The sequence below is a fragment of the Oryctolagus cuniculus genome, chromosome 6, assembly GCF_964237555.1.
Source record: "Oryctolagus cuniculus chromosome 6, mOryCun1.1, whole genome shotgun sequence".
Lineage (NCBI taxonomy): Eukaryota > Metazoa > Chordata > Mammalia > Lagomorpha > Leporidae > Oryctolagus > Oryctolagus cuniculus.
In genome coordinates, this window is record NC_091437.1 from 69,351,188 (window position 1) to 69,422,758 (window position 71,571).

Below are 71,571 nucleotides of genomic sequence, written 5' to 3' on the forward strand. Positions count from 1 at the left end.
AGCCCTCACCCCTGTCCCTGAGCCCCCACTTTACCTTCATGGGCACATCTCTGTTGACTTTTTTGTCCTGTGTGCAAAGACGCTGAAATTTCCTGGCACTTTTTCTGTTGTGAGGGGAAAACCAGGAGATATTTGGATGGAATGGTGAGGTGGTGGATCAAACCCCTTTGGTTTAAGAACAAAGATCAGAGGATCCACCCTGCCTGGTAGTATCTTCTGTTTTGATTGTGTGTGTGTGTGTGTGTGTGTGAGTGTTTACAGAGTTGGAGTGCCCAGGCAGGTCCAGTGCTGCGTGGTGCACAGGCGCAAGTATGTAGTTTGGAAGCCACATGTGCCTGACTAATGGAAATGTCATCCTGAGGCAGAAACCCAGTCCTCATGTCCCAGGGCCGCTGAAAGATGGTGCTCCCCACCCCTGCCCCCGGCAGTCCACGCCTCTCCCTGTGTCCCAGGATACCAGCCTCTGTGAGTCTTGGAGGATTAGTGCTTAGGCCCGAGGGTAGTCCCGGGTCCACCAGGTGCTTTGAGGGATGCACACCCACCTGGAGACTTCTCCCCACGTTGTTTTCAGCTGGCGTACCGGGTGGCTGTGCAGAGCGCAGAGGATGGTGTGGACCGAGCAGTAGTTCCGGAGAGCCAGGCACTCCTAGGGCAGGGAGCGGATGAATGGCAGGTAGGTGGCTTGGAGCCCCACCTGAGCCAGGCTCAGCCAGCTGTGCTGACATCCCCCTCATGCATCAGAGAGTTGGCCAGGGAGCCAGAGCAGGTCAGTGATGGGACCCCCTTGAGCCACGCTCACATGGGCTAGATTGGTTTCAACCCATGTCAGGGGCCTAGGCGGGAAGTGAGCATGTAGTTCTGGGACAAGTGAGTGAGATCAGGCCACCTCGTGGATCCCAAGAGCCCAGGGATTGGGCAGGATCTGTGACCACAGACTGTACACCTGAGAGCTGAGGAAGCAAAGTGGCACGTCCCTGCCGTGCAGAGAGGGAGCCCCTGGGACAGCCTCAGCTTACCTTGGCCACCTTGATCCAGTGTTCCACCACGCGGGCCCTGTCCTCTGCCTTCATGCTGGGGTCCCCCAAGCACGTGGTAGTAACACAATGGGCCACGTGGTGGTAGTGGATGATGACAGCGAGAACAGTAGGGGGCAGCTGCGCATTGACCTCCTTGTTCTGCTGGATCCGGATGGAGCTGTGGCACTGATAGGGGACCACATTCTGGAAGAGCTCCTGGGGGCAAGAGGGTATCCCATGGGCACAGCCAGCCTAGCTCGAATGCAGTGAAGCCCAGCCACCCCGGCAAGTGACAGTGCTCGAAGCTGCAGCTCAGGTAGTTTGGCATGCAGCTCCCCAACATGGGAGCAGCTGGGCTATGTGTTCTGCCACTGAGGTCGCCTCGCTCCTGCCAGCCCAGATCCCAACCCTCCCAAGCCTTGAGGAAAGAGACAGAGGTGTGTGCTCCCAGGCATCCCACCCAGTATCTCATCCTTCTGCTCTCACAGCATCTGCCCTGGAGTCCTTGTCCCTGTGCCAGTGCTGCTCCCTGTGGCAACTCCAACATGGTGCTTGCTGTTTGATATGGATATGTGTGCTAGGACCCAGGACAGCTGTGGCATCGCAGGCAGATGGGAAGGCAGTGGGTGGACCTGGATGCCCTCCACCTAGGCCCGTCCAGTACCCTGTGGGTCAGATCCAGCCCTACTTTCTGCCAGGCCCATGTCAGTTGATCTGGAGAGTCACTGTGCAGCTGGTGTGGTTTGGGTGCCCTCTCTGCCAGCCATGGGAGAAAGGCAGCCTTGGGAGTGAAGACATTGGTCCAGTCACATAGGTGGTGGGACCTGAAGCCTGAACTGCAGCCAGGGCACTGGATTCTGGTTGGGGCAGCTGTGGGGAGGCTGGTGCCAAAGGGGTGTTCGGGCCTGGCCCTGCCGAGACAAGCCCGCTGCTCACCGCGTCCATCAGTGTGAACTGTTCCGCCAGCAGCTTGGCGGGGAATGTGGTGATGCTAGCCATCTTGCGAGGCTGGTTGTTTGCAGGTCCCGGACATGCGCAGGAGACTTTGGTAGTTGTCTTTGGTGCTGATTCTGTGCATGGTGGCAGCCTCAGTTTTGAAATGGATCCTGTCTCCAGAAGAGGTTCTAGCTCTGTGATCAGTGGGGAATCTGGCTCTAAAGCCAGTGTTTGGCATGACTGCAGCCTGGCAAATAGAGCAGGAGCTGGGAGAAGAGAAAGGGTCAGCAACATCAAGCACTTTCCAATGGCCTCTCCAAAGCCAGGCGCGATCCCATTGCCTCTAAAGGGGCTCCAGCCCCAAAGCCCACCGAGAGAATCTCGCGGAGTGCAGTGCATCTTACCGACTGCTTCTGCCTGTGTGGGATTTGGGTAGGCCATCCTGACACGCAGAAAGCACGCATGGGTCTGCAGGTCTCCTCTGGGCAAGCGGACCTGCTTGGATCCGACCTTCATCTTTAGAAGCGGGAGATCCGTGCGATCGCAGAATTCGGCCTTGTACTTGGCTTTGCAGCTTTGCAAACAGGAAGCCATGTTCCTGGGGAAGGAGAGTGGGCAGCAGAGTCAGACTTGACCTTACCCTGCTTGCTGCCCTTCCAGGACTCCCTGTGTGGGGTGGGGCACGGAGCCTGCCGGTGAACTCTAGCTTCTTAAAGACAATGCCATGCTTTGCTGTTTTCCAAGGCGATTTCTTGACTGTGAATCCCAAGAGTTGCAGAGAGAGAGGGAGAGACACACACCGGGGCAGAGGTCTTGCATCCACTGCTTGACTCCCCGGATGGGCAGTGGACAGCACTGGGCCAGGCTCATGCGGGGAGTGAGGAGCTCCATCCAGGTCTCCCACATGGGTGGCAGAGGTCCAAATGCTTGGACCATGTTCCCCTGGTTTTCCCAGACCCCCGAGCAGGGTCCTGAATCTGGACTGCAACAACAGGGACACCAACCAACACCCACAAGGGATTCTGGCATTGCCGGCAGTAGCTTTCCTTTGGATGGCTTCCTTCTCATGTTCCTTTCAGTGCCTTCCCATTCATTCCCATGGTTTTCTCAGGTGGAGGCCCCTAGGCTCTGGCTCTGAGCAGACTTGGGAGTAGGTTGCTCCTGGGATGGTGGGTTGGGTTGGGTGGTCAGGGAGGGTAGGCAAAGCTGGAAGCAACTGCCCTGGGCATGGCTATGTGGGTGTTGTCTGTGAGCCCCAACATGCCCGCTCCTCTGCAGAACGTGTCTGCTCCTATCCATAGCACTGCTCTTCAGCACTTCCTTTGCATGTGGTGGGGCCAGAAGTTGGAGTTGCACCTACTGTCTGCCTCTGCCTTGCCTCAGCCCTCATTTTCCTGCCACTCTTTCGAGTGACAGAAGGCCGCATCTGCACCCCAATCTCCCCGCATCTTAGTGGGACATGGGGTTCTCCTTGTGATCAGAGTAGGGGACGTTGCAGCTACTCCCAGAGGAGGTCAGCAAGCCTCAGCTCTGCCGCTGCAGGACAGGACTTGTATAGGATCTCGGCTGTGAGGGTCGGATTCCCCACAACTGTGAGGCCCTTGAATGCTTTGTTCACTGGATTTGTGGCAAGTGTCTGGAAAAGTGCACAAGGGAAGGGCTTCCCATATATGTGTAGAGTGAATGATTCCTTGTAGACCTGCCAGGTCGATGAGGGGTCTGGGCAACTGCTACGAACCCTGAGGGCAGCTGTTCTGTGCATATATCGAGGACAGGAGCAGCTGGAACAAGTAGGAAATGTGGCCGGTACGAAGGCATAGCAGCTTCCAATGCCCCTGCCCACATGTGATGCTGGCAAGCCATATCAGGGTTGGCCAGTTCAAGTCTTGGCTGTTGTCCTTGGTGTCCAGCTCCCTGCTAATGAGCCTGGGGAAGTGCCGGATGATGGCCTAAGTAGTTGGACCCCTGGCACCCCTGAGGGGGCCAGATAGAGCTTCAGGCTCCTCAGCCCGGCTTCCCAGAGCCCTGCTTTTTGCAGCCATTTGGGGAGTGACCCAGCAGATAGAAGGACGCATTCTCTCTTTCTCTCAGTCTAACTCTGCCTGTGAAAGAAAACATTTCTGATTCTTGAAAAAGGGGAAAGCAGGATTGCCATCTGGGAGGTTTTCCAACCATAGAGGCACATGGCCGGTTCCCACCTGAGTAGAAACATTGGTTCGTGAGGGTGCAGAGAAAGGAAATCAAGAGGTGTGACGCAGTGTGCCAGTAGCCCTGTCCACAGAGAAAGGCACCCGTTCCATGCCCGCCATGTCTTAAGTCGCTTAGGTCATCTAAAACATGTAAGATTCATCTCTGCATCACCGCAGTGCTGAAAGGCAGCTACCCACCTGTCGAATATCTGGTCTAAGTAATACGGAATGGTGGAGAAGTCGCTGTATGTACACAGGAAGGTGTTGAAGTAGCAGATCCTTTTTCCCAGGGGGCCCGGGACCAGGGCATCCAGCAGCATCTCTTTAGTGTCTGGCTGTAGGGTCCGCATGGCACAGACCTCTGCCAAGTAGAGCATGGACCCATTTCCATACTAGGGAGGACCAGAAAGGACGTGAGTCAGTGGCAGTTCCAGGGAGCACAGGGGAGCAGACACCCGGGTTGGGAGAAAACCCCAGTTGGGGCCAAGAGGCTGAACAGGGACTGAGGGATGAGAAAGTCCTGCGAGGGGGCCAGCAGTGAAAGATGATTCCGTGCCCCTTGGGGGAGCTAGAAATGAGGGCAACTGTGTGATTTGCTTTGCCACCAGACTGCAGAATGGAAACAAGTGGGCGGAGTAGGATATGAAGCCCCAGGGGAGGCTAGATCCTGAAAAGAGCCATAGTCAGAGGTGTCTGCCTGTGGTGTAATGACCACAGGCGTTCTGCCAAGTGACCTGACTTGAGGCATTACAACGACACATGTGTAGAGCCAGTCCCCAGCCAGCCTGGTCCTTGGAGTTTGTCCTCAGCAGGGCATCACTGCCTTTTCAGAGCCGAATTGTGGCCCCCATCCCCAACACACACGTGGGGTTGTTCTGACACCAGAGCACTTGAGTGTGACTGCTGCAGTTGGGCCAGTAGTCCGCAAGGAGGTGATTGACCTTACCCCCAGAAATGGCGTGGGCCCCATCCCATTACCTTGCTGTGCTCATTGGCAGATGCGACAGGAGCACAGAGAAGCCCAGGGGAGCATAGGAAATGAAACTGTGGATGGAGATGGCAATGAGCCCTCCTGAGAAATCACCTTGGCCATGCCCTGACATGCAGCCACCAGAAATGGGAACAGCGACTCCTGTTGGGAGAGCTGCCCAACCTGGGCTCCTGTGCTTTGAGCAGCCTAGCTGACTGTGCTCCGTGAGAGACAGTGAGTCTGTGTCCTACAGCACCGCTGCCGTGGCAATGCAGCTGAATCCCAGTGCTTCCCAGCAGCCATGCAAGTGTGGCCACAGGGGCAATGTCATCCCATGGAATAGAACAGGTGGGGGCCAGGCTCCAGTCCTTTGTGGTATCTTCAGCCTTTTGGTTGAACCCTCTGCCCTTTTGTGTGGGAAAACCTTCCTGGTAGGATCACTGAGTCCTAAAGCTTGGAGAAGACCTGGAAGGCAGTGGAGCTGACTAAGGACTGCACAGGATTCTTGGACTAGGTGGGCAAACATTCAGCACCATGGCCACACACGATGCTTGTGTGAACAGGGAGTTTCCCAACACCCAGTTGCCAAGGGGCTGAGATTTCTTTGAGAGTGGGATGGGGGTCAGTCACTGAGTGGGAGATCACGAGGCCAAAAGCCAGGGGCGTTCCTCCCTTCAGGATGTGGTTCTAGGCACACCGTGGTCATCTCGTGCCCCAACATGTGGGTACTCCTGGGTCCCTCGCATTAGCCACGTTGTTGGCCTGACTCACGTGTCCATTGACGATGCCTGTGGCTTCCTCATGTGTTCTGTCTGTGGACTCGAGTGTGGAGCTCTGCAAAGAGAGTGTGTGGCAGCAAAGACCAGAGGCATCAGTGTCGTGCTTGGCTGTCCCCACAGAGAATAATTCCCCCCATGAGGCATTCTGTTACCCAGGTCGGGAAAGTAAGGGCCTCTGTACCCTTGTGCAGCCAGAGAGGTCTCCAGAAGACAAGAGGAGGACCCCCAACACCCACTTGCCCAACCAGCTGTCCACAAAATAGGGTATGAACACGCAAGACACAGGAGGCTCCAACACGTGAATCGTGTTGCTGGGCAGCAAGAGCCCCTCTTCTTCTGCCACTGTCATGGTGAAGGGAGGGGCAAAGAAGACCCAGATGGGGTCACAGGTGATCCCCTGCCAGGACGGGCCTGTTCCGCTACCTGGGGCTGCCTCCTGGGCTGTTCTGTTCCCTGGGGTGGCCTTGCAGTAAGAGGCCACAGACACCCCGTGTGAGAGCGGAGCCAATGTCTCAAGCGCCGGAAAAGGCCAGAGCCTGGCAACGATTGGCAGCAACGAGAGAACATGGTCTTCTCCTGAACGTCTCCCATCAAGTGAGCCGCTAAGGACTGTTGCTATCAGAGTGTAAGTTCTATCACCAAGGAAGTGAGGTCACATCTTCAAAGTTCCATTCTGTGGAGCCTTTCCCTTAAGAAGATATGCCAAGGCCCCTCTGGGCTGCTGCCACAATATCATCCCCTTAACTGTACACAAGGAGACAAACACAGTGCCATTCCTCAGCTCCCTCAAGAGACTTGAATGTAGACAGGGCCCTAAGCCTGCGGACAGACAGACAGCTGGGTCCCAAACCTCCTTTTCGTATCATTTCCAAACACTCTAGCATGTTCCTTCGGGAAAACCCCTAAGAAACAAGCAAGGTATGGAGACCCATGAAAAGCCAAGGTTAGGGACCCAACAGACTCTAAACTGCATCTTGAGTCGTGGATCCTGCCCCTTCGGGAGATGTTGAGGTCACAGCTTAAAGCGCATCTTCCCCGAATACGGGTTCAGTGTCTCTGGCTATGATAGCAGCCATGTCCATGAACTCCAGGAGAAGGTGAGAGAGCTCACCTGAAAGCCATGCCCCCAAATTGGCATCAGATCTCCCATCTTCAGCATGCAGGGCCCCAGAAACAGGCCACCTTATCGATAGAGCAAAAGACCTCACAGAAAATCACTAGGGCTGGGGGATCAAATACTGGCTAGGAAGCTTCATTGTGACCACAGAGAGTGGCATCCATTTGAAAATAGGTCTGAGCTCATTCCAATTGTCCAGCCTCTTTAGAAGAGTGCAATACTAAGGATGCCTGAGGAAATAGACTCCTTCCAGGTCTGGTTTGCTTGGTGTTTTATGAAAGAATCTCAGAGGACATGGGTGAAATCATTTTCCTCGCTAGGGAGTCAAGTGAGGGACTTGGCATTAGACTTAGCTTGTAATCCCTAGAGTTTTGGGTGAGCTGCTTTCTTTTCCATGTCCTCCAAGCAATAGGAAGAGCCCTAGTCCTCCCTGCTTCAAGCGATAAGACTGGGGAATTAAGAAAGTCATGAACGAGGCCAGGAGTCATTTGGGTACATTTGTAAGATTTATTTATTTAATTTCAAGTCAGTGTTACAGGGAGGCAGAAGAAGACAGACAGAGATAGATAGGTAGGTAGGTACGTAGGTAGGTAGGTAGGTAGATAGATAGATAGGTAGATAGATAGATAATAGAGTTCTTCCATCCCTTGATTCAGTCCCTAGATGGCCGCAATGATTGGAGCTGTGCCGATGCAATTCCAGCAGCCAGGAGCCTGCTCTGGGTCTCCCAACCGGGTGCCAGAGCCCAAGCATTTGGGCCATCATCCACTGCTTTCCCTGGGCCCAGTAGAGAGCTGGATCAGGAGAGGAGCAGCCGGGACTCAGACCTGCACCCATACGGGATGCCAGCACTGCAGGAGGTGCCTTGACCTATGATGTCGCCATGCCATGCATTGCGCTTTCTGTTTTCAAAGAATTCCTATGTATTTGTTTGAAAGGCAGGGACACAGAGATTTTCCATCTGCTGGTTCAGTCCCCCAAAACTTAAGTCAAATAAAGTGCCTCAGACTCCATTTGGGTCAACAACCTGTGTGGCAGGAACCCAAGGATTTGAATCATCACTGACTGTCTTTCCAGGCTGTACGTCTTTCCCAGGCCATTAGCAGGGAGCTGGATAGGCAGTGGAGCAGCCGGGCCTCAAACTGGTGCCCATATGCGATGCCATTGATGCAGGCGGGCGCTTAACCTACTACACTACAGTGCCAGCCCCTCCTAATGACTTCTTATCTCTCATTTTCTTTTGTGCATCATCTACAGGTATCTACTGACACATTGCAATGGGAATCTATAAACTATTCACACCTATAAACATTTAGTTTAGACTTCCACTTCATCCACATAGAAGCAATGTAGTTCCAAATGACTTGCTACAAAATACACATGAGATCCGTATAGTCATTGCAAGTTCTGTGATTTTACTTTAAATTGCATTCCAAGTTGTAAAAGTGATTTCTATTCCATGGCGGTAGTGAAGATCCTGTATGTGTCTTTTCCTTTTCTCTTACCCTGGGGCGCTTTGCCACTTTTTGGTTGTTCTGTGTTGCTGCCATGTAGTGTCGATTTGCTTCCAGGAGAGGGCAATAGAGCTTCCCTGTCAGGCAGGTCTAATGCTGATGCTGTCCCTTAACTTGTCCATAAGAAGATGTCATTTTGGTTGGAAGTTTATTCCTTCAGTTATGTGAAGATAAGCTTTCACACGCTTCAGGCCTGTAAAGTTTCTTGTGAGAAACCTGATCATCTTACCGAATTTGTAGATTCTCATGCATCACTTTTGATAATTCTCTGGGGGAGGATTCAAGACCTAGAATTCTTGAGAAGGAAATCCTGGTCAACTCTGGTAGATGTTCTTCCACTGAAGTCACCAAAGTATCCCTTTCTACCAGTCATGCCTAGAGAGTGATTTTCTACACATCCTGTGCACCCCCAACTTGCGGTGTGCTCTAAAGGTACTGATGGCCTGCTGTGTGTTCAATACCACCTGCTGTACTTTGTTCCTACTTGCTGTGGGGACAGGACATGTCTGGTTCACAGTGGATACTGTGGGGTTTCAGCTGAAGGGGTTTTCGTGTGTTTCACTGGATCAACCTCCCTGTCTCCCTCCTCCCTGCCTGTCTCTCTGGCACTCTGCCTTTCAAACAGTAAAATAATTTGACCAGCCAATCTATAGCAGCAGAGAGGCCCTAGTTCACTGGTGGGTGCAGTCAGAAAAATTTTCCCAAAAGGCTGTATGCAAGTTTATTGAGAGCTTTAGTCCTGCCCACCACCGCCTCGGCCACCATCTAATAGTGAATCACATCACCTGCAAAGCAAGCTCGAAACCCAGTAGTAGCCAGTTTCCAGTCTCCCTTCCCCCAGCAATTGCAACTGCCAATTAGTTCTCGGTCTGTGAGAATGCTCTAGATGTTTCATAGAGCTAGCATTATAAACTATTCTCTGCTGTGTCTGGATTCCCTCAACTTGCACCATGGTTTCAAGTTTTGCCTATGCGGTAGCCCGTATCAGTACTTGTATTCTACTTCATGCTGAATTCCATCATACGAGTAGACCATATTGTGTTTATTCATTCATCTACTGATGGACACTGGAGCTGTGGTTGTGTTTTGGCTAGTGTGAATCCTGTGAAGTCTTCTGGATAAATATTTTTCAAACTTGTTTCCAGTTCTTTTAGATAGCTCGTTGAGAATGCAACTGCAGGTTCATGGTTATTTGAATAGCCTCGAGGTGGTTTGGAAGGGGTATCTATCTCATTGCAGACTTGATTTGTGATGGCCAATGACCAATAATAGTGTGTCCTTTCAGTATAGCTCTTGTGCTGTTCGTCTTTGGAGAAATGTCTGTCCTTGCCCTTGGCCATTGTTGAAGTGAAGTTGTGGGTGAACATTGTGATGCTGTGTGTTAAGCCAGTTTTGGGAAAGTGACTTCTCTCCTTTTGCTTTGTAGCCAAATGAGAGATGTGCAGTTTTTATTTGCATTGCCCTGCACAGGAGAAAGGTGGCGCTCTTTCCATTGGAAGAAAAGCCACTTGTGTCCCTTTTCCTGTCAACTGTCCTTGTCCTTTGCCCATCTTTCTGTTGGAATGTTGGCCATTTCTCCCTCGTTTCCAAGAACAATGTGTACGTTAGGTTTCTTTCGTTTTGATATACTAGGCAGACCAACTACACTTTCCTAGTTGGTATTTGTTTTTCCTTTATCTTGGTTTGCCATGCATGAATTAAGGTTTGTGTGTGGCTGAATATAACAGCCTTTTCATTTATAACTAACGCATTTTGTTTCCGAGTTGGCAGGGCCTTTGCCACGCTTCCCATCTTAACATTATAAAGGAACAGAGACAGAGAGAGAGGAGAGGAGCTCCCAACTGCTAATTCACTTCCCAGTCCTGCAAGTGCCTTGAGATGTGCCAGACTGCAACTGGGAACTGGCAATTCCACCCAGGTCGCCCATGTGAATAGCGTGGAACTTGTTATAGGAACCATTGTTTCCCCAGAGGTATTTTAGTAAGAAACTGGAGTTAGGCTCCAGAGATGAGTATCAAAACCAGGTACTCTGATATGAGAAATGGGCATCGGAACTCACCATCAAAGCATCTAAGCCATTAGGCTAAATTCCTTCTCAACCCATGTTTCTTTTGTTAAGAGTATCCCTTGACTGTCACACCCTTACTTCCCACTCCACAAAAGCAAGCATCAGCCTTGGATTTGTTGGAAGCGCAGTGCACCCTCTACTACTAGACGAGACAGGAAAATAGACTACTAGATGTCCATAATTTCTTCCCAAGTGGGATCTTCTAGAGAAAAGACGGAAAGAGCGTTGCCCTGGGTGTACAGCAAAGAGCCCCTGTAGACACTGATTTTCTCTACACAGTGCACAGCCAGCCATGGAATCCTGGATTATTTTATTTCCAGTTTTTCCCAGACACCTTTTATGGAAGCTATACCAACTTGATGCATTTCCTAAACACGGCTTTCGGAACATAGTGATTCTCCCACCATACCTAACTTCACAGCAGCCCTCCCACCTCTCTTCCTCCTCTGTCTCCTTTAGGGGCATCTTCTCTGACAGGAGTAGAATTTACCTAGAACTTATTAACAAAACATGACGGGCTGAATACTATACGTATTTGGAAACTTTGGAATGGCATATACTTCTATGAAAAAGAGTGAGCATTTGGAGATGCATTTCACTGAACAATGATGTATTTCCTTTTTGATGTGTTTCTCTATTTGTTGACAAAGAGTAGCTGTACATATTGATGTGGTATAATGTAATATTGCCCTACATGCATACATTTAAATGATCATATTAGGTCATCCGCATCCACCGCTTCCCTATTCAAGGTTTCTTTGTAGTATGTACATTCAGAAGTCTTTCTTCTAGCTTTTGAGAAAAGACTGTATGTTTGGTGAAGTATTATTACCCTACTATGCACTAGAACACCGGCAGGCTTGTTTTTACAACAAACAAGAGATGAAAGTGCTTTTGAATTCAATGAAAGTAAGGCTTTCTGAGATTTGACTTACGTATGTCTATAGTATCTGTTGCGGTGGAGTGAGTTAACTTTGGAGAAGAACCCAAGGGCGGTGTGACTTTTGCGAGCATGAGACATTCTTCTAGCTTATAATCCATAGATGGTGTCATTCACGTGAAAGTGTGGTAGATCTTTGTGACCAAGTGGTACTGTTAACTCACATACCTCAACTCTTTGAGCAGAGAGGTCCTGCATGGGAAGTCAGTGCACAGTGACCCCTGCTGAGAATTTCAGAATTAGCACATCAGCGAACACCTGAGGATCTTGACCTGAGCTGCCTCAGCTGTGGAAGCCTGTGGAATCCACTGACTCCTTCCATATTTAGACAGGGCCACGGGGAAGAGGAAGTTCTTTTGTGCCTTCTGAATAAAGTGTATCCTTTGTGGATGACCACTTCTTTCTCTTGGGGTCTACCCACAGAAGTGCTTCATGGGGAACCCTGTGTGCCACAGTGTTTTGTCTTCCCATGCCTGACATGCTCTCATAGGTGTTTTAGCCACATCAGAATGTCTTCAGGGTTGATTCTGAGCCAGGGTGTTATTTGAGGTCATTGTCATTCTGGGAGGCTGCTATATGCAATACTTCCCATGTTGGAGCATTCAGTCTGTTTTGATTCTTTCTATTATTATTATTGTTATTATTATTGTTATTATATCTGTGCTCTATTTATTAATATCTAGTATCTATTTTTATAGAAAGCTTTTATTTACTAGATAAATTACATAAGTACAGCTTTCAGATTGTAGCTGTTCTTCCCACCTACCTGCCCTCCCACCCCCAAACCACCCCACCCCCTACTCCCTCTCACATCCCATTCTTCATGAAGATTCATTTTTAATTATCTTTATATAGAGACCAACTCTATACTCAGTAAAGATTTTCACAGCTTGCACCCACACTGACATGCAAAGTGGAAAGTAATGTTTGAAGGCTAGTGTTACCGTGAATTCTCATAGTACACCACGTTAAGGACAGAGGTCCTACAGGAGGAGCAAGTGCACAGTGACTTCTGTTGTTGATTTAACAATTGACACTCTTATTTATGATGTCAGTGATCAGCCGAGGCTCTTGTGACGAGCTGCTAAGGGTATGGATGCCTCTTGAGTTCACAAACTCTGCCCTTGTTTAGATAAGGCCATCCTTCAAGCGGAATTTCTCTCCAGCATTCAGAGAAAGAAGGTACCTCCTTCTTGGATGGCTCCTTCTTTCCCCTGGGATCTCACTCACGGAGAGCTTTCATTTCTACTATCAATTGATAATCTATCTCAGCCAGTTCTCCTTTTTTTTCTTGTTGTAACTTGGCCTTAACTCAAAGAATCTTAGGTTGTTCTTCAAACTTGAGGCAAGAGGATTGGACATAAGACATTGCTTTCAGTATTGTCAGAGTTTTGTATCTTTGTGATTGTGGCAAGTAGCATGCTTACAATTTCCTTTAGATAAATGACCACAGTGGCTGACATACTGATGTGTTTTCTTTTTTCATTGTCAGAAACTCTCACTTCGAAGAGTAACAGTGTGTTGACTGACGTAACTTGGAGTTCCAATGGAAGCGATGTGTCAAATGAAGTGAAGACACACTCTGAATCACATAGGGATAATGGACACGGTTCTAGAATGTAGAGGCTTTGGAACGGGGATATTTTGGGTCTAGAAGATGGGGCCAGTGATGGTAAGTTTCTAATGTTGTCAGAAAGTCAGGTTTTGTTCCATATTGGATTCATTATTGGGCGAAGAATTCATTCTCAAAGTTATTATAGGTTTTGATGTTTTTGTAGGCTTAGCCTGTGTGCCAAGCCTTTCGAAATGCTTTCTGATGTAATGTTTCTTACAGTAACGACTAAGAGCTAGGACTGGTATTATTGGTAACAACTTGAGTTTGGATGTGTAAACTCTGTTGGGGTTCATTGTTAGATCCCCTTGAGTTCAAAGCCAGTTCTCTGAACTCCTACCGAATGCTACACCCACACTACTGCCTGGCTAACTTGTGGTTATTGGGACAAGACTAGAACAGTGCATGTGTGATGGGAGTGTAACTTTCACCAATTTTGTTTGCTGTGAGTAGTTTGTGTTGCCTCATGGTTTAGACAGTTGAAAATAGGGTTTCTCAGTCTTGGCACTGTTATCGCTTGGGTCCAGATACCTCTGTCGTGAGGAGGAGGACGTTCCTGTGTGTTGCAGAAAGTTTTAGAGTTTCTCCAACGTCTCCCCAGTACATTACAGTGACAGCATCAGTCCCCGTGGACACTCCCAAAGAGGTCTTCTGAGGTGAGGCATCCCCTGAAGGACACACCCCACTTGATAGACACAGACAAGAATTGTAGAAATCATGTACTTTTCCAAATCTTAAAAGAGATAGCTTAACTAGACTATTTAGACATCTTAATGCACTCAAAGTAAGCTGGGAACTTTTCATCCTCACCGTTCCTATTAGCGACTTACGCTTAATATGAACAAGTTAGGTTTGTACAGACAGCCTCTCTAGAAGATGGCCAATATTCTTTTTTCTTTTGCACTTGGCTGAGTTATTTCCTTTGATATCTGCTGGGTCTTCTGAGCTGAAAATATCCTCCTTTTACAAGGACATTTGGGACTGAGGGCATTCCCTGTTTAGTGGTAAGGACAATCACCTTAATGATGTGAAGTGAAAAAGATCATGGTTTGTACGAAAGGAGGTAAATACAACATGCACAGTTAGCTAGTTACTTGCACAGGCAATGGAGACTCGGCAAGGGTATCCAAGAGCTAACAAATGTGGTTAACTTTGATTGGGTGGGGTTAAGAGATGCGAGAAACCAAGTGACTAGAAAAGAGGCCAGGGATAACTTTTTACTGTCTGAATGTAGTTTTAACCTTTATTCAGGAACAGGGCTATACTAACTACTGAGAATACAAATAGTTGTAAACCATTTAATGATTTGAAATGAAGTAAGTTGCAACTTGTGCCTTTTTAGGTGAATTGCATTTCCCTGACTGGGAGCTCGACAGGGACAGGGAAGGTGCTGGTGAATGTAACGAGCTTGAAGATGGCAAGGGTGCCGTGGGCCCCTCAGACTGTGCTTCTTGTGCAAGTCGGCAGTCTTTGACGAGTGATGACAGGCTCTCTGAGTTTGCTAAGGTAAGAATGGATCGTTTCAGAAACTCCTATTCTTTTATAACATATGTTCATCAAGGCCTTTTGGTGTTTCTCCCACCGTTCCTTCTCAGGGATCATCCTTTTCACTCTCAGAGCTTTCTTTTGAGCTCCACACCTTGGTCCTTAACTCACATGCTGGTGCTGTGCTTCTCAACATGGGGAAATATGGAGCTCTCTCCCCCCTGACTCTCCACTGCCAACTAGGCAATGAACTTTGGTTGTCCCTCCAGGGCCCTAGTACAGATATGTCAGGGTTTGCTTAGTTGAGTATGCAGCATTTACATCATTGTAATTCCATAAGGACTCTTGATCATCAAGACCAGTGCTAATTATCATGATGCTCTTGAACAATGAGTTGTGTTACTTGGATTTTTTAAAAAAACGTATTGGTGTGAAAGGCAGTGGGGCCCAGAGATTGTCCATCTGCTGGGTTCATTCCCTGAATGCTCACAGCAGCCAAGGGCTGGGTCAGGCTGAATCCAGGAGCCTGAAACTGCATTTGGGTCTAGCACTCGTGTGCCAGGGCTCCAGGTACTTGAGGCTTCTCTGACCACCTCTCTGGGTGCACATGAGCAAGAAGGTGGAATCTGAATTGGAGCCAGGACTCAAACCCATGCCCTCTGCCCTGGGGTGTATGCATCCCCAAGTGGCATCTTGACCAATGCGTGAAACACCTGCTCCCCATATTGACCCTTTCTTAGGTCATTTTGCTGAACATTCATAGAATCCTCATATTTCTTCATTGTCTTACAGTCTCATAAACATTTCTATACTTAACAGACTTTCTCTCAGTTTCATTTTCTTGGTGAATGTTTCCCTACCACCTCCTAGTTGCTCCAATGTGGATTCAAGATGCTTTTCTCTTTGTGGATGTTGTCACCCTGGGGTTTCTGTTCCCCATCATTCTAGGAATGTGTTCACTTCTTTGCTGATGGTGCTCCTTGATCTTGCATTTCATGTTTTCCTCAGAGATTTTTTTTTCCACGCTTGATTTTGTAAAAAGTTTTATGTATTTATTTATATTTATTTAGTTGACAGGTAGAGTTATCGACAGTGAGAGAGACAGAGACAGAGAGAAAGGTCTTCCTTCTGTTGGTTCACTCCCCAAATGGCCCCCATGGCCTGCGCTGTGCTGATCTGAAGCCAGGAGCCAGGTGCTTCTTCCAGGTCTCCCATGCGGGTGCAGGGCCCAAGCACTTGGGCCATTCTTCACTGCCCTCCCGGGCCACAGCAGAGAGCTGGACTGGAAGAGGGCAACCGGGACTAGAACCCAGCATACATATGGGAAGCCGGCACCGCAGGCAGAGGAATAACCAAGTGAGCTAGGGTGCAGGCCCCTCCACCCTTGATTTTCTGGAGCACATCTTCTGGCAGGTTCTGAGCAATGGCATACAGAAGCGTTTTTGATGCTTGGCATCTCTAACTATGCTTTGATCTTACTGTCCTGTAATGTAGGATTGAAAACATGTATGTACTTTTAGGTTGGAAATGGTTTTTCCCAAGTTCTGAAGGCACTGATGCATTGTCTTTCAGCTCAAGGATTTTGTGAGTCAGGCTGAAGCTTCTCATTTTTGATCTTTGAAGGTTTTGGTGTTGCTAGTGGTTTTCAGCAGTTAATTGGGACGTGCTTTGGTATGTTTTTCTGCTTAGCGTTTGTCAAGTGTTTTGGATCTGTGGGGTTCTAGGTGTCGCCAGGACCACCCCCAGGTTTGCTCATCTGTAGGACACTGGAGATGTGGTGTAGAGGCATCTCAGGGCTATAGGGAAAGGAGAGGAAGCTGTGTCATCAATTCCCCATGCTCGTCTCCCAGTAGATTCACCTAACATGGACAAGCTATGGAAGTTGTGCTCTTCTTGGAGAGCTCTAGCTATTCAATGGGCAGGTTTTGACTGGGGCTCCTACTCGGTGTTCTCTCTTCCTACCCTGTCCTAGAATCCCAGGCTTCCAGAAGGCAAATCCATATCAGTATAAACTGTACATTTTCGCAGTTTCGGCATACATTGTCCAATGTCTGTTCATTTGTCTAAATAGGAACATGAGATATCTTTCCCATGATCATGGCATATATTTAGAGCACCTGTGGTTTCTGTGGTAGTGTTTTACCATGACCACTAGACCGATCTTTGGTTTTCTTGGCTCAAGTTACTCCTTTAGTACATTATTTGTATTTCAATTGTTTTCAAGATATATTTATTAAAGGCAGAGTTACAGGGAGGCTGGGAGAGTGAGAGAGCGACCTCCAATCTGCAGGTTCCCTCTGCAAATGGCTGCAATGGCTGGGAGTGAGCCGATCGAAAGCCTACAAGTGTGCAGGGGCCAAACCATTTGTGCCAAACCCTACTGCTTTCCCAGGCCATAGCAGAGTACTGGATCACAAGAGGAGCAGCCGGGCCTCGAACAGGCGGCCCCATGGGATGCCGGCACTGTAGGCATCACCTTTCCCTGCTATGCCACAGTGGCAGCCCCTGTGCTTTCATGTTTGAAAGAATTCTGACTCATTGGTTGGAAGGCAGAGACACAGAGATGTTCCAGCTGCTGGTTCGGTCCCCAAATACTTGAGTCAAGTACAGTGTCTCCAACGCAGCATGTGTCTCCAACCTGCGGGGCAGGGACCCAGGTGTTTGAAATATCACTTCCTGTCTCCCAGGCTGTATGTCTCTCCCTGGCCATTAGCAGGGAGCTGGGTAGGAAGCAGAGCAGCTGGGACTCAAACGGGCACCCATGTGGGATGCCTTTGCTGCAGGTGGATACTTCACCTGAATACATACAAATCTCTGTGTATATATATGTATACATCGATGAAATTTTTGTCAGTGTTGGCTTCCCAAGATTGTGCACTTTTATTATGTGCATTTCCCACTGAATCTCACAGGGAATTCTCTCTAGTGACTAGGGCTGAGTTGTGTTCTTGGGACATTTTGCTGGTCACTGGTGACACACATCATTTGGAAAACACTGTATAGAGGGGACCACCATCTGAGCCTAAAGGGCCCTAAGCAGCAAACTCCCAAAGCTCGTGGGAGCAAGTGTAGAAGCAGTGAGAGCGTTGTTCTCGCCAGATACCGATGGATGTATGAATTGCGCTTCAGAAAAGACCCTGAGGGACTCTCTCCACGAGACAGCATGGGGCTCCATGTAGGAGCCTCAGAACTGAAAGAGCACTCATGGTGTGGCATCCTTGCATGGGGAGACACACCCCTCTCGAATCTGCATGAATGTCTTTGTCTGTGGATCTAGAGAATGGTCTCTAATTAGCAGGGCAGGGAAGGGATAAAGAGGAAGAAGGACACTCATGGTCTACCATGTATACTACTTTAATGAAAGGCCTAACCAACTGGTACTAATCATGGTGAACTATATACATAGGAAAATCTAGGAGGAATCCGTGAAATTGGTGATGATGTGACCACCCATCTGAGAGAGGGAGGCCAGTCTCCCAGGCACTGGGTTGTTGCTTGGTCGGCGGGGAACGGAGCGAGTGTCACGGTGCAGTCCCCGAGCCCACAGATGAACTCTGCAGCCCCCACTCTCTGCCTGCATGGGGGACTCAGTCATGCTGATGTTCTCCAAGGCCTGATGTTCTTGGCCTTGAGGATGAGGTGGACATTCTAGCAGAGGGGCTGGAGTAGGCAGGACAGGTTGTAGCTGCAGGACACAGAAGCAGCCATGAGTGCACTCTTGCCCATCTCAGGCTCCCTCCAGGGCCCGCCCTGCAGCCGCAGTCCTGGAGCCCCGCACTGCCCATGGGTAAGGCCCTCTGCTGACCAAGGAGCCATGGGTAGCCCTCTCCTCAGTGCACAACAGGAGAACCTTCCCCATCTGCCACCCTGGACATCCCGCAATCCCTGCCCAGCACTCACCTCTTAGTGTCACTGAGCCTCTCCATGGATTGGAACCACAGTGCAAACTCTGCGTCGCGCAGCAAAGTATATTGACTGGCTGCCACCTGGAGCCGCTGCATTTCTTGGAGAACTTTTATCTCCTGGGGCAAGAGGGGCAGAGAGGATGCTGACAGGCCTGCACTGGGACTGCTGGAGGGGCAGACTGTGGCAGGGGCAGGGGGCTGGCCTCTGGGTCTTTTAGCTAGAGAAGCCTTCCCTGGCCATCCCTTCCAGGCTCCAAGCTGTCTTCTGAGTAGCATACACACAGCCCCTCGCCCAGGAAGGAAGTTCTCCTGGATTCCAGTCCCTTAGCCACAGCCTCCCTAGGGATGCTCTCCTCCTTCTGTGTGTATCCATCCCAGTGGAGAGAGCAGACAGACACGCATGGGCTGGAGCCTGGGCTTTCTGCCCAGGGCATCTCTGACCCCTCCATCCCCTCTGTGCCTGGAAGATAGGGCAGAGCTGCTCACCTTTGTCATTTTCAGCATGTTGTTTTTTCCCTGGAAGGCAGAGTCCATCAGAACAGCCCCTGGCCTGTGACTAGCCCCTGGCCCTCCCCTCTGGGTAAGAGGAAGGAAAAGAAGGTGTCCCTGGGACAGGCTGTTAGCTCTGCAGAAGGGGACATGGTGGCTGAGGCTCAGGGAACTGCTGTCCCCACCATGTCTGATGGCAGGCAGGGAAAGTGAGGCCTGGGAATGGATGGGTGCACTGAGGCATGTGGGTGCTGCCTGACCTCACAGGGGCCCAATTTCTCTCCTTCCCTTGGGTGCCACCCAACTCAGAGGCTGAGCAGGCTCAGCCAAGACCTTGTGCAGCTTTGCAGTCAGGGACTCTGGCTATGCAGCTTCAACCCTTGGGGGACAGGGATGGGCACCTGGTTGCAGGCTCCCGCACTCAGAGGGGATATGCAGGTGAGCCCTCCTCCCTGGGACAGCTTGTGAGGCCTCCGGAGACATGGGCAGCAAGGAGCTGGGGGCTGAGAGCTCAGCCCAGGACCCTCCCCCCAAGCCTCAGGGTCCTGGAGCCTGCCCGACCCATGGCAACTTCACTCACATCTACGAAGTCCTTCATGGCGATGTCCAGCCTATCCAGATACATGATGAAAGTGCCAAGGAAGGGGACGGCTCCCTGTGCCATGAGGTGGTGGTGGTGGTGAGCAGCTGTTCTCAGGTGCCACCAAGGCCCGGCCCCTGAGATGCACTCCACCCCAGCTGCTGGAGCCCTGGCCACATTCCCCATTGGGAAGCTCCCCGCCCCTAAAGTGCCTTTCCCAATTCTCCCTGCATCCAGCCAACTGCCTCTAGAATCGGACAACCCTGGGAGCCCTGATGGCATGATAACAAGTCAGCTTGTGGGGTGCCAGCCCCAGCTCAGGCCCAAGTCTGCTGGGAGCCCTTCAGCTCAGGCCCTCAGCTCTGGTCTCTCAACTGGGGTCTCTCAGCTACTGTGGTGATGGGCGTGGGCAAACAAGGGAGGCAGAAGGCCCTGCTCCCTTGACATGGGCCCCCAGTGGGAGACAGGAGCCCCTGCCCCCCCCTCCCCAGGCACACTTGCCTTCTTCTGCAGCCGCTGCCGCATCTGTGTTCTCTGGGGGTTCTGCTCCCGGGCGGGCAACCTGCAGATCGCCATCTGCCAGGGTCAGGGTCACGTTCAGGGAGATAGTCCTTTCCTGACCGGCCCACATTTGTGCAAACCACCTTGAGCCCTGCATGTCTGGCTCACTTCCATTGGTATAATGCCCACCCTGCACTCCCCTCCTCCCACAACGTGCTCTGTATGGATTCATGCAGCTCCCACTGGGAAGGTGGCTTTGGGGGATTGACCACGCCTCCCTGTGCCTGCTCCTCAGCTGGAGAGGGTGCTGGCCTCCCCTCCCACCTCAGGTCCCCCTTGCGCTAAGGATCCTTTGACTGACCTGTGCCTCAGCGTGTCCCTGAGAGGAAGCCAGGCCCAGCACCCCATACCCTGCCTCCCTGGATGCACATGAGGCTCCCTGTGCAGACTGAGAGACAGGCTCATGCTGCTTGCTTCTCTCCTCGAGAAGACAGAAGTTCTGCTCCCAGGGCAGCCAGTAAGACCCAATGCTTGGCATCCCACTCGACTGCTCAGCCCCTGGCATTCCCAAGCTGTGCAATGTGTGGGGCAGGCTTGGCAGCCCTCCCCATGGAAGGCTGCAACAGAGAACCCTGTAGCAGGCCTGGTTTCCAAAGGACCTCTAGGGCCCCAGCACAGATGGAAGGAAGCCCTTGCTGCCGCATCCACCTCACAGCCTGGGGGAAGCAGGAACAGCATGGGAGCCAGAGACCTGTGGGTGCTCACAGCCCCCTCTGAGAGCCAAGCTGCTCTTGCTGCAGCCCATTCCCATTGCCCTCTGAGCCCGACTGCATCCCACGACCTGTGAACACAGCCCTCTCTTGGCCTGTTGTCCTAGCAGGCACACCCCAGGTTTTCTTTTCAAGCACACTTTCAGTGACACCAAAAGCTCCCCTCTGCCCTGATGCCCTTACAGCCACACCCCTTCCCCTCCTGCCAAGCCCTCACCCCTGTCCCTGAGCCCCCACTTTACCTTCATGGGCACATCTCTGTTGACTTTTTTGTCCTGTGTGCAAAGACGCTGAAATTTCCTGGCACTTTTTCTGTTGTGAGGGGAAAACCAGGAGATATTTGGATGGAATGGTGAGGTGGTGGATCAAACCCCTTTGGTTTAAGAACAAAGATCAGAGGATCCACCCTGCCTGGTAGTATCTTCTGTTTTGATTGTGTGTGTGTGTGTGTGTGTGTGTGTGTGTGTGTGAGTGTTTACAGAGTTGGAGTGCCCAGGCAGGTCCAGTGCTGCGTGGTGCACAGGCGCAAGTATGTAGTTTGGAAGCCACATGTGCCTGACTAATGGAAATGTCATCCTGAGGCAGAAACCCAGTCCTCATGTCCCAGGGCCGCTGAAAGATGGTGCTCCCCACCCCTGCCCCCGGCAGTCCACGCCTCTCCCTGTGTCCCAGGATACCAGCCTCTGTGAGTCTTGGAGGATTAGTGCTTAGGCCCGAGGGTAGTCCCGGGTCCACCAGGTGCTTTGAGGGATGCACACCCACCTGGAGACTTCTCCCCACGTTGTTTTCAGCTGGCGTACCGGGTGGCTGTGCAGAGCGCAGAGGATGGTGTGGACCGAGCAGTAGTTCCGGAGAGCCAGGCACTCCTAGGGCAGGGAGCGGATGAATGGCAGGTAGGTGGCTTGGAGCCCCACCTGAGCCAGGCTCAGCCAGCTGTGCTGACATCCCCCTCATGCATCAGAGAGTTGGCCAGGGAGCCAGAGCAGGTCAGTGATGGGACCCCCTTGAGCCACGCTCACATGGGCTAGATTGGTTTCAACCCATGTCAGGGGCCTAGGCGGGAAGTGAGCATGTAGTTCTGGGACAAGTGAGTGAGATCAGGCCACCTCGTGGATCCCAAGAGCCCAGGGATTGGGCAGGATCTGTGACCACAGACTGTACACCTGAGAGCTGAGGAAGCAAAGTGGCACGTCCCTGCCGTGCAGAGAGGGAGCCCTGGGACAGCCTCAGCTTACCTTGGCCACCTTGATCCAGTGTTCCACCACGCGGGCCCTGTCCTCTGCCTTCATGCTGGGGTCCCCCAAGCACGTGGTAGTAACACAATGGGCCACGTGGTGGTAGTGGATGATGACAGCGAGAACAGTAGGGGGCAGCTGCGCATTGACCTCCTTGTTCTGCTGGATCCGGATGGAGCTGTGGCACTGATAGGGGACCACATTCTGGAAGAGCTCCTGGGGGCAAGAGGGTATCCCATGGGCACAGCCAGCCTAGCTCGAATGCAGTGAAGCCCAGCCACCCCGGCAAGTGACAGTGCTCGAAGCTGCAGCTCAGGTAGTTTGGCATGCAGCTCCCCAACATAGGAGCAGCTGGGCTATGTGTTCTGCCACTGAGGTCGCCTCGCTCCTGCCAGCCCAGATCCCAACCCTCCCAAGCCTTGAGGAAAGAGACAGAGGTGTGTGCTCCCAGGCATCCCACCCAGTATCTCATCCTTCTGCTCTCTCGGCATCTGCCCTGGAGTCCTTGTCCCTGTGCCAGTGCTGCTCCCTGTGGCAACTCCAACAAGGTGCTTGCTGTTTGATATGGATATGTGTGCTAGGACCCAGGACAGCTGTGGCATCGCAGGCAGATGGGAAGGCAGTGGGTGGACCCGGATGCCCTCCACCTAGGCCCGTCCAGTACCCTGTGGGTCAGATCCAGCCCTACTTTCTGCCAGGCCCATGTCAGTTGATCTGGAGAGTCACTGTGCAGCTGGTGTGGTTTGGGTGCCCTCTCTGCCAGCCATGGGAGAAAGGCAGCCTTGGGAGTGAAGACATTGGTCCAGTCACATAGGTGGTGGGACCTGAAGCCTGAACTGCAGCCAGGCCACTGGATTCTGGTCGGGGCAGCTGTGGGGAGGCTGGTGCCAAAGGGGTGTTCGGGCCTGGCCCTGCCGAGACAAGCCCGCTGCTCACCGCGTCCATCAGTGTGAACTGTTCCGCCAGCAGCTTGGCGGGGAATGTGGTGATGCTAGCCATCTTGCGAGGCTGGTTGTTTGCAGGTCCCGGACATGCGCAGGAGACTTTGGTAGTTGTCTTTGGTGCTGATTCTGTGCATGGTGGCAGCCTCAGTTTTGAAATGGATCCTGTCTCCAGAAGAGGTTCTAGCTCTGTGAGCAGTGGGGAATCTGGCTCTAAAGCCAGTGTTTGGCATGACTGCAGCCTGGCAAATAGAGCAGGAGCTGGGAGAAGAGAAAGGGTCAGCAACATCAAGCACTTTCCAATGGCCTCTCCAAAGCCAGGCGCGATCCCATTGCCTCTAAAGGGGCTCCAGCCCCAAAGCCCACCGAGAGAATCTCACGGAGTGCAGTGCATCTTACCGACTGCTTCTGCCTGTGTGGGATTTGGGTAGGCCATCCTGACACGCAGAAAGCACGCATGGGTCTGCAGGTCTCCTCTGGGCAAGCGAACCTGCTTGGATCCGACCTTCATCTTTAGAAGCGGGAGATCCGTGCGATCGCAGAATTCGGCCTTGTACTTGGCTTTGCAGCTTTGCAAACAGGAAGCCATGTTCCTGGGGAAGGAGAGTGGGCAGCAGAGTCAGACTTGACCTTACCCTGCTTGCTGCCCTTCCAGGACTCCCTGTGTGGGGTGGGGCACGGAGCCTGCCGGTGAACTCTAGCTTCTTAAAGACAATGCCATGCTTTGCTGTTTTCCAAGGTGATTTCTTGACTGTGAATCCGAAGAGTTGCAGAGAGAGAGGGAGAGACACACACCGGGGCAGAGGTCTTGCATCCACTGCTTGACTCCCCGGATGGGCAGTGGACAGCACTGGGCCAGGCTCATGCGGGGAGTGAGGAGCTCCATCCAGGTCTCCCACATGGGTGGCAGAGGTCCAAATGCTTGGACCATGTTCCCCTGGTTTTCCCAGACCCCGAGCAGGGTCCTGAATCTGAACTGCAACAACAGGGACACCAACCAACACCCACAAGGGATTCTGGCATTGCCGGCAGTAGCTTTCCTTTGGATGGCTTCCTTCTCATGTTCCTTTCAGTGCCTTCCCATTCATTCCCATGGTTTTCTCAGGTGGAGGCCCCTAGGCTCTGGCTCTGAGCAGACTTGGGAGTAGGTTGCTCCTGGGATGGTGGGTTGGGTTGGGTGGTCAGGGAGGGTAGGCAAAGCTGGAAGCAACTGCCCTGGGCATGGCTATGTGGGTGTTGTCTGTGAGCCCCAACATGCCCGCTCCTCTGCAGAACGTGTCTGCTCCTATCCATAGCACTGCTCTTCAGCACTTCCTTTGCATGTGCTGGGGCCAGAAGTTGGAGTTGCACCTACTGTCTGCCTCTGCCTTGCCTCAGCCCTCATTTTCCTGCCATTCTTTCGAGTGACAGAAGGCCGCATCTGCACCCCAATCTCCCCGCATCTTAGTGGGACATGGGGTTCTCCTTGTGATCAGAGTAGGGGACGTTGCAGCTACTCCCAGAGGAGGTCAGCAAGCCTCAGCTCTGCCGCTGCAGGACAGGACTTGTATAGGATCTCGGCTGTGAGGGTCGGATTCCCCACAACTGTGAGGCCCTTGAATGCTTTGTTCACTGGATTTGTGGCAAGTGTCTGGAAAAGTGCACAAGGGAAGGGCTTCCCATATATGTGTAGAGTGAATGATTCCTTGTAGACCTGCCAGGTCGATGAGGGGTCTGGGCAACTGCTACCAACCCTGAGGGCAGCTGTTCTGTGCATATATCGAGGACAGGAGCAGCTGGAACAAGTAGGAAATGTGGCCGGTACGAAGGCATAGCAGCTTCCAATGCCCCTGCCCACATGTGATGCTGGCAAGCCATATCAGGGTTGGCCAGTTCAAGTCTTGGCTGTTGTCCTTGGTGTCCAGCTCCCTGCTAATGAGCCTGGGGAAGTGCCGGATGATGGCCTAAGTAGTTGGACCCCTGGCACCCCTGAGGGGGCCAGATAGAGCTTCAGGCTCCTCAGCCCGGCTTCCCAGAGCCCTGCTTTTTGCAGCCATTTGGGGAGTGACCCAGCAGATAGAAGGACGCATTCTCTCTTTCTCTCAGTCTAACTCTGCCTGTGAAAGAAAACATTTCTGATTCTTGAAAAAGGGGAAAGCAGGATCGCCATCTGGGAGGTTTTCCAACCATAGAGGCACATGGCCGGTTCCCACCTGAGTAGAAACATTGGTTCGTGAGGGTGCAGAGAAAGGAAATCAAGAGGTGTGACGCAGTGTGCCAGTAGCCCTGTCCACAGAGAAAGGCACCCGTTCCATGCCCGCCATGTCTTAAGTCGCTTAGGTCATCTAAAACATGTAAGATTCATCTCTGCATCACCGCAGTGCTGAAAGGCAGCTACCCACCTGTCGAATATCTGGTCTAAGTAATACGGAATGGTGGAGAAGTCGCTGTATGTACACAGGAAGGTGTTGAAGTAGCAGATCCTTTTTCCCAGGGGGCCCGGGACCAGGGCATCCAGCAGCATCTCTTTAGTGTCTGGCTGTAGGGTCCGCATGGCACAGACCTCTGCCAAGTAGAGCATGGACCCATTTCCATACTAGGGAGGACCAGAAAGGACGTGAGTCAGTGGCAGTTCCAGGGAGCACAGGGGAGCAGACACCCGGGTTGGGAGAAAACCCCAGTTGGGGCCAAGAGGCTGAACAGGGACTGAGGGATGAGAAAGTCCTGCGAGGGGGCCAGCAGTGAAAGATGATTCCGTGCCCCTTGCGGGAGCTAGAAATGAGGGCAACTGTGTGATTTGCTTTGCCACCAGACTGCAGAATGGAAACAAGTGGGCGGAGTAGGATATGAAGCCCCAGGGGAGGCTAGATCCTGAAAAGAGCCATAGTCAGAGGTGTCTGCCTGTGGCGTAATGACCACAGGCGTTCTGCCAAGTGACCTGACTTGAGGCATTACAACGACACATGTGTAGAGCCAGTCCCCAGCCAGCCTGGTCCTTGGAGTTTGTCCTCAGCAGGGCATCACTGCCTTTTCAGAGCCGAATTGTGGCCCCCATCCCCAACACACACGTGGGGTTGTTCTGACACCAGAGCACTTGAGTGTGACTGCTGCAGTTGGGCCAGTAGTCCGCAAGGAGGTGATTGACCTTACCCCCAGAAATGGCGTGGGCCCCATCCCATTACCTTGCTGTGCTCATTGGCAGATGCGACAGGAGCACAGAGAAGCCCAGGGGAGCATAGGAAATGAAACTGTGGATGGAGATGGCAATGAGCCCTCCTGAGAAATCACCTTGGCCATGCCCTGACATGCAGCCACCAGAAATGGGAACAAGCGACTCCTGTTGGGAGAGCTGCCCAACCTGGGCTCCTGTGCTTTGAGCAGCCTAGCTGACTGTGCTCCGTGAGAGACAGTGAGTCTGTGTCCTACAGCACCGCTGCCGTGGCAATGCAGCTGAATCCCAGTGCTTCCCAGCAGCCATGCAAGTGTGGCCACAGGGGCAATGTCATCCCATGGAATAGAACAGGTGGGGGCCAGGCTCCAGTCCTGTGTGGTATCTTCACCCTTTTGGTTGAACCCTCTGCCCTTTTGTGTGGGAAAACCTTCCTGGTAGGATCACTGAGTCCTAAAGCTTGGAGAAGACCTGGAAGGCAGTGGAGCTGACTAAGGACTGCACAGGATTCTTGGACTAGGTGGGCAAACATTCAGCACCATGGCCACACACGATGCTTGTGTGAACAGGGAGTTTCCCAACACCCAGTTGCCAAGGGGCTGAGATTTCTTTGAGAGTGGGATGGGGGTCAGTCACTGAGTGGGAGATCACGAGGCCAAAAGCCAGGGGCGTTCCTCCCTTCAGGATGTGGTTCTAGGCACACCGTGGTCATCTCGTGCCCCAACACGTGGGTACTCCTGGGCCCCTCGCTCCCTCCACACCGGCATTAGCCACGTTGTTGGCCTGACTCACGTGTCCATTGACGATGCCTGTGGCTTCCTCATGTGTTCTGTCTGTGGACTCGAGTGTGGAGCTCTGCAAAGAGAGTGTGTGGCAGCCCAGACCGGAGGCATCAGTGTCGTGCTTGGCTGTCCCCACAGAGAATAATTCCCCCCATGAGGCATTCTGTTACCCAGGTCGGGAAAGTAAGGGCCTCTGTACCCTTGTGCAGCCAGAGAGGTCTCCAGAAGACAAGAGGAGGTCCCCCAACACCCACTTGCCCAACCAGCTGTCCACAAAATAGGGTATGAACACGCAAGACACAGGAGGCTCCAACACGTGAATCGTGTTGCTGGGCAGCAAGAGCCCCTCTTCTTCTGCCACTGTCATGGTGAAGGGAGGGGCAAAGAAGACCCAGATGGGGTCACAGGTGATCCCCTGCCAGGACGGGACTGTTCCACTACCTGGGGCTGCCTCCTGGGCTGTTCTGTTCCCTGGGGTGGCCTTGCAGTAAGAGGCCACAGACACCCCGTGTGAGAGCGGAGCCAATGTCTCAAGCGCCGGAAAAGGCCAGAGCCTGGCAACGATTGGCAGCAACGAGAGAACATGGTCTTCTCCTGAACGTCTCCCATCAAGTGAGCCGCTAAGGACTGTTGCTATCAGAGTGTAAGTTCTATCACCAAGGAAGTGAGGTCACATCTTCAAAGTTCCATTCTGTGGAGCCTTTCCCTTAAGAAGATATGCCAAGGCCCCTCTGGGCTGCTGCCACAATATCATCCCCTTAACTGTACACAAGGAGACAAACACAGTGCCATTCCTCAGCTCCCTCAAGAGACTTGAATGTAGACAGGGCCCTAAGCCTGCGGACAGACAGACAGCTGGGTCCCAAACCTCCTTTTCGTATCATTTCCAAACACTCTAGCATGTTCCTTCGGGAAAACCCCTAAGAAACAAGCAAGGTATGGAGACCCATGAAAAGCCAAGGTTAGGGACCCAACAGACTCTAAACTGCATCTTGAGTCGTGGATCCTGCCCCTTCGGGAGATGTTGAGGTCACAGCTTAAAGCGCATCTTCCCCGAATACGGGTTCAGTGTCTCTGGCTATGATAGCAGCCATGTCCAAGAACTCCAGGAGAAGGTGAGAGAGCTCACCTGAAAGCCATGTCCCCAAATTGGCATCAGATCTCCCATCTTCAGCATGCAGGGCCCCAGAAACAGGCCACCTTATCGATAGAGCAAAAGACCTCACAGAAAATCACTAGGGCTGGGGGATCAAATACTGGCTAGGAAGCTTCATTCTGACCACAGAGAGTGGCATCCATTTGAAAATAGGTATGAGCTCATTCCAATTGTCCAGCCTCTTTAGAAGAGTGCAATACTAAGGATGCCTGAGGAAATAGACTCCTTCCAGGTCTGGTTTGCTTGGTGTTTTATGAAAGAATCTCAGAGGACATGGGTGAAATCATTTTCCTCGCTAGGGAGTCAAGTGAGGGACTTGGCATTAGACTTAGCTTGTAATCCCTAGAGTTTTGGGTGAGCTGCTTTCTTTTCCATGTCCTCCAAGCAATGGGAAGAGCCCTAGTCCTCCCTGCTTCAAGCGATAAGACTGGGGAATTAAGAAAGTCATGAACGAGGCCAGGAGTCATTTGGGTACATTTGTAAGATTTATTTATTTAATTTCAAGTCAGTGTTACAGGGAGGCAGAAGAAGACAGACATAGATAGATAGGTAGGTAGGTAGATAGATAGATAGATAGATAATAGAGTTCTTCCATCCCTTGATTCAGTCCCTAGATGGCCGCAATGATTGGAGCTGTGCCGATGCAATTCCAGCAGCCAGGAGCCTGCTCTGGGTCTCCCAACCGGGTGCCAGAGCCCAAGCATTTGGGCCATCATCCACTGCTTTCCCTGGGCCCAGTAGAGAGCTGGATCAGGAGAGGAGCAGCCGGGACTCAGACCTGCACCCATACGGGATGCCAGCACTGCAGGAGGTGCCTTGACCTATGATGTCGCCATGCCATCCATTGCGCTTTCTGTTTTCAAAGAATTCCTATGTATTTGTTTGAAAGGCAGGGACACAGAGATTTTCCATCTGCTGGTTCAGTCCCCCAAAACTTAAGTCAAATAAAGTGCCTCAGACTCCATTTGGGTCAACAACCTGTGTGGCAGGAACCTGTGGGGAACAATCCGGACTAGACTGAGTTACTGGAATTAAGACTTATTCTATGCATCTGCTCTCCCACAATATGGCGCTGGGAGAGAAGAAAACAGCTTCTACACAGGTGCCTCCAGTTCAACCAATAAACTGTAGGACTCGCTCCTGATTGGAGGAGAGCAGCGTACTCGGCGTGTGGGCAGCCGAGTTGGGATTGGCAGAGGAGGACTATAAAGGAGGAGAGAGACGGCATGCACAAGGAACATCTAAGGGGAACATCTAAGGCGAACACCTGTGCAGCCCCCGAGAGAGCCGGCCGGCGGTGTGCAGCTCCCCCACGGAAGTGGGGAATGTGGCAGGGGGAACTGCCCTTCCACGGAGGTGGAAGGGTCGGTAGCCAACCCGGGAAGAACCAGCAGCAAACCCGGGGAGGGCCGAGCAGACGAAAGAACAGCGCAGGGTCCTGTGTCGTTCCTCCACGAAGACGGGGAGCGACATAATGGTGCCGTGACTCGGATAGGAAACCTAGCTCGGATAGGAAACCTAGGACGGATAGGAAACCTAGGAGGGAAGAAGTGGAAAATACCAGAGAGAGAGACTAGCAAACAGCCTAGGGAAAAGCCGGACGAAAAAGGTGCCGGAAGAAGCTATTGAAAGCCTAGGCATAGACTCAGATACGGACTACGGACTACGGGGGGAAGCTGGGAGAAATCTCTAAGGTTGAAAGCGAAAGTGAAAGCTAGAACAAACAGACTTGGATGCGGACTGTGGGGAGAGGCCAGGAGAAATGAGGGAGGAGTATTGTTGGAGGAAAGTTTGGGGAAACATACCGGGTAGAGAAAAATGTTAGGGAAATTGAAGCCGCGGGGGGCAGGCCGAGGCTGAAACGAAAGCCACTTTGGGATTCTCAAGTTAGCCCGGGAATAGGGGGCGAAAAGTTAAAACCAGAAGCTGAAACGTAAGCCAGATTGGGATCCGTCTGATTAGCCCGGGGAGCAAAGGACGGGAAGCCAAACCGTGGGGCGGAGACGTAAGCTGAGTTGAATTCGCCAGGCTAGCCCGGGGAACTTAGATGGAATGCTAGTGGCGGACACGTAAGCTACGCTGTGTGACTCGCGGAAGCCGCCGCGTGCAGAGAGAGCACGGGACGTGAATAGATAGGGAACAGGGCTGGCGCCAGGCCGTGGTTCAGACGCGAAAGGGTTAAGTGCGAAACTGCGGAGTGTGTGCGCAAAGCGGGCTGAAGCGGCTCAGCCAGAAAGCCACGGAGAAATAGCCTCGGGGCGGAGCCTGCCGGCAGGGCGAGGCGCCGGGAAGCTGCGGGGATAAGAGAAACAGAAGTTTTAGAAGTAAAGTGAGAGAAATAGGAATGCTGGAAGACAGAAGTGGAATGGGAGAAATAGGAATGCCCGGAGATAGAGAAATAGAGAAATAGAAAGGCCTCCCCTCAACATGGCAATGAGAGAGCTTGGATTCGGTCTGCCTGATTAAGTGAGGCGATGAGCACCTGCGGGCAGCTAGCAGCTTATGCGCCGCGGGTCACCGAAGACAGGCACGAATTAACATCAGTAAGGCCTCCCCCACAATACGGTAATGAGAAGGCTTGGATTCGGTTTGCCTGATTGTTAGGGCTTGTAAGCCCCTGCAGGCAGAGCAGAGCATGCGCTGCAGGGCACCGAACACAGGCATGCATCAGCGCCTAAAAACCTCCTTACAACATGGCGAAGAGAGGACCCGGATTCGGTTTGCCTGATAGGACGTGTAAGAACCTGTGGCAACTCTAGCAAGTAGAGCAGAGTGTGTGCTGCAGGACACCGAAGACAGGCACGTATCAACGCCAAAAAATAAAAAGAAAGGGGGATCTGTGGGGAACAATCCGGACTAGACTGAGTTACTGGAATTAAGACTTATTCTATGCATCTGCTCTCCCACAATATGGCGCTGGGAGAGAAGAAAACAGCTTCTACACAGGTGCCTCCAGTTCAACCAATAAACTGTAGGACTCGCTCCTGATTGGAGGAGAGCAGCGTACTCGGCGTGTGGGCAGCCGAGTTGGGATTGGCAGAGGAGGACTATAAAGGAGGAGAGAGACGGCATGCACAAGGAACATCTAAGGGGAACATCTAAGGCGAACACCTGTGCAGCCCCCGAGAGAGCCGGCCGGCGGTGTGCAGCTCCCCCGCGGAAGTGGGGAATGTGGCAGGGGGAACTGCCCTTCCACGGAGGTGGAAGGGTCGGTAGCCAACCCGGGAAGAACCAGCAGCAAACCCGGGGAGGGCCGAGCAGACGAAAGAACAGCGCAGGGTCCTGTGTCGTTCCTCCACGAAGACGGGGAGCGACAGGAACCCAAGGATTTGAATCATCACTGACTGTCTTTCCAGGCTGTACGTCTTTCCCAGGCCATTAGCAGGGAGCTGGATAGGCAGTGGAGCAGCCGGGCCTCAAACTGGTGCCCATATGCGATGCCATTGATGCAGGCGGGCGCTTAACCTACTACACTACAGTGCCAGCCCCTCCTAATGACTTCTTATCTCTCATTTTCTTTTGTGCATCATCTATAGGTATCTACTGACACATTGCAATGGGAATCTATAAACTATTCACACCTATAAACATTTAGTTTAGACTTCCACTTCATCCACATAGAAGCAATGTAGTTCCAAATGACTTGCTACAAAATACACATGAGATCCGTATAGTCATTGCAAGTTCTGTGATTTTACTTTAAATTTCATTCCAAGTTGTAAAAGTGATTTCTATTCCATGGCGGTAGTGAAGATCCTGTATGTGTCTTTTCCTTTTCTCTTACCCTGGGGCGCTTTGCCACTTTTTGGTTGTTCTGTGTTGCTGCCATGTAGTGTCGATTTGCTTCCAGGAGAGGGCAATAGAGCTTCCCTGTCAGGCAGGTCTAATGCTGATGCTGTCCCTTAACTTGTCCATAAGAAGATGTCATTTTGGTTGGAAGTTTATTCCTTCAGTTATGTGAAGATAAGCTTTCACACGCTTCAGGCCTGTAAAGTTTCTTGTGAGAAACCTGATCGTCTTACCGAATTTGTAGATTCTCATGCATCGCTTTTGATAATTCTCTGGGGGAGGATTCAAGACCTAGAATTCTTGAGAAGGAAATCCTGGTCAACTCTGGTAGATGTTCTTCCACTGAAGTCACCAAAGTATCCCTTTCTACCAGTCATGCCTAGAGAGTGATTTTCTACACATCCTGTGCACCCCCAACTTGCGGTGTGCTCTAAAGGTACTGATGGCCTGCTGTGTGTTCAATACCACCTGCTGTACTTTGTTCCTACTTGCTGTGGGGACAGGACATGTCTGGTTCACAGTGGATACTGTGGGGTTTCAGCTGAAGGGGTTTTCGTGTGTTTCACTGGATCAACCTCCCTGTCTCCCTCCTCCCTGCCTGTCTCTCTGGCACTCTGCCTTTCAAACAGTAAAATAATTTGACCAGCCAATCTATAGCAGCAGAGAGGCCCTAGTTCACTGGTGGGTGCAGTCAGAAAAATTTTCCCAAAAGGCTGTATGCAAGTTTATTGAGAGCTTTAGTCCTGCCCACCACCGCCTCGGCCACCATCTAATAGTGAATCACATCACCTGCGAAGCAAGCTCGAAACCCAGTAGTAGCCAGTTTCCAGTCTCCCTTCCCCCAGCAATTGCAACTGCCAATTAGTTCTCGGTCTGTGAGAATGCTCTAGATGTTTCATAGAGCTAGCATTATAAACTATTCTCTGCTGTGTCTGGATTCCCTCAACTTGCACCATGGTTTCAAGTTTTGCCTATGCGGTAGCCCGTATCAGTACTTGTATTCTACTTCATGCTGAATTCCATCATACGAGTAGACCATATTGTGTTTATTCATTCATCTACTGATGGACACTGGAGCTGTGGTTGTGTTTTGGCTAGTGTGAATCCTGTGAAGTCTTCTGGGTAAATATTTTTCAAACTTGTTTCCGGTTCTTTTAGATAGCTCGTTGAGAATGCAACAGCAGGTTCACGGTAATTTGAATAGCCTCGAGGTGGTTTGGAAGGGGTATCTATCTCCTTGCAGACTTGATTTGTGATGGCCAATGACCAATAATAGTGTGTCCTTTCAATATAGCTCTTGTGCTGTTCGTCTTTGGAGAAATGTCTGTCCTTGCCCTTGGCCATTGTTGAAGTGAAGTTGTGGGTGAACATTGTGATGCTGTGCGTTAAGCCAGTTTTGGGAAAGTGACTTCTCTCCTTTTGCTTGCTTTTCCTAATTTGCTCTCATACAAAGGACTTAGCAGACATCGACTGGAATAAATCATCACTCTTGTGGTGGGCATCTGGTCCAGTGATTAAAGTACCACAAGGGGCATTCATATCCCCTTTTGGAGTCCTTGTTCCTCTGTGCTTCTGATAGAAGAGCCTGCAGATGCACCTGTGAAACAGACTATGCCCCAACGGATGACAAAATGCCACACAATTCCAAGACCCAGATTGAAGTGCTGGCTCCTGGCTTTGGCTTAGTCCAGCCAGCCCTGGCTGTTGCAGGATTTGGGAAGTGAACCAGGGAATGGAAACTACTCTGTCTTTCCCTCGCTGTCACTCTACCTTTCTATACTAAATCAAGAAATATGAAATATGAACCCAGAAATCTTCCAAGGAAATCAGGAAAGATATTAAAAAATAAAAATACAATGAGGGTCATTAGGCTTTGGGTGAGTTTGTTTCCTTCTGTGTTCTAGAAAGAGGACCATCATCTTTAAATGATATCAGCATTTAGTCCACCTCTAAAGAACTGAGCAGACTGTGAATTTTGTCTATTTTAGAGTATTCACTGTAGAATAATGGTTGGCTTTGATGGATTCTTCGTTCAGTTTTCTTGAGATGTGGAAACACACACAACACACACACACACACACACACATTGACAGACACAAGCAAAGTAACGGAGAGAGAGAGAATCTCTATCCACTAATTCACTCTCCAAATACCCACAACGGTCGTGGCTGGGCCTTACTGAAACCGGGGATTGAGGTCCCTGTCAAACAGGCTCCATGTGGTGTTCAGCTGATTTGCTCTCTGGCCCTTCTGCCTTCAGCCTTGCACCATGTGACAATGCAATAGTAAGACCTTCATCAGACAAAGCATGCTGATGCCCTGATGTTGGACTTCCCAGGCGCTCTAGGTGTGAGAACTATAAATTTCTGGTCTTCACAGATTATCCAGTCTCAGGCATTGAGTGTTAGCAACACAAACACAGAAACCACATATGCCCCTATACTTGTGGAGTTAACTCCCAGAAGTGACAGTGCCAGTGCAAATGGCAGATCTACTGTAGAACTCTATTGCTAGATTCCCCTTTGATAGAGGTTGCATGGTTTCGCATGTTCATTACCACTCCTCGAGGAGTGTCTTCTTATTCCAATATATGCTGCCAAGTACTTGAATTGTAGCCAAATGAGAGATGTGCAGTTTCTATTTGCATTGCCCTGCACAGGAGAAAGGTGGCGCTCTTTCCATTGGAAGAAAAGCCACTTGTGTCCCTTTTCCTGTCAACTGTCCTTGTCCTTTGCCCATCTTTCTGTTGGAATGTTGGCCATTTCTCCCTCGTTTCCAAGAACAATGTGTACATTAGGTTTCTTTCATTTTGATATACTAGGCAGACCACCTACACTTTCCTAGTTGGTATTTGTTTTTCCTTTATCTTGGTTTGCCATGCATGAATTAAGGTTTGTGTGTGGCTGAATATAACAGCCTTTTCATTTATAACTAACGCATTTTGTTTCCGAGTTGGCAGGGCCTTTGCCAAGCTTCCCATCTTAACATTATAAAGGAACAGAGACAGAGAGAGAGGAGAGGAGCTCCCAACTGCTAATTCACTTCCCAGTCCTGCAAGTGCCTTGAGATGTGCCAGACTGCAACTGGGAACTGGCAATTCCACCCAGGTCGCCCATGTGAATAGCGTGGAACTTGTTATAGGAACCATTGTTTCCCCAGAGGTATTTTAGTAAGAAACTGGAGTTAGGCTCCAGAGATGAGTATCAAAACCAGGTACTCTGATATGAGAAATGGGCATCGGAACTCACCATCAAAGCATCTAAGCCATTAGGCTAAATTCCTTCTCAACCCATGTTTCTTTTGTTAAGAGTATCCCTTGACTGTCACACCCTTACTTCCCACTCCACAAAAGCAAGCATCAGCCTTGGATTTGTTGGAAGCGCAGTGCACCCTCTACTACTAGACGAGACAGGAAAATAGACTACTAGATGTCCATAATTTCTTCCCAAGTGGGATCTTCTAGAGAAAAGACGGAAAGAGCGTTGCCCTGGGTGTACAGCAAAGAGCCCCTGTAGACACTGATTTTCTCTACACAGTGCACAGCCAGCCATGGAATCCTGGATTATTTTATTTCCAGTTTTTCCCAGACACCTTTTATGGAAGCTATACCAACTTGATGCATTTCCTAAACACGGCTTTCGGAACATAGTGATTCTCCCACCATACCTAACTTCACAGCAGCCCTCCCACCTCTCTTCCTCCTCTGTCTCCTTTAGGGGCATCTTCTCTGACAGGAGTAGAATTTACCTAGAACTTATTAACAAAACATGACGGGCTGAATACTATACGTATTTGGAAACTTTGGAATGGCATATACTTCTATGAAAAAGAGTGAGCATTTGGAGATGCATTTCACTGAACAATGATGTATTTCCTTTTTGATGTGTTTCTCTATTTGTTGACAAAGAGTAGCTGTACATATTGATGTGGTATAATGTAATATTGCCCTACATGCATACATTTAAATGATCATATTAGGTCATCCGCATCCACCGCTTCCCTATTCAAGGTTTCTTTGTAGTATGTACATTCAGAAGTCTTTCTTCTAGCTTTTGAGAAAAGACTGTATGTTTGGTGAAGTATTATTACCCTACTATGCACTAGAACACCGGCAGGCTTGTTTTTACAACAAACAAGAGATGAAAGTGCTTTTGAATTCAATGAAAGTAAGGCTTTCTGAGATTTGACTTACGTATGTCTATAGTATCTGTTGCGGTGGAGTGAGTTAACTTTGGAGAAGAACCCAAGGGCGGTGTGACTTTTGCGAGCATGAGACATTCTTCTAGCTTATAATCCATAGATGGTGTCATTCACGTGAAAGTGTGGTAGATCTTTGTGACCAAGTGGTACTGTTAACTCACATACCTCAACTCTTTGAGCAGAGAGGTCCTGCATGGGAAGTCAGTGCACAGTGACCCCTGCTGAGAATTTCAGAATTAGCACATCAGCGAACACCTGAGGATCTTGACCTGAGCTGCCTCAGCTGTGGAAGCCTGTGGAATCCACTGACTCCTTCCATATTTAGACAGGGCCACGGGGAAGAGGAAGTTCTTTTGTGCCTTCTGAATAAAGTGTATCCTTTGTGGATGACCACTTCTTTCTCTTGGGGTCTACCCACAGAAGTGCTTCATGGGGAACCCTGTTTGCCACAGTGTTTTGTTTTCCCATTCCTGACATGCTCTCATAGGTGTTTTAGCCACATCAGAATGTCTTCAGGGTTGATTCTGAGCCAGGGTGTTATTTGAGGTCATTGTCATTCTGGGAGGCTGCTATATGCAATACTTCCCATGTTGGAGCATTCAGTCTGTTTTGATTCTTTCTATTATTATTATTGTTATTATTATTGTTATTATATCTGTGCTCTATTTATTAATATCTAGTATCTATTTTTATAGAAAGCTTTTATTTACTAGATAAATTACATAAGTACAGCTTTCAGATTGTAGCTGTTCTTCCCACCTACCTGCCCTCCCACCCCCAAACCACCCCACCCCCTACTCCCTCTCGCATCCCATTCTTCATGAAGATTCATTTTTAATTATCTTTATATAGAGACCAACTCTATACTCAGTAAAGATTTTCACAGCTTGCACCCACACTGACATGCAAAGTGGAAAGTAATGTTTGAAGGCTAGTGTTACCGTGAATTCTCATAGTACACCACGTTAAGGACAGAGGTCCTACAGGAGGAGCAAGTGCACAGTGACTTCTGTTGTTGATTTAACAATTGACACTCTTATTTATGATGTCAGTGATCAGCCGAGGCTCTTGTGACGAGCTGCTAAGGGTATGGATGCCTCTTGAGTTCACAAACTCTGCCCTTGTTTAGATAAGGCCATCCTTCAAGCGGAATTTCTCTCCAGCATTCAGAGAAAGAAGGTACCTCCTTCTTGGATGGCTCCTTCTTTCCCCTGGGATCTCACTCACGGAGAGCTTTCATTTCTACTATCAATTGATAATCTATCTCAGCCAGTTCTCCTTTTTTTTCTTGTTGTAACTTGGCCTTAACTCAAAGAATCTTAGGTTGTTCTTCAAACTTGAGGCAAGAGGATTGGACATAAGACATTGCTTTCAGTATTGTCAGAGTTTTGTATCTTTGTGATTGTGGCAAGTAGCATGCTTACAATTTCCTTTAGATAAATGACCACAGTGGCTGACATACTGATGTGTTTTCTTTTTTCATTGTCAGAAACTCTCACTTCGAAGAGTAACAGTGTGTTGACTGACGTAACTTGGAGTTCCAATGGAAGCGATGTGTCAAATGAAGTGAAGACACACTCTGAATCACATAGGGATAATGGACACGGTTCTAGAATGTAGAGGCTTTGGAACGGGGATATTTTGGGTCTAGAAGATGGGGCCAGTGATGGTAAGTTTCTAATGTTGTCAGAAAGTCAGGTTTTGTTCCATATTGGATTCATTATTGGGCGAAGAATTCATTCTCAAAGTTATTATAGGTTTTGATGTTTTTGTAGGCTTAGCCTGTGTGCCAAGCCTTTCGAAATGCTTTCTGATGTAATGTTTCTTACAGTAACGACTAAGAGCTAGGACTGGTATTATTGGTAACAACTTGAGTTTGGATGTGTAAACTCTGTTGGGGTTCATTGTTAGATCCCCTTGAGTTCAAAGCCAGTTCTCTGAACTCCTACCGAATGCTACACCCACACTACTGCCTGGCTAACTTGTGGTTATTGGGACAAGACTAGAACAGTGCATGTGTGATGGGAGTGTAACTTTCACCAGTTTTGTTTGCTGTGAGCAGTTTGTGTTGCCTCATGGTTTAGACAGTTGAAAATAGGGTTTTTCAGTCTTGGCACTGTTATCACTTGGGTCCAGATACCACTGTCGTGAGGAGGAGGACATTCCTGTGTGTTGCGGAAAGTTTTAGAGTTTCTCCAACCTCTACCCAGTAGATTACAGTGACAGCATCAGTCCCCGTGGACACTCCCGAAGAGGTCTTCTGAGGTGAGGCATCCCCTGAAGGACACACCCCAGTTGATAGACACAGACAAGAATTGTAGAAATCATGTACTTTTCCAAATCTTAAAAGAGATAGCTTAACTAGACTATTTAGACATCTTAATGCACTCAAAGTAAGCTGGTAACTTTTCATCCTCACCGTTCCTATTAGCGACTTACGCTTAATATGAACAAGTTAGGTTTGTACAGACAGCCTCTCTAGAAGATGGTCAATATTCTTTTTTCTTTTGCACTTGGCTGAGTTATTTCCTTTGATATCTGCTGGGTCTTCTGAGCTGAAAATATCCTCCTTTTACAAGGACATTTGGGACTGAGGGCATTCCCTGTTTAGTGGTAAGGAAAATCACCTTAATGATGTGAAGTGAAAAAGATCATGGTTTGTACGAAAGGAGGTAAATACAACATGCACAGTTAGCTAGTTACTTGCACAGGCAATGGAGACTCGGCAAGGGTATCCAAGAGCTAACAAATGTGGTTAACTTTGATTGGGTGGGGTTAAGAGATGCAAGAAACCAAGTGACTAGAAAAGAGGCCAGGGATAACTTTTTCACTGTCTGAATGTAGTTTTAACCTTTATTCAGGAACAGGGCTATACTAACTACTGAGAATACAAATAGTTGTAAACCATTTAATGATTTGAAATGAAGTAAGTTGCAACTTGTGCCTTTTTAGGTGAATTGCATTTCCCTGACTGGGAGCTCGACAGGGACAGGGAAGGTGCTGGTGAATGTAACGAGCTTGAAGATGGCAAGGGTGCCGTGGGCCCCTCAGACTGTGCTTCTTGTGCAAGTCGGCAGTCTTTGACGAGTGATGACAGGCTCTCTGAGTTTGCTAAGGTAAGAATGGATCGTTTCAGAAACTCCTATTCTTTTATAACATATGTTCATCAAGGCCTTTTGGTGTTTCTCCCACCGTTCCTTCTCAGGGATCATCCTTTTCACTCTCAGAGCTTTCTTTTGAGCTCCACACCTTGGTCCTTAACTCACATGCTGGTGCTGTGCTTCTCAACATGGGGAAATATGGAGCTCTCTCCCCCCTGACTCTCCACTGCCAACTAGGCAATGAACTTTGGTTGTCCCTCCAGGGCCCTAGTACAGATATGTCAGGGTTTGCTTAGTTGAGTGTGCAGCATTTACATCATTGTAATTCCATAAGGACTCTTGATCATCAAGACCAGTGCTAATTATCATGATGCTCTTGAACAATGAGTTGTGTTACTTGGATTTTTTAAAAAAACGTATTGGTGTGAAAGGCAGTGGGGCCCAGAGATTGTCCATCTGCTGGGTTCATTCCCTGAATGCTCGCAGCAGCCAAGGGCTGGGTCAGGCTGAATCCAGGAGCCTGAAACTGCATTTGGGTCTAGCACTCGTGTGCCAGGGCTCCAGGTACTTGAGGCTTCTCTGACCACCTCTCTGGGTGCACATGAGCAAGAAGGTGGAATCTGAATTGGAGCCAGGACTCAAACCCATGCCCTCTGCCCTGGGGTGTATGCATCCCCAAGTGGCATCTTGACCAATGCGTGAAACACCTGCTCCCCATATTGACCCTTTCTTAGGTCATTTTGCTGAACATTCATAGAATCCTCATATTTCTTCATTGTCTTACAGTCTCATAAACATTTCTATACTTAACAGACTTTCTCTCAGTTTCATTTTCTTGGTGAATGTTTCCCTACCACCTCCTAGTTGCTCCAATGTGGATTCAAGATGCTTTTCTCTTTGTGGATGTTGTCACCCTGGGGTTTCTGTTCCCCATCATTCTAGGAATGTGTTCACTTCTTTGCTGATGGTGCTCCTTGATCTTGCATTTCATGTTTTCCTCAGAGTTTTTTTTTTCCACGCTTGATTTTGTAAAAAGTTTTATGTATTTATTTATATTTATTTAGTTGACAGGTAGAGTTATCGACAGTGAGAGAGACAGAGACAGAGAGAAAGGTCTTCCTTCTGTTGGTTCACTCCCCAAATGGCCCCCATGGCCTGCGCTGTGCTGATCTGAAGCCAGGAGCCAGGTGCTTCTTCCAGGTCTCCCATGCGGGTGCAGGGCCCAAGCACTTGGGCTATTCTTCACTGCCCTCCCGGGCCACAGCAGAGAGCTGGACTGGAAGAGGGCAACCGGGACTAGAACCCAGCATACATATGGGAAGCCGGCACCGCAGGCAGAGGAATAACCAAGTGAGCTAGGGTGCAGGCCCCTCCACCCTTGATTTTCTGGAGCACATCTTCTGGCAGGTTCTGAGCAATGGCATACAGAAGCGTTTTTGATGCTTGGCATCTCTAACTATGCTTTGATCTTACTGTCCTGTAATGTAGGATTGAAAACATGTATGTACTTTTAGGTTGGAAATGGTTTTTCCCAAGTTCTGAAGGCACTGATGCATTGTCTTTCAGCTCAAGGATTTTGTGAGTCAGGCTGAAGCTTCTCATTTTTGATCTTTGAAGGTTTTGGTGTTGCTAGTGGTTTTCAGCAGTTAATTGGGACGTGCTTTGGTATGTTTTTCTGCTTAGCGTTTGTCAAGTGTTTTGGATCTGTGGGGTTCTAGGTGTCGCCAGGACCACCCCCAGGTTTGCTCATCTGTAGGACACTGGAGATGTGGTGTAGAGGCATCTCAGGGCTATAGGGAAAGGAGAGGAAGCTGTGTCATCAATTCCCCATGCTCGTCTCCCAGTAGATTCACCTAACATGGACAAGCTATGGAAGTTGTGCTCTTCTTGGAGAGCTCTAGCTATTCAATGGGCAGGTTTTGACTGGGGCTCCTACTCGGTGTTCTCTCTTCCTACCCTGTCCTAGAATCCCAGGCTTCCAGAAGGCAAATCCATATCAGTATAAACTGTACATTTTCGCAGTTTTGGCATACATTGTCCAATGTCTGTTCATTTGTCTAAATAGGAACATGAGATATCTTTCCCATGATCATGGCATATATTTAGAGCACCTGTGGTTTCTGTGGTAGTGTTTTACCATGACCACTAGACCGATCTTTGGTTTTCTTGGCTCAAGTTACTCCTTTAGTACATTATTTGTATTTTAATTGTTTTCAAGATATATTTATTAAAGGCAGAGTTACAGGGAGGCTGGGAGAGTGAGAGAGCGACCTCCAATCTGCAGGTTCCCTCTGCAAATGGCTGCAATGGCTGGGAGTGAGCCGATCGAAAGCCTACAAGTGTGCAGGGGCCAAACCATTTGTGCCAAACCCTACTGCTTTCCCAGGCCATAGCAGAGTACTGGATCAGAAGAGGAGCAGCCGGGCCTCGAACAGGCGGCCCCATGGGATGTCGGCACTGTAGGCATCACCTTTCCCTGCTATGCCACAGTGGCAGCCCCTGTGCTTTCATGTTTGAAAGAATTCTGACTCATTGGTTGGAAGGCAGAGACACAGAGATGTTCCAGCTGCTGGTTCGGTCCCCAAATACTTGAGTCAAGTACAGTGTCTCCAACGCAGCATGTGTCTCCAACCTGCGGGGCAGGGACCCAGGTGTTTGAAATATCACTTCCTGTCTCCCAGGCTGTATGTCTCTCCCTGGCCATTAGCAGGGAGCTGGGTAGGAAGCAGAGCAGCTGGGACTCAAACGGGCACCCATGTGGGATGCCTTTGCTGCAGGTGGATACTTCACCTGAATACATACAAATCTCTGTGTATATATATGTATACATCGATGAAATTTTTGTCAGTGTTGGCTTCCCAAGATTGTGCACTTTTATTATGTGCATTTCCCACTGAATCTCACAGGGAATTCTCTCTAGTGACTAGGGCTGAGTTGTGTTCTTGGGACATTTTGCTGGTCACTGGTGACACACATCATTTGGAAAACACTGTATAGAGGGGACCACCATCTGAGCCTAAAGGGCCCTAAGCAGCAAACTCCCAAAGCTCGTGGGAGCAAGTGTAGAAGCAGTGAGAGCGTTGTTCTCGCCAGATACCGATGGATGTATGAATTGCGCTTCAGAACAGACCCTGAGGGACTCTCTCCACGAGACAGCATGGGGCTCCATGTAGGAGCCTCAGAACTGAAAGAGCACTCATGGTGTGGCATCCTTGCATGGGGAGACACACCCCTCTCGAATCTGCATGAATGTCTTTGTCTGTGGATCTAGAGAATGGTCTCTAATTAGCAGGGCAGGGAAGGGATAAAGAGGAAGAAGGACACTCATGGTCTACCATGTATACTACTTTAATGAAAGGCCTAACCAACTGGTACTAATCATGGTGAACTATATACATAGGAAAATCTAGGAGGAATCCGTGAAATTGGTGATGATGTGACCACCCATCTGAGAGAGGGAGGCCAGTCTCCCAGGCACTGGGTTGTTGCTTGGTCGGCGGGGAACGGAGCGAGTGTCACGGTGCAGTCCCAGAGCCCACAGATGAACTCTGCAGCCCCCACTCTCTGCCTGCATGGGGGACTCAGTCATGCTGATGTTCTCCAAGGCCTGATGTTCTTGGCCTTGAGGATGAGGTGGACATTCTAGCAGAGGGGCTGGAGTAGGCAGGACAGGTTGTAGCTGCAGGACACAGAAGCAGCCATGAGTGCACTCTTGCTCATCTCAGGCTCCCTCCAGGGCCCGCCCTGCAGCCGCAGTCCTGGAGCCCCGCACTGCCCATGGGTAAGGCCCTCTGCTGACCAAGGAGCCATGGGTAGCCCTCTCCTCAGTGCACAACAGGAGAACCTTCCCCATCTGCCACCCTGGACATCCCGCAATCCCTGCCCAGCACTCACCTCTTAGTGTCACTGAGCCTCTCCATGGATTGGAACCACAGTGCAAACTCTGCGTCGCGCAGCAAAGTATATTGACCGGCTGCCACCTGGAGCCGCTGCATTTCTTGGAGAACTTTTATCTCCTGGGGCAAGAGGGGCAGAGAGGATGCTGACAGGCCTGCACTGGGACTGCTGGAGGGGCAGACTGTGGCAGGGGCAGGGGGCTGGCCTCTGGGTCTTTTAGCTAGAGAAGCCTTCCCTGGCCATCCCTTCCAGGCTCCAAGCTGTCTTCTGAGTAGCATACACACAGCCCCTCGCCCAGGAAGGAAGTTCTCCTGGATTCCAGTCCCTTAGCCACAGCCTCCCTAGGGATGCTCTCCTCCTTCTGTGTGTATCCATCCCAGTGGAGAGAGCAGACAGACACGCATGGGCTGGAGCCTGGGCTTTCTGCCCAGGGCATCTCTGACCCCTCCATCCCCTCTGTGCCTGGAAGATAGGGCAGAGCTGCTCACCTTTGTCATTTTCAGCATGTTGTTTTTTCCCTGGAAGGCAGAGTCCATCAGAACAGCCCCTGGCCTGTGACTAGCCCCTGGCCCTCCCCTCTGGGTAAGAGGAAGGAAAAGAAGGTGTCCCTGGGACAGGCTGTTAGCTCTGCAGAAGGGGACATGGTGGCTGAGGCTCAGGGAACTGCTGTCCCCACCATGTCTGATGGCAGGCAGGGAAAGTGAGGCCTGGGAATGGATGGGTGCACTGAGGCATGTGGGTGCTGCCTGACCTCACAGGGGCCCAATTTCTCTCCTTCCCTTGGGTGCCACCCAACTCAGAGGCTGAGCAGGCTCAGCCAAGACCTTGTGCAGCTTTGCAGTCAGGGACTCTGGCTATGCAGCTTCAACCGTTGGGGGACAGGGGTGGGCACCTGGTTGCAGGCTCCCGCACTCAGAGGGGATATGCAGGTGAGCCCTCCTCCCTGGGACAGCTTGTGAGGCCTCCGGAGACATGGGCAGCAAGGAGCTGGGGGCTGAGAGCTCAGCCCAGGACCCTCCCCCCAAGCCTCAGGGTCCTGGAGCCTGCCCCACCCATGGCAAGTTCACTCACATCTACGAAGTCCTTCATGGCGATGTCCAGCCTATCCAGATACATGATGAAAGTGCCAAGGAAGGGGACGGCTCCCTGTGCCATGAGGTGGTGGTGGTGGTGAGCAGCTGTTCTCAGGTGCCACCAAGGCCCGGCCCCTGAGATGCACTCCACCCCAGCTGCTGGAGCCCTGGCCACATTCCCCATTGGGAAGCTCCCCGCCCCTAAAGTGCCTTTCCCAATTCTCCCTGCATCCAGCCAACTGCCTCTAGAATCGGACAACCCTGGGAGCCCTGATGGCATGATAACAAGTCAGCTTGTGGGGTGCCAGCCCCAGCTCAGGCCCAAGTCTGCTGGGAGCCCTTCAGCTCAGGCCCTCAGCTCTGGTCTCTCAACTGGGGTCTCTCAGCTACTGTGGTGATGGGCGTGGGCAAACAAGGGAGGCAGAAGGCCCTGCTCCCTTGACATGGGCCCCCAGTGGGAGACAGGAGCCCCTGCCCCCCCCTCCCCAGGCACACTTGCCTTCTTCTGCAGCCGCTGCCGCATCTGTGTTCTCTGGGGGTTCTGCTCCCGGGCGGGCAACCTGCAGATCGCCATCTGCCAGGGTCAGGGTCACGTTCAGGGAGATAGTCCTTTCCTGACCGGCCCACATTTGTGCAAACCACCTTGAGCCCTGCATGTCTGGCTCACTTCCATTGGTATAATGCCCACCCTGCACTCCCCTCCTCCCACAACGTGCTCTGTATGGATTCATGCAGCTCCCACTGGGAAGGTGGCTTTGGGGGATTGACCACGCCTCCCTGTGCCTGCTCCTCAGCTGGAGAGGGTGCTGGCCTCCCCTCCCACCTCAGGTCCCCCTTGCCCTAAGGATCCTTTGACTGACCTGTGCCTCAGCGTGTCCCTGAGAGGAAGCCAGGCCCAGCACCCCATACCCTGCCTCCCTGGATGCACATGAGGCTCCCTGTGCAGACTGAGAGACAGGCTCATGCTGCTTGCTTCTCTCCTCGAGAAGACAGAAGTTCTGCTCCCAGGGCAGCCAGTAAGACCCAATGCTTGGCATCCCACTGGACTGCTCAGCCCCTGGCATTCCCAAGCTGTGCAATGTGTGGGGCAGGCTTGGCAGCCCTCCCCATGGAAGGCTGCAACAGAGAACCCTGTAGCAGGCCTGGTTTCCAAAGGACCTCTAGGGCCCCAGCACAGATGGAAGGAAGCCCTTGCTGCCGCATCCACCTCACAGCCTGGGGGAAGCAGGAACAGCATGGGAGCCAGAGACCTGTGGGTGCTCACAGCCCCCTCTGAGAGCCAAGCTGCTCTTGCTGCAGCCCATTCCCATTGCCCTCTGAGCCCGACTGCATCCCACGACCTGTGAACACAGCCCTCTCTTGGCCTGTTGTCCTAGCAGGCACACCCCAGGTTTTCTTTTCAAGCACACTTTCAGTGACACCAAAAGCTCCCCTCTGCCCTGATGCCCTTACAGCAACACCCCTTCCCCTCCTGCCAAGCCCTCACCCCTGTCCCTGAGCCCCCACTTTACCTTCATGGGCACATCTCTGTTGACTTTTTTGTCCTGTGTGCAAAGATGCTGAAATTTCCTGGCACTTTTTCTGTTGTGAGGGGAAAACCAGGAGATATTTGGATGGAATGGTGAGGTGGTGGATCAAACCCCTTTGGTTTAAGAACAAAGATCAGAGGATCCACCCTGCCTGGTAGTATCTTCTGTTTTGATTGTGTGTGTGTATGTGTGTGTGTGTGTGTGTGTGTGTGTGAGTGTTTACAGAGTTGGAGTGCCCAGGCAGGTCCAGTGCTGCGTGGTGCACAGGCGCAAGTATGTAGTTTGGAAGCCACATGTGCCTGACTAATGGAAATGTCATCCTGAGGCAGAAACCCAGTCCTCATGTCCCAGGGCCGCTGAAAGATGGTGCTCCCCACCCCTGCCCCCGGCAGTCCACGCCTCTCCCTGTGTCCCAGGATACCAGCCTCTGTGAGTCTTGGAGGATTAGTGCTTAGGCCCGAGGGTAGTCCCGGGTCCACCAGGTGCTTTGAGGGATGCACACCCACCTGGAGACTTCTCCCCACGTTGTTTTCAGCTGGCGTACCGGGTGGCTGTGCAGAGCGCAGAGGATGGTGTGGACCGAGCAGTAGTTCCGGAGAGCCAGGCACTCCTAGGGCAGGGAGCGGATGAATGGCAGGTAGGTGGCTTGGAGCCCCACCTGAGCCAGGCTCAGCCAGCTGTGCTGACATCCCCCTCATGCATCAGAGAGTTGGCCAGGGAGCCAGAGCAGGTCAGTGATGGGACCCCCTTGAGCCACGCTCACATGGGCTAGATTGGTTTCAACCCATGTCAGGGGCCTAGGCGGGAAGTGAGCATGTAGTTCTGGGACAAGTGAGTGAGATCAGGCCACCTCGTGGATCCCAAGAGCCCAGGGATTGGGCAGGATCTGTGACCACAGACTGTACACCTGAGAGCTGAGGAAGCAAAGTGGCACGTCCCTGCCGTGCAGAGAGGGAGCCCCTGGGACAGCCTCAGCTTACCTTGGCCACCTTGATCCAGTGTTCCACCACGCGGGCCCTGTCCGCTGCCTTCATGCTGGGGTCCCCCAAGCACGTGGTAGTAACACAATGGGCCACGTGGTGGTAGTGGATGATGACAGCGAGAACAGTAGGGGGCAGCTGCGCATTGACCTCCTTGTTCTGCTGGATCCGGATGGAGCTGTGGCACTGATAGGGGACCACATTCTGGAAGAGCTCCTGGGGGCAAGAGGGTATCCCATGGGCACAGCCAGCCTAGCTCGAATGCAGTGAAGCCCAGCCACCCCGGCAAGTGACAGTGCTCGAAGCTGCAGCTCAGGTAGTTTGGCATGCAGCTCCCCAACATGGGAGCAGCTGGGCTATGTGTTCTGCCACTGAGGTCGCCTCGCTCCTGCCAGCCCAGATCCCAACCCTCCCAAGCCTTGAGGAAAGAGACAGAGGTGTGTGCTCCCAGGCATCCCGCCCAGTATCTCATCCTTCTGCTCTCACAGCATCTGCCCTGGAGTCCTTGTCCCTGTGCCAGTGCTGCTCCCTGTGGCAACTCCAACAAGGTGCTTGCTGTTTGATATGGATATGTGTGCTAGGACCCAGGACAGCTGTGGCATCGCAGGCAGATGGGAAGGCAGTGGGTGGACCTGGATGCCCTCCACCTAGGCCCGTCCAGTACCCTGTGGGTCAGATCCAGCCCTACTTTCTGCCAGGCCCATGTCAGTTGATCTGGAGAGTCACTGTGCAGCTGGTGTGGTTTGGGTGCCCTCTCTGCCAGCCATGGGAGAAAGGCAGCCTTGGGAGTGAAGACATTGGTCCAGTCACATAGGTGGTGGGACCTGAAGCCTGAACTGCAGCCAGGCCACTGGATTCTGGTCGGGGCAGCTGTGGGGAGGCTGGTGCCAAAGGGGTGTTCGGGCCTGGCCCTGCCGAGACAAGCCCGCTGCTCACCGCGTCCATCAGTGTGAACTGTTCCGCCAGCAGCTTGGCGGGGAATGTGGTGATGCTAGCCATCTTGCGAGGCTGGTTGTTTGCAGGTCCCGGACATGCGCAGGAGACTTTGGTAGTTGTCTTTGGTGCTGATTCTGTGCATGGTGGCAGCCTCAGTTTTGAAATGGATCCTGTCTCCAGAAGAGGTTCTAGCTCTGTGAGCAGTGGGGAATCTGGCTCTAAAGCCAGTGTTTGGCATGACTGCAGCCTGGCAAATAGAGCAGGAGCTGGGAGAAGAGAAAGGGTCAGCAACATCAAGCACTTTCCAATGGCCTCTCCAAAGCCAGGCGCGATCCCATTGCCTCTAAAGGGGCTCTAGCCCCAAAGCCCACCGAGAGAATCTCGCGGAGTGCAGTGCATCTTACCGACTGCTTCTGCCTGTGTGGGATTTGGGTAGGCCATCCTGACACGCAGAAAGCACGCATGGGTCTGCAGGTCTCCTCTGGGCAAGCGGACCTGCTTGGATCCGACCTTCATCTTTAGAAGCAGGAGATCCGTGCGATCGCAGAATTCGGCCTTGTACTTGGCTTTGCAGCTTTGCAAACAGGAAGCCATGTTCCTGGGGAAGGAGAGTGGGCAGCAGAGTCAGACTTGACCTTACCCTGCTTGCTGCCCTTCCAGGACTCCCTGTGTGGTGTGGGGCACGGAGCCTGCCGGTGAACTCTAGCTTCTTAAAGACAATGCCATGCTTTGCTGTTTTCCAAGGCGATTTCTTGACTTTGAATCCCAAGAGTTACAGAGAGAGAGGGAGAGACACACACCGGGGCAGAGGTCTTGCATCCACTGCTTGACTCCCCGGATGGGCAGTGGACAGCACTGGGCCAGGCTCATGCGGGGAGTGAGGAGCTCCATCCAGGTCTCCCACATGGGTGGCAGAGGTCCAAATGCTTGGACCATGTTCCCCTGGTTTTCCCAGACCCCCGAGCAGGGTCCTGAATCTGGACTGCAACAACAGGGACACCAACCAACACCCACAAGGGATTCTGGCATTGCCGGCAGTAGCTTTCCTTTGGATGGCTTCCTTCTCATGTTCCTTTCAGTGCCTTCCCATTCATTCCCATGGTTTTCTCAGGTGGAGGCCCCTAGGCTCTGGCTCTGAGCAGACTTGGGAGTAGGTTGCTCCTGGGATGGTGGGTTGGGTTGGGTGGTCAGGGAGGGTAGGCAAAGCTGGAAGCAACTGCCCTGGGCATGGCTATGTGGGTGTTGTCTGTGAGCCCCAACATGCCCGCTCCTCTGCAGAACGTGTCTGCTCCTATCCATAGCACTGCTCTTCAGCACTTCCTTTGCATGTGCTGGGACCAGAAGTTGGAGTTGCACCTACTGTCTGCCTCTGCCTTGCCTCAGCCCTCATTTTCCTGCCATTCTTTCGAGTGACAGAAGGCCGCATCTGCACCCCAATCTCCCCGCATCTTAGTGGGACATGGGGTTCTCCTTGTGATCAGAGTAGGGGACGTTGCAGCTACTCCCAGAGGAGGTCAGCAAGCCTCAGCTCTGCCGCTGCAGGACAGGACTTGTATAGGATCTCGGCTGTGAGGGTCGGATTCCCCACAACTGTGAGGCCCTTGAATGCTTTGTTCACTGGATTTGTGGCAAGTGTCTGGAAAAGTGCACAAGGGAAGGGCTTCCCATATATGTGTAGAGTGAATGATTCCTTGTAGACCTGCCAGGTCGATGAGGGGTCTGGGCAACTGCTACCAACCCTGAGGGCAGCTGTTCTGTGCATATATCGAGGACAGGAGCAGCTGGAACAAGTAGGAAATGTGGCCGGTACGAAGGCATAGCAGCTTCCAATGCCCCTGCCCACATGTGATGCTGGCAAGCCATATCAGGGTTGGCCAGTTCAAGTCTTGGCTGTTGTCCTTGGTGTCCAGCTCCCTGCTAATGAGCCTGGGGAAGTGCCGGATGATGGCCTAAGTAGTTGGACCCCTGGCACCCCTGAGGGGGCCAGATAGAGCTTCAGGCTCCTCAGCCCGGCTTCCCAGAGTCCTGCTTTTTGCAGCCATTTGGGGAGTGACCCAGCAGATAGAAGGACGCATTCTCTCTTTCTCTCAGTCTAACTCTGCCCGTGAAAGAAAACATTTCTGATTCTTGAAAAAGGGGAAAGCAGGATTGCCATCTGGGAGGTTTTCCAACCATAGAGGCACATGGCCGGTTCCCACCTGAGTAGAAACATTGGTTCGTGAGGGTGCAGAGAAAGGAAATCAAGAGGTGTGACGCAGTGTGCCAGTAGCCCTGTCCACAGAGAAAGGCACCCGTTCCATGCCCGCCATGTCTTAAGTCGCTTAGGTCATCTAAAACATGTAAGATTCATCTCTGCATCACCGCAGTGCTGAAAGGCAGCTACCCACCTGTCGAATATCTGGTCTAAGTAATACGGAATGGTGGAGAAGTCGCTGTATGTACACAGGAAGGTGTTGAAGTAGCAGATCCTTTTTCCCAGGGGGCCCGGGACCAGGGCATCCAGCAGCATCTCTTTAGTGTCTGGCTGTAGGGTCCGCATGGCACAGACCTCTGCCAAGTAGAGCATGGACCCATTTCCATACTAGGGAGGACCAGAAAGGACGTGAGTCAGTGGCAGTTCCAGGGAGCACAGGGGAGCAGACACCCGGGTTGGGAGAAAACCCCAGTTGGGGCCAAGAGGCTGAACAGGGACTGAGGGATGAGAAAGTCCTGCGAGGGGGCCAGCAGTGAAAGATGATTCCGTGCCCCTTGCGGGAGCTAGAAATGAGGGCAACTGTGTGATTTGCTTTGCCACCAGACTGCAGAATGGAAACAAGTGGGCGGAGTAGGATATGAAGCCCCAGGGGAGGCTAGATCCTGAAAAGAGCCATAGTCAGAGGTGTCTGCCTGTGGCGTAATGACCACAGGCGTTCTGCCAAGTGACCTGACTTGAGGCATTACAACGACACATGTGTAGAGCCAGTCCCCAGCCAGCCTGGTCCTTGGAGTTTGTCCTCAGCAGGGCATCACTGCCTTTTCAGAGCCGAATTGTGGCCCCCATCCCCAACACACACGTGGGGTTGTTCTGACACCAGAGCACTTGAGTGTGACTGCTGCAGTTGGGCCAGTAGTCCGCAAGGAGGTGATTGACCTTACCCCCAGAAATGGCGTGGGCCCCATCCCATTACCTTGCTGTGCTCATTGGCAGATGCGACAGGAGCACAGAGAAGCCCAGGGGAGCATAGGAAATGAAACTGTGGATGGAGATGGCAATGAGCCCTCCTGAGAAATCACCTTGGCCATGCCCTGACATGCAGCCACCAGAAATGGGAACAGCGACTCCTGTTGGGAGAGCTGCCCAACCTGGGCTCCTGTGCTTTGAGCAGCCTAGCTGACTGTGCTCCGTGAGAGACAGTGAGTCTGTGTCCTACAGCACCGCTGCCGTGGCAATGCAGCTGAATCCCAGTGCTTCCCAGCAGCCATGCAAGTGTGGCCACAGGGGCAATGTCATCCCATGGAATAGAACAGGTGGGGGCCAGGCTCCAGTCCTGTGTGGTATCTTCAGCCTTTTGGTTGAACCCTCTGCCCTTTTGTGTGGGAAAACCTTCCTGGTAGGATCACTGAGTCCTAAAGCTTGGAGAAGACCTGGAAGGCAGTGGAGCTGACTAAGGACTGCGCAGGATTCTTGGACTAGGTGGGCAAACATTCAGCACCATGGCCACACACGATGCTTGTGTGAACAGGGAGTTTCCCAACACCCAGTTGCCAAGGGGCTGAGATTTCTTTGAGAGTGGGATGGGGGTCAGTCACTGAGTGGGAGATCACGAGGCCAAAAGCCAGGGGCGTTCCTCCCTTCAGGATGTGGTTCTAGGCACACCGTGGTCATCTCGTGCCCCAACATGTGGGTACTCCTGGGCCCCTCGCTCCCTCCACACCGGCATTAGCCACGTTGTTGGCCTGACTCACGTGTCCATTGACGATGCCTGTGGCTTCCTCATGTGTTCTGTCTGTGGACTCGAGTGTGGAGCTCTGCAAAGAGAGTGTGTGGCAGCCCAGACCGGAGGCATCAGTGTCGTGCTTGGCTGTCCCCACAGAGAATAATTCCCCCCATGAGGCATTCTGTTACCCAGGTCGGGAAAGTAAGGGCCTCTGTACCCTTGTGCAGCCAGAGAGGTCTCCAGAAGACAAGAGGAGGTCCCCCAACACCCACTTGCCCAACCAGCTGTCCACAAAATAGCATATGAACACGCAAGACACAGGAGGCTCCAACACGTGAATCGTGTTGCTGGGCAGCAAGAGCCCCTCTTCTTCTGCCACTGTCATGGTGAAGGGAGGGGCAAAGAAGACCCAGATGGGGTCACAGGTGATCCCCTGCCAGGACGGGCCTGTTCCGCTACCTGGGGCTGCCTCCTGGGCTGTTCTGTTCCCTGGGGTGGCCTTGCAGTAAGAGGCCACAGACACCCAGTGTGAGAGCGGAGCCAATGTCTCAAGCGCCGGAAAAGGCCAGAGCCTGGCAACGATTGGCAGCAACGAGAGAACATGGTCTTCTCCTGAACGTCTCCCATCAAGTGAGCCGCTAAGGACTGTTGCTATCAGAGTGTAAGTTCTATCACCAAGGAAGTGAGGTCACATCTTCAAAGTTCCATTCTGTGGAGCCTTTCCCTTAAGAAGATATGCCAAGGCCCCTCTGGGCTGCTGCCACAATATCATCCCCTTAACTGTACACAAGGAGACAAACACAGTGCCATTCCTCAGCTCCCTCAAGAGACTTGAATGTAGACAGCGCCCTAAGCCTGCGGACAGACAGACAGCTGGGTCCCAAACCTCCTTTTCGTATCATTTCCAAACACTCTAGCATGTTCCTTCGGGAAAACCCCTAAGAAACAAGCAAGGTATGGAGACCCATGAAAAGCCAAGGTTAGGGACCCAACAGACTCTAAACTGCATCTTGAGTCGTGGATCCTGCCCCTTCGGGAGATGTTGAGGTCACAGCTTAAAGCGCATCTTCCCCGAATACGGGTTCAGTGTCTCTGGCTATGATAGCAGCCATGCCCAAGAACTCCAGGAGAAGGTGAGAGAGCTCACCTGAAAGCCATGCCCCCAAATTGGCATCAGATCTCCCATCTTCAGCATGCAGGGCCCCAGAAACAGGCCACCTTATCGATAGAGCAAAAGACCTCACAGAAAATCACTAGGGCTGGGGGATCAAATACTGGCTAGGAAGCTTCATTGTGACCACAGAGAGTGGCATCCATTTGAAAATAGGTCTGAGGTCATTCAAATTGTCCAGCCTCTTTAGAAGAGTGCAATACTAAGGATGCCTGAGGAAATAGACTCCTTCCAGGTCTGGTTTGCTTGGTGTTTTATGAAAGAATCTCAGAGGACATGGGTGAAATCATTTTCCTCGCTAGGGAGTCAAGTGAGGGACTTGGCATTAGACTTAGCTTGTAATCCCTAGAGTTTTGGGTGAGCTGCTTTCTTTTCCATGTCCTCCAAGCAATAGGAAGAGCCCTAGTCCTCCCTGCTTCAAGCGATAAGACTGGGGAATTAAGAAAGTCATGAACGAGGCCAGGAGTCATTTGGGTACATTTGTAAGATTTATTTATTTAATTTCAAGTCAGTGTTACAGGGAGGCAGAAGAAGACAGACAGAGATAGATAGGTAGGTAGGTACGTAGGTAGGTAGGTAGGTAGATAGATAGATAGGTAGATAGATAGATAATAGAGTTCTTCCATCCCTTGATTCAGTCCCTAGATGGCCACAATGATTGGAGCTGTGCCGATGCAATTCCAGCAGCCAGGAGCCTGCTCTGGGTCTCCCAACCGGGTGCCAGAGCCCAAGCATTTGGGCCATCATCCACTGCTTTCCCTGGGCCCAGTAGAGAGCTGGATCAGGAGAGGAGCAGCCGGGACTCAGACCTGCACCCATACGGGATGCCAGCACTGCAGGAGGTGCCTTGACCTATGATGTCGCCATGCCATCCATTGCGCTTTCTGTTTTCAAAGAATTCCTATGTATTTGTTTGAAAGGCAGGGACACAGAGATTTTCCATCTGCTGGTTCAGTCCCCCAAAACTTAAGTCAAATAAAGTGCCTCAGACTCCATTTGGGTCAACAACCTGTGTGGCAGGAACCCAAGGATTTGAATCATCACTGACTGTCTTTCCAGGCTGTACGTCTTTCCCAGGCCATTAGCAGGGAGCTGGATAGGCAGTGGAGCAGCCGGGCCTCAAACTGGTGCCCATATGCGATGCCATTGATGCAGGCGGGCGCTTAACCTACTACACTACAGTGCCAGCCCCTCCTAATGACTTCTTATCTCTCATTTTCTTTTGTGCATCATCTATAGGTATCTACTGACACATTGCAATGGGAATCTATAAACTATTCACACCTATAAACATTTAGTTTAGACTTCCACTTCATCCACATAGAAGCAATGTAGTTCCAAATGACTTGCTACAAAATACACATGAGATCCGTATGTATAGTCATTGCAAGTTCTGTGATTTTACTTTAAATTTCATTCCAAGTTGTAAAAGTGATTTCTATTCCATGGCGGTAGTGAAGATCCTGTATGTGTCTTTTCCTTTTCTCTTACCCTGGGGCGCTTTGCCACTTTTTGGTTGTTCTGTGTTGCTGCCATGTAGTGTCGATTTGCTTCCAGGAGAGGGCAATAGAGCTTCCCTGTCAGGCAGGTCTAATGCTGATGCTGTCCCTTAACTTGTCCATAAGAAGATGTCATTTTGGTTGGAAGTTTATTCCTTCAGTTATGTGAAGATAAGCTTTCACACGCCTCAGGCCTGTAAAGTTTCTTGTGAGAAACCTGATCGTCTTACCGAATTTGTAGATTCTCATGCATCGCTTTTGATAATTCTCTGGGGGAGGATTCAAGACCTAGAATTCTTGAGAAGGAAATCCTGGTCAACTCTGGTAGATGTTCTTCCACTGAAGTCACCAAAGTATCCCTTTCTACCAGTCATGCCTAGAGAGTGATTTTCTACACATCCTGTGCACCCCCAACTTGCGGTGTGCTCTAAAGGTACTGATGGCCTGCTGTGTGTTCAATACCACCTGCTGTACTTTGTTCCTACTTGCTGTGGGGACAGGACATGTCTGGTTCACAGTGGATACTGTGGGGTTTCAGCTGAAGGGGTTTTCGTGTGTTTCACTGGATCAACCTCCCTGTCTCCCTCCTCCCTGCCTGTCTCTCTGGCACTCTGCCTTTCAAACAGTAAAATAATTTGACCAGCCAATCTATAGCAGCAGAGAGGCCCTAGTTCACTGGTGGGTGCAGTCAGAAAAATTTTCCCAAAAGGCTGTATGCAAGTTTATTGAGAGCTTTAGTCCTGCCCACCACCGCCTCGGCCACCATCTAATAGTGAATCACATCACCTGCAAAGCAAGCTCGAAACCCAGTAGTAGCCAGTTTCCAGTCTCCCTTCCCCCAGCAATTGCAACTGCCAATTAGTTCTCGGTCTGTGAGTATGCTCTAGATGTTTCATAGAGCTAGCATTATAAACTATTCTCTGCTGTGTCTGGATTCCCTCAACTTGCACCATGGTTTCAAGTTTTGCCTATGCGGTAGCCCGTATCAGTACTTGTATTCTACTTCATGCTGAATTCCATCATACGAGTAGACCATATTGTGTTTATTCATTCATCTACTGATGGACACTGGAGCTGTGGTTGTGTTTTGGCTAGTGTGAATCCTGTGAAGTCTTCTGGGTAAATATTTTTCAAACTTGTTTCCGGTTCTTTTAGATAGCTCGTTGAGAATGCAACTGCAGGTTCATGGTTATTTGAATAGCCTCGAGGTGGTTTGGAAGGGGTATCTATCTCATTGCAGACTTGATTTGCGATGGCCAATGACCAATAATAGTGTGTCCTTTCAATATAGCTCTTGTGCTGTTCGTCTTTGGAGAAATGTCTGTCCTTGCCCTTGGCCATTGTTGAAGTGAAGTTGTGGGTGAACATTGTGATGCTGTGCGTTAAGCCAGTTTTGGGAAAGTGACTTCTCTCCTTTTGCTTGCTTTTCCTAATTTGCTCTCATACAAAGGACTTAGCAGACATCGACTGGAATAAATCATCACTCTTGTGGTGGGCATCTGGTCCAGTGATTAAAGTACCACAAGGGGCATTCATATCCCCTTTTGGAGTCCTTGTTCCTCTGTGCTTCTGATAGAAGAGCCTGCAGATGCACCTGTGAAACAGACTATGCCCCAACGGATGACAAAATGCCACACAATTCCAAGACCCAGATTGAAGTGCTGGCTCCTGGCTTTGGCTTAGTCCAGCCAGCCCTGGCTGTTGCAGGATTTGGGAAGTGAACCAGGGAATGGAAACTACTCTGTCTTTCCCTCGCTGTCACTCTACCTTTCTATACTAAATCAAGAAATATGAAATATGAACCCAGAAATCTTCCAAGGAAATCAGGAAAGATATTAAAAAATAAAAATACAATGAGGGTCATTAGGCTTTGGGTGAGTTTGTTTCCTTCTGTGTTCTAGAAAGAGGACCATCATCTTTAAATGATATCAGCATTTAGTCCACCTCTAAAGAACTGAGCAGACTGTGAATTTTGTCTATTTTAGAGTATTCACTGTAGAATAATGGTTGGCTTTGATGGATTCTTCGTTCAGTTTTCTTGAGATGTGGAAACACACACAACACACACACACACACACACACATTGACAGACACAAGCAAAGTAACGGAGAGAGAGAGAATCTCTATCCACTAATTCACTCTCCAAATACCCACAACGGTCGTGGCTGGGCCTTACTGAAACCGGGGATTGAGGTCCCTGTCAAACAGGCTCCATGTGGTGTTCAGCTGATTTGCTCTCTGGCCCTTCTGCCTTCAGCCTTGCACCATGTGACAATGCAATAGTAAGACCTTCATCAGACAAAGCATGCTGATGCCCTGATGTTGGACTTCCCAGGTGCTCTAGGTGTGAGAACTATAAATTTCTGGTCTTCACAGATTATCCAGTCTCAGGCATTGAGTGTTAGCAACACAAACACAGAAACCACATATGCCCCTATACTTGTGGAGTTAACTCCCAGAAGTGACAGTGCCAGTGCAAATGGCAGATCTACTGTAGAACTCTATTGCTAGATTCCCCTTTGATAGAGGTTGCATGGTTTCGCATGTTCATTACCACTCCTCGAGGAGTGTCTTCTTATTCCAATATATGCTGCCAAGTACTTGAATTGTAGCCAAATGAGAGATGTGCAGTTTCTATTTGCATTGCCCTGCACAGGAGAAAGGTGGCGCTCTTTCCATTGGAAGAAAAGCCACTTGTGTCCCTTTTCCTGTCAGCTGTCCTTGTCCTTTGCCCATCTTTCTGTTGGAATGTTGGCCATTTCTCCCTCGTTTCCAAGAACAATGTGTACGTTAGGTTTCTTTCGTTTTGATATACTAGGCAGACCACCTACACTTTCCTAGTTGGTATTTGTTTTTCCTTTATCTTGGTTTGCCATGCATGAATTAAGGTTTGTGTGTGGCTGAATATAACAGCCTTTTCATTTATAACTAACGCATTTTGTTTCCGAGTTGGCAGGGCCTTTGCCACGCTTCCCATCTTAACATTATAAAGGAACAGAGACAGAGAGAGAGGAGAGGAGCTCCCAACTGCTAATTCACTTCCCAGTCCTGCAAGTGCCTTGAGATGTGCCAGACTGCAACTGGGAACTGGCAATTCCACCCAGGTCGCCCATGTGAATAGCGTGGAACTTGTTATAGGAACCATTGTTTCCCCAGAGGTATTTTAGTAAGAAACTGGAGTTAGGCTCCAGAGATGAGTATCAAAACCAGGTACTCTGATATGAGAAATGGGCATCGGAACTCACCATCAAAGCATCTAAGCCATTAGGCTAAATTCCTTCTCAACCCATGTTTCTTTTGTTAAGAGTATCCCTTGACTGTCACACCCTTACTTCCCACTCCACAAAAGCAAGCATCAGCCTTGGATTTGTTGGAAGCGCAGTGCACCCTCTACTACTAGACGAGACAGGAAAATAGACTACTAGATGTCCATAATTTCTTCCCAAGTGGGATCTTCTAGAGAAAAGACGGAAAGAGCGTTGCCCTGGGTGTACAGCAAAGAGCCCCTGTAGACACTGATTTTCTCTACACAGTGCACAGCCAGCCATGGAATCCTGGATTATTTTATTTCCAGTTTTTCCCAGACACCTTTTATGGAAGCTATACCAACTTGATGCATTTCCTAAACACGGCTTTTGGAACATAGTGATTCTCCCACCATACCTAACTTCACAGCAGCCCTCCCACCTCTCTTCCTCCTCTGTCTCCTTTAGGGGCATCTTCTCTGACAGGAGTAGAATTTACCTAGAACTTATTAACAAAACATGACGGGCTGAATACTATACGTATTTGGAAACTTTGGAATGGCATATACTTCTATGAAAAAGAGTGAGCATTTGGAGATGCATTTCACTGAACAATGATGTATTTCCTTTTTGATGTGTTTCTCTATTTGTTGACAAAGAGTAGCTGTACATATTGATGTGGTATAATGTAATATTGCCCTACATGCATACATTTAAATGATCATATTAGGTCATCCGCATCCACCGCTTCCCTATTCAAGGTTTCTTTGTAGTATGTACATTCAGAAGTCTTTCTTCTAGCTTTTGAGAAAAGACTGTATGTTTGGTGAAGTATTATTACCCTACTATGCACTAGAACACCGGCAGGCTTGTTTTTACAACAAACAAGAGATGAAAGTGCTTTTGAATTCAATGAAAGTAAGGCTTTCTGAGATTTGACTTACGTATGTCTATAGTATCTGTTGCGGTGGAGTGAGTTAACTTTGGAGAAGAACCCAAGGGCGGTGTGACTTTTGCGAGCATGAGACATTCTTCTAGCTTATAATCCATAGATGGTGTCATTCACGTGAAAGTGTGGTAGATCTTTGTGACCAAGTGGTACTGTTAACTCACATACCTCAACTCTTTGAGCAGAGAGGTCCTGCATGGGAAGTCAGTGCACAGTGACCCCTGTTGAGAATTTCAGAATTAGCACATCAGCGAACACCTGAGGATCTTGACCTGAGCTGCCTCAGCTGTGGAAGCCTGTGGAATCCACTGACTCCTTCCATATTTAGACAGGGCCACGGGGAAGAGGAAGTTCTTTTGTGCCTTCTGAATAAAGTGTATCCTTTGTGGATGACCACTTCTTTCTCTTGGGGTCTACCCACAGAAGTGCTTCATGGGGAACCCTGTTTGCCACAGTGTTTTGTCTTCCCATGCCTGACATGCTCTCATAGGTGTTTTAGCCACATCAGAATGTCTTCAGGGTTGATTCTGAGCCAGGGTGTTATTTGAGGTCATTGTCATTCTGGGAGGCTGCTATATGCAATACTTCCCATGTTGGAGCATTCAGTCTGTTTTGATTCTTTCTATTATTATTATTGTTATTATTATTGTTATTATATCTGTGCTCTATTTATTAATATCTAGTATCTATTTTTATAGAAAGCTTTTATTTACTAGATAAATTACATAAGTACAGCTTTCAGATTGTAGCTGTTCTTCCCACCTACCTGCCCTCCCACCCCCAAACCACCCCACCCCCTACTCCCTCTCGCATCCCATTCTTCATGGATTCATTTTTTATTATCTTTATATAGAGACCAACTCTATACTCAGTAAAGATTTTCACAGCTTGCACCCACACTGACATGCAAAGTGGAAAGTAATGTTTGAAGGCTAGTGTTACCGTGAATTCTCATAGTACACCACGTTAAGGACAGAGGTCCTACAGGAGGAGCAAGTGCACAGTGACTTCTGTTGTTGATTTAACAATTGACACTCTTATTTATGATGTCAGTGATCAGCCGAGGCTCTTGTGACGAGCTGCTAAGGGTATGGATGCCTCTTGAGTTCACAAACTCTGCCCTTGTTTAGATAAGGCCATCCTTCAAGCAGAATTTCTCTCCAGCATTCAGAGAAAGAAGGTACCTCCTTCTTGGATGGCTCCTTCTTTCCCCTGGGATCTCACTCACGGAGATCTTTCATTTCTACTATCAATTGATAATCTATCTCAGCCAGTTTTCCTTTTTTTCTTGTTGTAACTTGGCCTTAACTCAAAGAATCTTAGGTTGTTCTTCAAACTTGAGGCAAGAGGATTGGACATAAGACATTGCTTTCAGTATTGTCAGAGTTTTGTATCTTTGTGATTGTGGCAAGTAGCATGCTTACAATTTCCTTTAGATAAATGACCACAGTGGCTGACATACTGATGTGTTTTCTTTTTTCATTGTCAGAAACTCTCACTTCGAAGAGTAACAGTGTGTTGACTGACGTAACTTGGAGTTCCAATGGAAGCGATGTGTCAAATGAAGTGAAGACACACTCTGAATCACATAGGGATAATGGACACGGTTCTAGAATGTAGAGGCTTTGGAACGGGGATATTTTGGGTCCAGAAGATGGGGCCAGTGATGGTAAGTTTCTAATGTTGTCAGAAAGTCAGGTTTTGTTCCATATTGGATTCATTATTGGGTGAAGAATTCATTCTCAAAGTTATTATAGGTTTTGATGTTTTTGTAGGCTTAGCCTGTGTGCCAAGCCTTTCGAAATGCTTTCTGATGTAATGTTTCTTACAGTAACGACTAAGAGCTAGGACTGGTATTATTGGTAACAACTTGAGTTTGGATGTGTAAACTCTGTTGGGGTTCATTGTTAGATCCCCTTGAGTTCAAAGCCAGTTCTCTGAACTCCTACCGAATGCTACACCCACACTACTGCCTGGCTAACTTGTGGTTATTGGGACAAGACTAGAACAGTGCATGTGTGATGGGAGTGTAACTTTCACCAGTTTTGTTTGCTGTGAGTAGTTTGTGTTGCCTCATGGTTTAGACAGTTGAAAATAGGGTTTCTCAGTCTTGGCACTGTTATCGCTTGGGTCCAGATACCTCTGTCGTGAGGAGGTGGACGTTCCTGTGTGTTGCAGAAAGTTTTAGAGTTTCTCCAACGTCTCCCCAGTACATTACAGTGACAGCATCAGTCCCCATGGACACTCCCAAAGAGGTCTTCTGAGGTGAGGCATCCCCTGAAGGACACACCCCAGTTGATAGACACAGACAAGAATTGTAGAAATCATGTACTTTTCCAAATCTTAAAAGAGATAGCTTAACTAGACTATTTAGACATCTTAATGCACTCAAAGTAAGCTGGTAACTTTTCTTTTTCTTTTTTTTTTTTTTTTTTGACAGGCAGAGTGGACAGTGAGAGAGAGAGACAGAGAGAGAAAGGTCCTCCTTTGCCGTTGGTTCACCCTCCAATGGCCGCCGCTGCAGCCGGCGCACCGCGCTGATCCGATGGCAGGAGCCAGGATCCAGGTGCTTTTCCTGGTCTCCCATGGGGTGCAGGGCCCAAGCACCTGGGTCATCCTCCACTGCACTCCCTGGCCATAGCAGAGAGCTGGCCTATGGGGTGCAGGGCCCAAGCACCTGGGCCATCCTCCACTGCACTCCCTGGCCATAGCAGAGAGCTGGCCTGGAAGAGGGGCAACCGGGACAGAATCCGGCGCCCCAACCGGGACTAGAACCCGGTGTGCCGGCGCCGCAAGGTGGAGGAAGTGGTAACTTTTCATCCTCACCGTTCCTATTAGCGACTTACGCTTAATATGAACAAGTTAGGTTTGTACAGACAGCCTCTCTAGAAGATGGCCAATATTCTTTTTGCTTTTGCACTTGGCTGAGTTATTTCCTTTGATATCTGCTGGGTCTTCTGAGCTGAAAATATCCTCCTTTTACAAGGACATTTGGGACTGAGGGCATTCCCTGTTTAGTGGTAAGGAAAATCACCTTAATGATGTGAAGTGAAAAAGATCATGGTTTGTACGAAAGGAGGTAAATACAACATGCACAGTTAGCTAGTTACTTGCACAGGCAATGGAGACTCGGCAATGGTATCCAAGAGCTAACAAATGTAGTTAACTTTGATTGGGTGGGGTTACGAGATGCGAGAAACCAAGTGACTAGAAAAGAGGCCAGGGATAACTTTTTACTGTCTGAATGTAGTTTTAACCTTTATTCAGGAACAGGGCTATACTAACTACTGAGAATACAAATAGTTGTAAACCATTTAATGATTTGAAATGAAGTAAGTTGCAACTTGTGCCTTTTTAGGTGAATTGCATTTCCCTGACTGGGAGCTCGACAGGGACAGGGAAGGTGCTGGTGAATGTAACGAACTTGAAGATGGCAAGGGTGCCGTGGGTCCCTCAGACTGTGCTTCTTGTGCAAGTCGGCAGTCTTTGACGAGTGATGACAGGCTCTCTGAGTTTGCTAAGGTAAGAATGGATCGTTTCAGAAACTCCTATTCTTTTATAACATATGTTCATCAAGGCCTTTTGGTGTTTCTCCCACCGTTCCTTCTCAGGGATCATCCTTTTCACTCTCAGAGCTTTCTTTTGAGCTCCACACCTTGGTCCTTAACTCACATGCTGGTGCTGTGCTTCTCAACATGGGGAAATATGGAGCTCTCTCCCCCCTGACTCTCCACTGCCAACTAGGCAATGAACTTTGGTTGTCCCTCCAGGGCCCTAGTACAGATATGTCAGGGTTTGCTTAGTTGAGTATGCAGCATTTACATCATTGTAATTCCATAAGGACTCTTGATCATCAAGACCAGTGCTAATTATCATGATGCTCTTGAACAATGAGTTGTGTTACTTGGATTTTTTAAAAAAACGTATTGGTGTGAAAGGCAGTGGGGCCCAGAGATTGTCCATCTGCTGGGTTCATTCCCTGAATGCTCGCAGCAGCCAAGGGCTGGGTCAGGCTGAATCCAGGAGCCTGAAACTGCATTTGGGTCTAGCACTCGTGTGCCAGGGCTCCAGGTACTTGAGGCTTCTCTGACCACCTCTCTGGGTGCACATGAGCAAGAAGGTGGAATCTGAATTGGAGCCAGGACTCAAACCCATGCCCTCTGCCCTGGGGTGTATGCATCCCCAAGTGGCATCTTGACCAATGCGTGAAACACCTGCTCCCCATATTGACCCTTTCTTAGGTCATTTTGCTGAACATTCATAGAATCCTCATATTTCTTCATTGTCTTACAGTCTCATAAACATTTCTATACTTAACAGACTTTCTCTCAGTTTCATTTTCTTGGTGAATGTTTCCCTACCACCTCCTAGTTGCTCCAATGTGGATTCAAGATGCTTTTCTCTTTGTGGATGTTGTCACCCTGGGGTTTCTGTTCCCCATCATTCTAGGAATGTGTTCACTTCTTTGCTGATGGTGCTCCTTGATCTTGCATTTCATGTTTTCCTCAGAGTTTTTTTTTTCCATGCTTGATTTTGTAAAAATTTTATGTATTTATTTATATTTATTTAGTTGACAGGTAGAGTTATCGACAGTGAGAGAGACAGAGACAGAGAGAAAGGTCTTCCTTCTGTTGGTTCACTCCCCAAATGGCCCCCATGGCCTGCGCTGTGCTGATCTGAAGCCAGGAGCCAGGTGCTTCTTCCAGGTCTCCCATGCGGGTGCAGGGCCCAAGCACTTGGGCCATTCTTCACTGCCCTCCCGGGCCACAGCAGAGAGCTGGACTGGAAGAGGGCAACCGGGACTAGAACCCAGCATACATATGGGAAGCCGGCACTGCAGGCAGAGGAATAACCAAGGGAGCTAGGGTGCAGGCCCCTCCACCCTTGATTTTCTGGAGCACATCTTCTGGCAGGTTCTGAGCAATGGCATACAGAAGCGTTTTTGATGCTTGGCATCTCTAACTATGCTTTGATCTTACTGTCCTGTAATGTAGGATTGAAAACATGTATGTGCTTTTAGGTTGGAAATGGTTTTTCCCAAGTTCTGAAGGCACTGATGCATTGTCTTTCAGCTCAAGGATTTTGTGAGTCAGGCTGAAGCTTCTCATTTTTGATCTTTGAAGGTTTTGGTGTTGCTAGTGGTTTTCAGCAGTTAATTGGGACGTGCTTTGGTATGTTTTTCTGCTTAGCGTTTGTCAAGTGTTTTGGATCTGTGGGGTTCTAGGTGTCGCCAGGACCACCCCCAGGTTTGCTCATCTGTAGGACACTGGAGATGTGGTGTAGAGGCATCTCAGGGCTATAGGGAAAGGAGAGGAAGCTGTGTCATCAATTCCCCATGCTCGTCTCCCAGTAGATTCACCTAACATGGACAAGCTATGGAAGTTGTGCTCTTCTTGGAGAGCTCTAGCTATTCAATGGGCAGGTTTTGACTGGGGCTCCTACTCGGTGTTCTCTCTTCCTACCCTGTCCTAGAATCCCAGGCTTCCAGAAGGCAAATCCATATCAGTATAAACTGTACATTTTCGCAGTTTCGGCATACATTGTCCAATGTCTGTTCATTTGTCTAAATAGGAACATGAGATATCTTTCCCATGATCATGGCATATATTTAGAGCACCTGTGGTTTCTGTGGTAGTGTTTTACCATGACCACTAGACCGATCTTTGGTTTTCTTGGCTCAAGTTACTCCTTTAGTACATTATTTGTATTTTAATTGTTTTCAAGATATATTTATTAAAGGCAGAGTTACAGGGAGGCTGGGAGAGTGAGAGAGCGACCTCCAATCTGCAGGTTCCCTCTGCAAATGGCTGCAATGGCTGGGAGTGAGCCGATCGAAAGCCTACAAGTGTGCAGGGGCCAAACCATTTGTGCCAAACCCTACTGCTTTCCCAGGCCATAGCAGAGTACTGGATCAGAAGAGGAGCAGCCGGGCCTCGAACAGGCGGCCCCATGGGATGTCGGCACTGTAGGCATCACCTTTCCCTGCTATGCCACAGTGGCAGCCCCTGTGCTTTCATGTTTGAAAGAATTCTGACTCATTGGTTGGAAGGCAGAGACACAGAGATGTTCCAGCTGCTGGTTCGGTCCCCAAATACTTGAGTCAAGTACAGTGTCTCCAACGCAGCATGTGTCTCCAACCTGCGGGGCAGGGACCCAGGTGTTTGAAATATCACTTCCTGTCTCCCAGGCTGTATGTCTCTCCCTGGCCATTAGCAGGGAGCTGGGTAGGAAGCAGAGCAGCTGGGACTCAAACGGGCACCCATGTGGGATGCCTTTGCTGCAGGTGGATACTTCACCTGAATACATACAAATCTCTGTGTATATATATGTATACATCGATGAAATTTTTGTCAGTGTTGGCTTCCCAAGATTGTGCACTTTTATTATGTGCATTTCCCACTGAATCTCACAGGGAATTCTCTCTAGTGACTAGGGCTGAGTTGTGTTCTTGGGACATTTTGCTGGTCACTGGTGACACACATCATTTGGAAAACACTGTATAGAGGGGACCACCATCTGAGCCTAAAGGGCCCTAAGCAGCAAACTCCCAAAGCTCGTGGGAGCAAGTGTAGAAGCAGTGAGAGCGTTGTTCTCGCCAGATACCGATGGATGTATGAATTGCGCTTCAGAACAGACCCTGAGGGACTCTCTCCACGAGACAGCATGGGGCTCCATGTAGGAGCCTCAGAACTGAAAGAGCACTCATGGTGTGGCATCCTTGCATGGGGAGACACACCCCTCTCGAATCTGCATGAATGTCTTTGTCTGTGGATCTAGAGAATGGTCTCTAATTAGCAGGGCAGGGAAGGGATAAAGAGGAAGAAGGACACTCATGGTCTACCATGTATACTACTTTAATGAAAGGCCTAACCAACTGGTACTAATCATGGTGAACTATATACATAGGAAAATCTAGGAGGAATCCGTGAAATTGGTGATGATGTGACCACCCATCTGAGAGAGGGAGGCCAGTCTCCCAGGCACTGGGTTGTTGCTTGGTCGGCGGGGAACGGAGCGAGTGTCACGGTGCAGTCCCAGAGCCCACAGATGAACTCTGCAGCCCCCACTCTCTGCCTGCATGGGGGACTCAGTCATGCTGATGTTCTCCAAGGCCTGATGTTCTTGGCCTTGAGGATGAGGTGGACATTCTAGCAGAGGGGCTGGAGTAGGCAGGACAGGTTGTAGCTGCAGGACACAGAAGCAGCCATGAGTGCACTCTTGCTCATCTCAGGCTCCCTCCAGGGCCCGCCCTGCAGCCGCAGTCCTGGAGCCCCGCACTGCCCATGGGTAAGGCCCTCTGCTGACCAAGGAGCCATGGGTAGCCCTCTCCTCAGTGCACAACAGGAGAACCTTCCCCATCTGCCACCCTGGACATCCCGCAATCCCTGCCCAGCACTCACCTCTTAGTGTCACTGAGCCTCTCCATGGATTGGAATCACAGTGCAAACTCTGCGTCGCGCAGCAAAGTATATTGACTGGCTGCCACCTGGAGCCGCTGCATTTCTTGGAGAACTTTTATCTCCTGGGGCAAGAGGGGCAGAGAGGATGCTGACAGGCCTGCACTGGGACTGCTGGAGGGGCAGACTGTGGCAGGGGCAGGGGGCTGGCCTCTGGGTCTTTTAGCTAGAGAAGCCTTCCCTGGCCATCCCTTCCAGGCTCCAAGCTGTCTTCTGAGTAGCATACACACAGCCCCTCGCCCAGGAAGGAAGTTCTCCTGGATTCCAGTCCCTTAGCCACAGCCTCCCTAGGGATGCTCTCCTCCTTCTGTGTGTATCCATCCCAGTGGAGAGAGCAGACAGACACGCATGGGCTGGAGCCTGGGCTTTCTGCCCAGGGCATCTCTGACCCCTCCATCCCCTCTGTGCCTGGAAGATAGGGCAGAGCTGCTCACCTTTGTCATTTTCAGCATGTTGTTTTTTCCCTGGAAGGCAGAGTCCATCAGAACAGCCCCTGGCCTGTGACTAGCCCCTGGCCCTCCCCTCTGGGTAAGAGGAAGGAAAAGGTGTCCCTGGGACAGGCTGTTAGCTCTGCAGAAGGGGACATGGTGGCTGAGGCTCAGGGAACTGCTGTCCCAACCATGTCTGATGGCAGGCAGGGAAAGTGAGGCCTGGGAATGGATGGGTGCACTGAGGCATGTGGGTGCTGCCTGACCTCACAGGGGCCCAATTTCTCTCCTTCCCTTGGGTGCCACCCAACTCAGAGGCTGAGCAGGCTCAGCCAAGACCTTGTGCAGCTTTGCAGTCAGGGACTCTGGCTATCCAGCTTCAACCGTTGGGGGACAGGGGTGGGCACCTGGTTGCAGGCTCCCGCACTCAGAGGGGATATGCAGGTGAGCCCTCCTCCCTGGGACAGCTTGTGAGGCCTCCGGAGACATGGGCAGCAAGGAGCTGGGGGCTGAGAGCTCAGCCCAGGACCCTCCCCCCAAGCCTCAGGGTCCTGGAGCCTGCCCCACCCATGGCAAGTTCACTCACATCTACGAAGTCCTTCATGGCGATGTCCAGCCTATCCAGATACATGATGAAAGTGCCAAGGAAGGGGACGGCTCCCTGTGCCATGAGGTGGTGGTGGTGGTGAGCAGCTGTTCTCAGGTGCCACCAAGGCCCGGCCCCTGAGATGCACTCCACCCCAGCTGCTGGAGCCCTGGCCACATTCCCCATTGGGAAGCTCCCCGCCCCTAAAGTGCCTTTCCCAATTCTCCCTGCATCCAGCCAACTGCCTCTAGAATCGGACAACCCTGGGAGCCCTGATGGCATGATAACAAGTCAGCTTGTGGGGTGCCAGCCCCAGCTCAGGCCCAAGTCTGCTGGGAGCCCTTCAGCTCAGGCCCTCAGCTCTGGTCTCTCAACTGGGGTCTCTCAGCTACTGTGGTGATGGGCGTGGGCAAACAAGGGAGGCAGAAGGCCCTGCTCCCTTGACATGGGCCCCCAGTGGGAGACAGGAGCCCCTGCCCCCCCCCTCCCCAGGCACACTTGCCTTCTTCTGCAGCCGCTGCCGCATCTGTGTTCTCTGGGGGTTCTGCTCCCGGGCGGGCAACCTGCAGATCGCCATCTGCCAGGGTCAGGGTCACGTTCAGGGAGATAGTCCTTTCCTGACCGGCCCACATTTGTGCAAACCACCTTGAGCCCTGCATGTCTGGCTCACTTCCATTGGTATAATGCCCACCCTGCACTCCCCTCCTCCCACAACGTGCTCTGTATGGATTCATGCAGCTCCCACTGGGAAGGTGGCTTTGGGGGATTGACCACGCCTCCCTGTGCCTGCTCCTCAGCTGGAGAGGGTGCTGGCCTCCCCTCCCACCTCAGGTCCCCCTTGCGCTAAGGATCCTTTGACTGACCTGTGCCTCAGCGTGTCCCTGAGAGGAAGCCAGGCCCAGCACCCCATACCCTGCCTCCCTGGATGCACATGAGGCTCCCTGTGCAGACTGAGAGACAGGCTCATGCTGCTTGCTTCTCTCCTCGAGAAGACAGAAGTTCTGCTCCCAGGGCAGCCAGTAAGACCCAATGCTTGGCATCCCACTCGACTGCTCAGCCCCTGGCATTCCCAAGCTGTGCAATGTGTGGGGCAGGCTTGGCAGCCCTCCCCATGGAAGGCTGCAACAGAGAACCCTGTAGCAGGCCTGGTTTCCAAAGGACCTCTAGGGCCCCAGCACAGATGGAAGGAAGCCCTTGCTGCCGCATCCACCTCACAGCCTGGGGGAAGCAGGAACAGCATGGGAGCCAGAGACCTGTGGGTGCTCACAGCCCCCTCTGAGAGCCAAGCTGCTCTTGCTGCAGCCCATTCCCATTGCCCTCTGAGCCCGACTGCATCCCACGACCTGTGAACACAGCCCTCTCTTGGCCTGTTGTCCTAGCAGGCACACCCCAGGTTTTCTTTTCAAGCACACTTTCAGTGACACCAAAAGCTCCCCTCTGCCCTGATGCCCTTACAGCCACACCCCTTCCCCTCCTGCCAAGCCCTCACCCCTGTCCCTGAGCCCCCACTTTACCTTCATGGGCACATCTCTGTTGACTTTTTTGTCCTGTGTGCAAAGACGCTGAAATTTCCTGGCACTTTTTCTGTTGTGAGGGGAAAACCAGGAGATATTTGGATGGAATGGTGAGGTGGTGGATCAAACCCCTTTGGTTTAAGAACAAAGATCAGACGATCCACCCTGCCTGGTAGTATCTTCTGTTTTGATTGTGTGTGTGTATGTGTGTGTGTGTGTGTGTGTGTGTGTGTGTGTGAGTGTTTACAGAGTTGGAGTGCCCAGGCAGGTCCAGTGCTGCGTGGTGCACAGGCGCAAGTATGTAGTTTGGAAGCCACATGTGCCTGACTAATGGAAATGTCATCCTGAGGCAGAAACCCAGTCCTCATGTCCCAGGGCCGCTGAAAGATGGTGCTCCCCACCCCTGCCCCCGGCAGTCCACGCCTCTCCCTGTGTCCCAGGATACCAGCCTCTGTGAGTCTTGGAGGATTAGTGCTTAGGCCCGAGGGTAGTCCCGGGTCCACCAGGTGCTTTGAGGGATGCACACCCACCTGGAGACTTCTCCCCACGTTGTTTTCAGCTGGCGTACCGGGTGGCTGTGCAGAGCGCAGAGGATGGTGTGGACCGAGCAGTAGTTCCGGAGAGCCAGGCACTCCTAGGGCAGGGAGCGGATGAATGGCAGGTAGGTGGCTTGGAGCCCCACCTGAGCCAGGCTCAGCCAGCTGTGCTGACATCCCCCTCATGCATCAGAGAGTTGGCCAGGGAGCCAGAGCAGGTCAGTGATGGGACCCCCTTGAGCCACGCTCACATGGGCTAGATTGGTTTCAACCCATGTCAGGGGCCTAGGCGGGAAGTGAGCATGTAGTTCTGGGACAAGTGAGTGAGATCAGGCCACCTCGTGGATCCCAAGAGCCCAGGGATTGGGCAGGATCTGTGACCACAGACTGTACACCTGAGAGCTGAGGAAGCAAAGTGGCACGTCCCTGCCGTGCAGAGAGGGAGCCCCTGGGACAGCCTCAGCTTACCTTGGCCACCTTGATCCAGTGTTCCACCACGCGGGCCCTGTCCTCTGCCTTCATGCTGGGGTCCCCCAAGCACGTGGTAGTAACACAATGGGCCACGTGGTGGTAGTGGATGATGACAGCGAGAACAGTAGGGGGCAGCTGCGCATTGACCTCCTTGTTCTGCTGGATCCGGATGGAGCTGTGGCACTGATAGGGGACCACATTCTGGAAGAGCTCCTGGGGGCAAGAGGGTATCCCATGGGCACAGCCAGCCTAGCTCGAATGCAGTGAAGCCCAGCCACCCCGGCAAGTGACAGTGCTCGAAGCTGCAGCTCAGGTAGTTTGGCATGCAGCTCCCCAACATGGGAGCAGCTGGGCTATGTGTTCTGCCACTGAGGTCGCCTCGCTCCTGCCAGCCCAGATCCCAACCCTCCCAAGCCTTGAGGAAAGAGACAGAGGTGTGTGCTCCCAGGCATCCCGCCCAGTATCTCATCCTTCTGCTCTCACAGCATCTGCCCTGGAGTCCTTGTCCCTGTGCCAGTGCTGCTCCCTGTGAAAACTCCAACAAGGTGCTTGCTGTTTGGGATATGTGTGCTAGGACCCAGGACAGCTGTGGCATCGCAGGCAGATGGGAAGGCAGTGGGTGGACCTGGATGCCCTCCACCTAGGCCCGTCCAGTACCCTGTGGGTCAGATCCAGCCCTACTTTCTGCCAGGCCCATGTCAGTTGATCTGCAGAGTCACTGTGCAGCTGGTGTGGTTTGGGTGCCCTCTCTGCCAGCCATGGGAGAAAGGCAGCCTTGGGAGTGAAGACATTGGTCCAGTCACATAGGTGGTGGGACCTGAAGCCTGAACTGCAGCCAGGCCACTGGATTCTGGTCGGGGCAGCTGTGGGGAGGCTGGTGCCAAAGGGGTGTTCGGGCCTGGCCCTGCCGAGACAAGCCCGCTGCTCACTGCGTCCATCAGTGTGAACTGTTCCGCCAGCAGCTTGGCGGGGAATGTGGTGATGCTAGCCATCTTGCGAGGCTGGTTGTTTGCAGGTCCCGGACATGCGCAGGAGACTTTGGTAGTTGTCTTTGGTGCTGATTCTGTGCATGGTGGCAGCCTCAGTTTTGAAATGGATCCTGTCTCCAGAAGAGGTTCTAGCTCTGTGAGCAGTGGGGAATCTGGCTCTAAAGCCAGTGTTTGGCATGACTGCAGCCTGGCAAATAGAGCAGGAGCTGGGAGAAGAGAAAGGGTCAGCAACATCAAGCACTTTCCAATGGCCTCTCCAAAGCCAGGCGCGATCCCATTGCCTCTAAAGGGGCTCCAGCCCCAAAGCCCACCGAGAGAATCTCGCGGAGTGCAGTGCATCTTACCGACTGCTTCTGCCTGTGTGGGATTTGGGTAGGCCATCCTGACACGCAGAAAGCACGCATGGGTCTGCAGGTCTCCTCTGGGCAAGCGGACCTGCTTGGATCCGACCTTCATCTTTAGAAGCGGGAGATCCGTGCGATCGCAGAATTCGGCCTTGTACTTGGCTTTGCAGCTTTGCAAACAGGAAGCCATGTTCCTGGGGAAGGAGAGTGGGCAGCAGAGTCAGACTTGACCTTACCCTGCTTGCTGCCCTTCCAGGACTCCCTGTGTGGGGTGGGGCACGGAGCCTGCCGGTGAACTCTAGCTTCTTAAAGACAATGCCATGCTTTGCTGTTTTCCAAGGCGATTTCTTGACTGTGAATCCCAAGAGTTGCAGAGAGAGAGGGAGAGACACACACCGGGGCAGAGGTCTTGCATCCACTGCTTGACTCCCCGGATGGGCAGTGGACAGCACTGGGCCAGGCTCATGCGGGGAGTGAGGAGCTCCATCCAGGTCTCCCACATGGGTGGCAGAGGTCCAAATGCTTGGACCATGTTCCCCTGGTTTTCCCAGACCCCCGAGCAGGGTCCTGAATCTGGACTGCAACAACAGGGACACCAACCAACACCCACAAGGGATTCTGGCATTGCCGGCAGTAGCTTTCCTTTGGATGGCTTCCTTCTCATGTTCCTTTCAGTGCCTTCCCATTCATTCCCATGGTTTTCTCAGGTGGAGGCCCCTAGGCTCTGGCTCTGAGCAGACTTGGGAGTAGGTTGCTCCTGGGATGGTGGGTTGGGTTGGGTGGTCAGGGAGGGTAGGCAAAGCTGGAAGCAACTGCCCTGGGCATGG